This window comes from Ictalurus punctatus, chromosome 1, assembly GCF_001660625.3.
Source record: "Ictalurus punctatus breed USDA103 chromosome 1, Coco_2.0, whole genome shotgun sequence".
NCBI lineage: Eukaryota > Metazoa > Chordata > Actinopteri > Siluriformes > Ictaluridae > Ictalurus > Ictalurus punctatus.
In genome coordinates, this window is record NC_030416.2 from 25,595,306 (window position 1) to 25,667,394 (window position 72,089).

Here is a 72,089-nt window from a genome sequence, read left to right on the forward strand (position 1 = left end):
TGTATAAAGAAAGTGTATAAAGTTAGAAAATTGTCTTTTCCAGTTTAATTCAACCTAAACTTGCAACCATAGTATTTTCAGGATGTCATGTCTGCCCCTATAAACTCTGTTAACTCCAACTCCTATGATACTCACCCAGGGTTGCACAACACATAACTTGCAATCACATGATCAAACAGGAATCAACATATGGCCCCAGTCTTTCAACTTCTAATTACGCACATCTGGATTCAACCATATAAGCATCTTTTAAAAAGCCCAGAATGTCACACAACTAGTGTGAACTCTCACTCCAGCTTTGGCTAGTCATGTTACTGTTTGCATTTCTGTGATATTTTCTGGTGTGACCTCCATTAATTTTATGACTACTTGTCTTGTCTGTCCTAGTTGTAGGATGGTGGTCTACATGGAACCCACTAGTGGAGCACATGGGCTGATATATATGAGTATTGAACCCACAGACAATTTTTTATGGGCCCCAGTGGATGGGTAGGCTAACACTGACCCAAAAGCCAGCCCATCATTATCCCATATGTGGTCCAGATTGCTGCTTCCCTGACCTTCTGCCTGTTTTCCACTTTGAGCACTGGTTCCCTGATTTGTTTGTGGTGGTCTTCTTTATATAAAGTGAAAGCTGCACTTGTATCTACTTTGCATACATGAAACAAGATTCGATAAAACCTAAGATTTCATGAATTATCCTGCAATTATACAGTGTTCACTGCTGTATGTGTCCGTGAAGATGCATTCATCTCTGAAATTGTGTGTGCGTGTGCGTGGGTACGTGTGTGGCTACTATTTATGTATTTATAATATATTTATGTATATATTTAATGGCTGCTATTTATTTAGATTTTTTTAGGGCTATATGGATATGGCAATCTCTGAGCAATTTTGGTGAGCTCAGTTTGAAATTTCCTGAATAGTTACTATCAACATATCGGCTCCTTCTTGGAATAAACAACCTGATTGGAAGCAGGTTGGGCAGAAATGTCAGACCACCAACTAGGCTTTCTAACTGAACAGTTTAACATATAAACACATGTCTAACATAAAGCGAGCCATGATGTGTATATTACTGTAGCTTATAGGAGGACCTGACTTTGTTTAGTTAGACTCTGCACTTGTTAATCTTTTAAATAAAAGTAAATGGCTGTTCATGAAACATGAAGTATGCTGATGTTTTTCCCCCCACAGGGAACCCCAGGAAAGCAGGGGATAGCTGGAATCCAGGAAGTCTGGGAGCAAAGCTTTTTTTTTCTCTCAATAATGACACCAGAACACAAACCATTCCTAGCTAATGCTGCCTCCTCTCTTCCTCTTGCTTCATTGAATTTGGCCAAGATGTTCAGTGAAGACTTTGTATAAATAACAGGAAAAAAATGTCCAGTTTGCATGTTGTTTACATGTTAATTTTTATACTTGCTTTTTATTTACATTGCTGTTCTGACAAAGAGATGGTATAATGATGAATTGTTTGAAAGTAGTACTAGAATATTTTTATTCTTTGTTTTGTATCATGGAGCTGGTGACCAGGGCCCCTTAGGACACAATGGCAACAAGGTCATTCTTACCTTCATAATGTGAATAATTTATTCAGTTATGTTTTAGACCATATTTATTTGTAATGTAACAATTATGATATGCATATTATGCTGCGTGATTGGGCACCACCTGGAGATAGAATTTGTTTTTGTTTTTTTACACACCGCCAATGTTACACATTGTTATACTGTAGAGTTGTTATATAATTTATAAATGTCTTACAGTTGTCACTTTCAGTTTTATGTTATTGTTGTTTTTTTAACAGGGCTCAAGAGAACAAAATGTTTCTATTCACAATATCTCAGCTACTCTTTTTAACAGTTAACTGATTAAACTGTGTGTTTACTCTTCTCCACCTTGAAAGTTATGACTTGTTGTTGTTGTAGGGTGAGAAATGTGCAAGAGGAAAAGAGTCATGGTTTATCTTTCTTTCTGGATAAGAAATAAAGACATACCATCCTTGGATCTAACAGGAACATTTATTCAAGCATGCATTTGTACAGAATCCAGGTGTCCAGATAAGATTACTCATGACTCTACTGGCCCAGATTACACATTCTGACACACAGTACAGGAAACATGGAACATTAGGGGGACCACTACCACTATGGTGGTCATTGCAGTAAAGCTACCCAAACATAATATAAGTAAACTGACTTCTAAGTTTCATAAAACCAGATGAAATAGCTATTTGGACTGTTTACAAAGTCTACCTGAACTGTGCCTGTTTTCCTGCTTCATAATTTATAGCACAGCACCAGCCTGCTAATAACAGGCTACATAGACATCAAATGTTATTGCTTCAGAAATGTTTTGTGTATTACATAATTTCATTTTCAGTAACTTTAATCTGGTTAGTGTCTTACTGGTTTAAATTAGTATTTCTTTATATGTTGGGAAATGGAATCAACAAAATTCATTATAAAATATTGTGTTTTGGTGCAAACCAAATAATGACTGCAGGAACAGAGTCATTTGTAGGTCACTTTGGATAAAAGCATCTGCTAAATTAATAAATGTAAATATAAATGCAACAGAGGGTCAAGAGTGGTCAAGAGTGTTAGTGGGAGTAGACAGGATTAGTCAGAATTCATTCGGGAGTAGGACTAAAAGAAATACTCACACACATATCTATTGCACAGTGTCATCAGTAATACTGATACAGGACTGGTTGTAAGATGTTGAGTTTCTTCAGCTGTTGCATGAAGAAAAATTTCTGTGAGCGTTTTTTTTTGTATGTTACTTATTGTTATGATGGTGTTCCCTATATAAAGTGTTGAACAAACAATATTGATAGTTCTTGATTACGAGGGGAAAGTAGAGAATAGGTTCCTAAAAAAAACACACACACAACAACTTTATATTATCAATCAAAAAGTGGGCTGTCATCATAGTCAGCAAGTTTATCAAATGTCACTTAGGCCACTTGTACACAAGACTGATGATAGATTGTCTAACTGATTATATACTGCTTATTGATCTAGCATGTTCCTTACCAGATTTTACTTCTAGTTCATTACAGATCTTTCTGCTTTGTCTTCCCTCCTTTCCCTCCCTATTAGAATGTCTGCATTCTTCTCTTTCACAGCTTTCAGAGTCTTCCAACTTGCACATTTTTTTATTAATTCAGGCTAAAGCTCTGTAGCTTTAACACTTAAGCTAAAGCTTGCAAGTGATTTTTTTTAGTTCACAGTGATGTGCATAGTTGCTGAACATTGCTGCTGATTTGTTTTAATTTACTGTGATGCCTAAATTGCAAATGTTGTAGTACAAAAGAGAATGGTGCAGCATTAAAATAAAAATTAAATACAAGCAATAATACATTCTTTTCATCTTCAACAGGTCTCTGGGATATATGCCCAGTGGTCAGTGTGCAGTCTAAATCTCACTGCTTGAGTTTTCCCATTGCACCTCTATTCACTGAACCATTACATTTATTTCTAGGCAGTTTGCTAAGAGTTTTAATTTCTTTTTTGCTGCGTGCAAATTAAACAACACTGTAGATTATCTGTAAATGTACATAGGAGAAAGATTGTGGGCACAGAGTTTCATATTTGTGCATTATTATTATTATTATTATTATTATTATTATTATTATTATTATTATTATTATTAAGGGGAGTGGATTACCAGGAGAATCAGGACTACAGGGACTTTCTGGAATGAATGGATTAAAAGTATTACCAGTTACTGTCTCATACATACAGTCTTATTCTTATGTGTATCAAACAAATACCTTAAATGCTACTAGTGGCTGATTTTATCAGTACAGGTAGTTAGGCCTTTCTCATCATCACAGGGGGAGTCTGGGAGACCAGGGCTGTTTGGGAGTGCTGGAGACAGAGACGATGATGTTAGTAACTAATTCACAATTAACTTGCTGTGAAAGAAGTTAAACATTTAATAATTTATTCAATTGTCCATGGATTACAATTTTTGAAGCCAGATAATTCAATATTTCTGCTCAATGGCTGTAGCCCAGATGATGACGGTGAGCAAGACAGTTCAGGTAAGAGTTCATTGGTCCAGTATATGTACAGTACCAAGATAAACTTATTTGGTTCAGATGGTGTCAAGTGTGTTTGGTGGCAACCAGGTGAGGAGTACAAAGACAAGTGTGTCTTGCCTACAGTCAAGCATGGTGGTGGGAGTGTCATGATCTGGGGCTGCATGAGTGCTGCCAGCACTGGGGAGCTACAGTTCATTGAGGGAACCATGAATGCCAACATGTACTGTGGCATACTGAAGCAAAGCATGATCAGTATGCAGTATTTCAGCATGATAACGACCCCAAACACACCTCCAAGACGACCACTGCCTTGCTAAAGAAGCTGAGGGTGAAGGTGATGGACTGGCCAAGCATGTCTCCAGACCTAAACTCTATTGAGCATCTGTGGGGCATCCTCAAACGGAAGGTGGAGGAGCACAAGGTCTCTAACATCTACCAGCTCAGTGATGTCATCATGGAGGAGTGGAAGAGGAGTCCAGTGGCAACCTGTGAAGCTCTGGTGAACTCCATGCCCAAGAGGATTAAGGCGGTGCTGGAAAATAATGGTGCCACACAAAATATTGACACTTTGGGCCCAATTTGGACATTTTCACTTAGGGGTGTACTCACTTTTGTTGCCAGCGGTTTAGACATTAATGGCTGTGTGTTGAGTGATTTTGAGGGGACAGCAAATTTACACTGTTACACAAGCTGTACACTCACTACTTTACATTGTAGCAAATTGTCATTTCTTCAGTGCTGTCACCTGAAAAGATATAATCAAATATTTACAAAAATGTGAGGGGTGTACTCACTTTTGTGACATACTGTATGTTACTGCACATGATAGCTTTTTGCTTTGATATGTCTGATTAAAGTTAATATAAAGCATATGAAGCATTACAGTTTGTTTAAGAAGGCACTCACACATCTGGTACATATCCAGTCTTATTCTAAACAACCAAACAGCTATAACCATATCTCTTTTATTTGGGCCCACCATTAGGAAATTCCATCCATCCATCTTCAACCACTTACTCCTTTTCAGGGTCGCAGGGGAACCTGGAGCCTATCCCAGGAAGCATCGGGCACAAGGCGGGGTACACCCTGGACAGGGTGCCAGTCCATCGCAGGGCACAATCACATACACACTCACACACCCATTCATACACTACAGACACTTTAGACACGCCAATCAGCCTACCATGCATGTCTTTGGACTGGGGGAGGAAACCGGGGCACCTGGAGGAAACCCCCACAGCATGGGGAGAACATGCAACCTCCACACACATATGGCCCTGGCGGGAATCAAACCCCGGACCCTGGAGGTGTGAGGAGAACGTGCTAACCACTAAGCCACCGTGCCCATTAGGAAATTATTACATGTAAATAAGAAAATAAATAAATAATAAAAATATTTCACACTATTTATTCAGGCTGGTGACTAAGCATAAACAAGAATTCATGAAAGCAAGTTCTAAGGAAAGCTTCAACTTTTTCCAGAATGCAGATGAGATTAGGCAAAAGACTTAAAAGTCCAATGTTTATGTGATAGTTTGAGCCTTCAGTAATATAAACTAATAAGATCTAGTCTATTAATTAATACACAAAGACGAAATAACTTGTTAAACTAAATATAGTTTACAGTCTTGAGAAAGTAGGATGCCTGCCCATTTGGCTGTTTTAGAACGTTATGCAATTTTCTGGTTTCCTAAGAACTTCCAGTGAACAGCACAGGAAATTCTGGTTTTCCTTCACCCTTTTAGCAGACTCCCCTAAGCTAAACATCTGTGAAGTAATGTCTGCCAGTAGAGGCTTTGGTGGATTTAACTCATTCTAAGCATGCAGAAATAATTTTTCACTTAAAAGTGTTTGGACAGTAATTTGGCATATTTGTCTTAATGGGTTATCTATCTATCTATCTATCTATCTATCTATCTATCTATCTATCTATCTATCTATCTATCTACAGTTACTGTCCACTTTATTAGGCATGCCATATTAATACTGGGTAGGAATACACATTGCTCTCAGAACATTCTCAATTCTTCATGGCATGGATTCCACAAGTTCTTGGAAACATTTCTGTGAGCATACAGTGGTGCTTGAAAGTTTGTGAACCCTTTAGAATGTTTTATATATCTGCATAAATATGACCAAAAACAACATCAGATTTTCACATAAGTCCTAAAAGAAGAATAGATCCCAATTAAACAAATGAGACAAAAAAAATTATGCTTAGTCATTTATTTATTGAGGAAAATTATCCAATATTGCATATCTGTAAGTGGCAAAAGTATGTGAACCTGTAGGAGTTAATTTGAACGTGAAATTAGAGTCAGGTGTTTTCAATCAATGGGATGACAATCAGGTGTGAGTGGGCAACTATTATATTTAAAGAACAGGGATCTATCAAAGTCTGACCTTCACAACAAATATTTGTGGAAATGTATCATGGCACAAACAAAGGAGATTTCTGAGGGCCTCAGAAAGAGTTGTTGATGCTCATCAGGCTTGAAAAGGTTATGAAACCATCTCTAAAGAATTTGGACTCCAACAATCCACAATTAGACAGATTGTGTACAAATGGAGGAAATTCAAGACCATTGATACCCTCCCCAGGAGTGGTTGACCAACAAGATCACTCCAAGAGGAAGACATGTAATGGTCAGGAACCCAAGGTAACTTAAAAGCAACTAAAGGCCTCTCTCACATAATGTTATGTGAGAGAGGCCTTTAGTTGCTAGTGGCTAATGTTAATGTTCATCACCAGGAGAACACTGAACAAAAATGTTGTGCATGGCAGTGTTACAAGGAGAAAGCCACTGCTCTCCAAAAAGAACATTGCTGCCCATCTTCAGTTTGCTAAAGATCACATGCACAAGCCAGAAGGCTATAGGAATATTTCTGGATGGGTGATAACAAAATAGAACTTTTGGTTTAAATGAGAAGTGATATGCTTGGAAAAAGGAAAACACTGCATAAGAACCTCAACCCATCGGGATCTTAATACAATAGAAATGCTGTGGAAAGATCTGAAGCAAGCAGTGTATGTGAGGAAACCCACCACAATCCCAGAGTTGAAGCTGTTCTGTACTGAGGAATGGGCTAAAATTCCTCCAAGCCAATGTGCAGGACTGATCAACAATTACTGGAAACATCTGGAAAATCTGATGCTGTTTTAGGTCAAATCTTTGCAGATATATGAAAAATTCTAAAGGGTTCACAAAATTTCAAGCACCACTGTATACATGGGAAGTGTAGACTGCTGGAGCTGCAACTTCCCTGAGTCCCTGTAACAAAGAGGTCACAATTTTTCATTCAGTTGCCAACTGCCCCTACTTAAAGCATCTTCTCATGTGCCTACCTTTGATATTATGGGTTGTATTGACATGATTGTATCACATAATTGCTACAGAAGTGTTGGTTGCACAAATGTTGCTAATGTCCTGTTCTAGCACATGCCAAATTTGTTCTATTGGATGATGATGATAATAATAATAATAATAATAATAATAATAATAATAATAATAATAATAATATTCAATCTGTCTGTCTATCAAACTATCTACTGATCTATCTACTAATAGATATATCTCCAAAAAATGCGAAACCTTAAGAATATTGTATTATGCCTTTAGGGAATTGGTCCCCATATCAAATTCCATTTACATATGAGTAATCGTTCTCACAGCAGCACAGAGTGTTGTATAATCAGAGGATCCTTTGATGTCTGAGTTATGCAGAATATAAGGTGTATCATTTTTCCTTAATGTTTGGGAACTTACAAATGGTCAGACCACCTGTTAATAAAAAGTGAGGTCAAATTACCCTTGACTTTTGTAACAGCTACAGTGAGTATTTCCTAGTCCGTTTTGTGAAAGCAAAACCAGTCCATGTGAGTTCTTGCCTATTTGAGTCTGTATTTTAAGCATTGTCATTAAATAATAAGAGCCATATCAGTGGTTGCTGAACGGCTGTTACAGTAGTGGGAAATGTTGTTGTGTGTTCCAAATCACTTCTTGTAACAGTATGACTATCCATCTCCTGCTCTCTGTACAGCATCCAACAAAGAGTATAAACATATTTGAATTCAGTGTTCTTTCTTGCACAGGGACTTTTTGGCAGCACAGGGCTTATTGGCATGCCAGTATGTATTCTTGGCTGTGGGAGGAAATCTTTAAAACAGAAGAGCAAATTATTTTTGGATGTTTTCTCGACATATTGAATTAATAGAAAAGGAACTTCATAGTAGTGTTTGTTTGATGGATCCTGTCAAAACATTTAACTTAATTTAGTAATTTCTCTGGGTCTGAGAGGAGACAAAGAGCTAAGGGGACCTACAGGACTCTTTGATGTCCAGGGTGAGAAGGTAAAGCAGCTCTGTGCACTACACTCCCAATATGGAAGTGTTACATTTTCATTGCAGGTTTTTAACACTGCTGGCTTTACTCTCACACACCCTAGGGCAGTGTGGGCCCAGGAACTCAGGGACATAAGGGTCTGGCTGAGGAAGTGGGCTCAGCAGTAATTCCTCCATTCAGAGTATTTGGTTTCCTTTGATATCCCTTTGATATTTTATCATCACGATTCTTCTTTCTGTCTCATGGCAGGGTCTAAGCAGAGTCTCTGGTCTGAAAGGTCATAAAGGAGAGCCATTCAAACCCAAACTTGAGGTGAAACAAGGCCTTTTTTTTGTTTTGTTTTTTTTGTTTTTCTTTTAACTTCTCTCTCTAAACATGGTTCTGGCTTATTATGCATGGGCTGCATTTTTGTTCTGTGAGAATTTAGGAATGGTTGATTAAAGGTTGATAAAATCAAATAAAATGATCAAACTGATGATTATTTGTGTGTATGTGTGTGTGTGTGTGTGTGTGTGTGTGTATGAAATTTCTTAATAGCCTGACAACAAAACTATTACACAGACCCACCCCCACACACACACACACACACACACACAGGCAGCTGCATTTGTGATTTCTATCTTTTTAAGTGTTTCATATCCATAATGTTTACCCAACACGGTAAACAGACATGCTGTAGCTCTGTCATGTATCTTTTTAATTATTTTGTACTTCAATGGGGCAATTTAGTTTCTTTTTCAAACCTTTTCTGTTGTATTTCCATTTGCATATTTTATAAAAGTCAATCCACACTTATAATTTATTTCCTGATACCTTTTCACAGTCCAAATCTGACAAATCACAGAATAAAATTTCTCCAAGTAACTGTAGTAACACACTCTTTTCTCCCCACACACTTTTTCTGCCACCTATCTTTTTTATTCTTTATATAATATTTTTTGAATATATTTTTTTTATCTGCTTGTATGCAAGTAATGGTCAATGGGCAGTTGTTAAAAACATTTCACTGCATGCCATATTGTGTATGGTTGTGTGTGACCAATAAAATTTGTATTTGAATTTATAATTGCCACTGTATGCGTTTTCATGTGCCTTATCTGTTTCCACTGTCTACACTGTACTGTGTTAAAGGTTCACGAAGACTAGGGGGATCTCCTGGAGGCCAGGACCAGCAGTAGTCATTAGTGGATCCCATGAGTTGTGAGTTATTTCAGCATATTTATTAGTTTGCTATGTTTCACCCACTCATGTTCAGGGTGTAGGGTTTGTTATGGTCATTCAGGGGAAGGTGTTAAGATGCATGAAAGATTGTAATGTTCACATTTCATTTAATTAAATATGTTCATAAAAAAGTTCATCCAAATATTGCATATGAGCTAACGCCACCATAGATATTATTGTTTTTCAGTCATGCAGACTATAGGCAATACATTCATACTAAGACATATATTCTGTATGATCTACAACAATGACATATCTAAAAGTGAAAATAAAAACTTTTAATATTTGTAGTCTTGTAATCTTGCATCATTCTTCACATTATATTTGTTTCTGCCACCGATTTAAAATATTTCCTTCTCCAATAACTAGGGTGAGGTTGAAGCTAATGGACTGGGAGGACCTGGATATCCAGGTCTTCAGGTGTGCACCATTCTATTTATATCATATTTAGAACATGTTGTGTAATCACATTGATGATTATAATACCTTTTAAATAATTCTGCTTATAATAATCATAGAGAAACAAATAAAAAATAGAATAGAACATGCATCGGTACCTAAACCCTCAATGAGCAAGCCAAGCTTTGCAATTCCAAGGAAAACTTCTTGGAACTATGATACTCCTTGGAGAAACCATGAGAGAAACAAAGTTGCAGAGAAAATATAACCTCTTCCTATTTTGGACAGCAATGCGAACCATACACAATTTTTTTAATATATATATATATATATATATATATATATATATATATATATATATATATATATATATATATATAATATGCAGTATATAAATATGCAGTATATAAATATGCAGTATATAAATATGCAGTATATGGTAATGGTTAGTGATAAGGATATATTAGTTATTACCATAATCATTACATTAACAGCAGACAAACTGCAGGTGAAGGAGTCATGCATGCAGTTATGTTTTTTCATTAATCTAGTGGTGTAGCAACATGCAGAAAGACATTTTTAGAATTATGTGCACCCACTATCCAAAAACAGCAAGCAATCTTTCCAGGAACTACTTGGTTCAAGTGAAAGTGTGGGGTTGGGGGCAAGACTCAGGAGGAGTAGCAGATGTTTGTTTTCTGACAATTGAATCCTTCAGTAAAGTTGTATAGAAAGTCTTTGAGAATTAAAAAGCACACATGTGCCTCTTCATCAATTGTTCAGTACTGGACTACACATTGTACCCTGTATAACTGTATGTGGCAAATAAAACCATTGAAGTTTGTGCAGTGAAGTAACTTAAGTTTAATTTGCAATGTAGTAGACAACAAGGTATAACAAGCTTTGAACATGGCACATTTATTTAATTGTTTAAAAACAAAAAAACTTTCGTTGATCTCATTAAATTATTTCGAAATTACAGAAATAATGTATAAGTAGCTTATATATATATATATATATATATATATATATATATATATATATATATAAGTTGTATTGTATATAACTATTTTTAAGTTTTTTTTTTTTTTTTTAAGTATTTAACTATTTATGGATCCAAATTTAAGAGGACTAGCTGGAGTAAAGGTTAGCACCCTATTTTATAATGCTATAATCCTACTAATTCCCTGTTGTACCTTTTTGTTTAATCATTTGGAGTCTGTGTTGGTGCATGTGCTAGACAAACTGCTTTGACATTTTATACTAAAAATTACTTTAGTATTTCTACATAAACCTCCTTCCTCAGTATGCCATCTGTTTTCTGAAGTAAACCGGTCTCATTTCCAAGCACTTCCAACGAAATCCCTCCTGGGTATTACTGCATTCTCTATTACATTATGGCCTTATTCTTTGTAATTCTTGAGGAAAAGGAGGAGTTTGTTTTCATTGAAACATTTTGACATCTGTAAAAAAGTTAGATAAGTGTAGTTTAAAATGCACTCAGTTTAGTACATGGACAAAGGAGCTGCTTTTTAGGTCATCAGTACATTTTACTCATTTGCTTACTGCAAAGCTACTTTTAATATTAATCTCAAATTGTCTGTATTATACCAAATTATTTAAGTTTTGATTATTGCAGATTTTATATACCATGCAATAAAATCAAATTCTATCAATGCTATTTTAATTACTCACATGATTTAATGTTAATCATGTCTATATTTTATTGACCAGATTCTCAAACTGCTACACCCCAGAACACATCTGCCAAACAGTCATCTTAAAATGATGTTTGGAGTTGTACATTAAACAGGAAAGTCGTTTTATTGTGCCAGCAGCTGAAACTGAAAACTAAACTTCTGATCTATTGTCACATATTCATCTTTTGATCTCAAACCCAAATGTTTTCATTATGTTTTAATAACGCCAAATCTTAATTAATCAATGGGCTTATGGGCTATTTCATGCTTCTTTTATTTATTTATTTATTTATTTATTTATTTATTTATTTATTTAATTTTATTTTTTTCAAGACTGCTTAATTTGTTCTGTCTAGCACTATAGTTATACATAATCATGATGGCAATTTCCAGTACATGTATAAAGCTTAACAGTGATATGTTTCAAATATAAGGATTTTGATTAAATGCCACATGTGATGATGACAAACCAGTCTTAATCTCCAGAGGGCTGAGGCTAAAAGAGATTCATGTTCTCCACTAAATCACTGGCTGTTGCACATTTAAGAACAGCAGCCCAATCCTCCACTGGTGTATTGGAGCTCCTTAAGTGTGAAGATAAACTACAATGGCCTGACTGTTACAGTTTCATATAATGATTCAAAAGACATGGGACCAACTTTGGTATTGGTGTATAATTTATACACAGTATCAGTGGTGTTTTGTGGTAAAAAATTTCACGATAGCGTGAAAAATATAAGCATCAGTGCATCTCTACTAACAACAAATGTGGGCGTGCGCAATGAGCTGGGCCCCTAGGACAATCTGAAGTAAGCCAATTAGAGAGCAGCCTCAAGTCACCTGCTTTTCAAAAGTAAAAGGACCTACATACACACACATTTGGCGGGCACCCTGCACACAGATACTATATGATAGAAATACAATGTTGATTTTTAAAATTGCAGAGAAGACCGGGACAGTTTTGACAGGCCATTGTACATGAATGTACATGAATGGCAGCGCTGATGTTTGCAGTTATGTCTGGAGTGAGGAAGCAGGATGACACATCATTTACTTTTCCTTTCTGTGTTTTTTGCCACTCTGTAAAAAGATTGTTGAATCTGTTAGCACAATCGATCGTACAACAGCTTTTCCACCATCTTAGATTTGTTTTTTCTGTGTTTTCACAGAATTCAAAGCTGATACTCAGTCTTTTTGCCACTCAGTGGGAATGACCACAGCGAGTGCGGCTACAGTGATGTCACATGCATACCCTCTATTGGTTAATTCATACTGTCTCAGCTGTTTTGTGTTACCACCTTTGATTATGTTAATTATTTAAACCCCTCATGTGTCTTTGTTCAAGATGAAGTATTGTGTGTCTGTATTTAGCTGCCAGAACCGTACCAAGCCTTTTGATCCGCGGTCACTGATTTGTGGTTTTTGATCCTGTTTAGTTCTCATGTTTATTTATTCTTGTCTCTCCTAGTTCATCCTGTTTTCAGGTCGCCTGGCCTTTTGCTTGTTTATGACTGTTTGTGCTACACGTTTTGGATTTGTCTTCCTGCCTCTTAATAAAGCTCTTAACTGCAATTGCGTCTGTCTCTAACCCCATTACATGACCATGAAGACTAAACACTAATGTACACCACATGTGATTACTCTATATAAGGTCTTCTATAGTCTGTACGCTGTCTGCTTTTAGGTCTGATGTTAATGGAAGCCTTTGCACTGGGTGTGTTACGACTTCAGAGGACTGCCTAAAAAGTGACACTGGACTGCCTTGTGACTGTGGCAATTATGTAATTTCATTTTAAGTATTTAGAGGAATAAAGTACTTATTCAATGTCTTTAAAGTTATAAGCATAGTAAGGGATCTTAACAAATGGTTGATTGAAGAATCATACATGCAGTCAGACTGACTGTGATTGCAATAATTCAATTTGGGTACTTCTATTTGATAGATATGACATTAGTAACATCAGCAAGACTAACTTGTGCATTTGATGGTCCTTCTGTACCATTTGTCAAGTTTCATTGCAGATAATTGAGGCTTTATTTTATGAACATTTTCTCTGAAAGTATGTTGCTTTAACACATGTATATCACTCTTCTGTTCTCAGGAATGTGAATTCTTGAAACAATTCACAAACTTTGCTGTAAGTGTTCATAAAACATACCTAGGAAGCATTATTTTTCAGCTTACTCTATTTCAAAACAAGGTTATAGGTCAGACTTTCACGGCAATCTTAAAAACATTCCGAATTATTAATAATTTTATTTCCTTCATTTTCTTTATTAAATACCTTAATTAACCAGTTAATGCTGTTTTAACACATCATGAGTAGTACATTTAGAGCCAAAGCATATACAGGTTGGTCAAACTTTTCATAAAGATTATTAACACAGGTTGACACAGATTGTGTCTTGCTTACACAAAAATGCAATCCTGTACACCTGATATTGATCCACACTGCTTAGGTTTTTAAATCTATGTACATTATTCACAGATTGCACCTTGCGTATTCATCATGCCTGTATCATGCACGACTTTCTAGACAGCATCTACAGTATTAATGTGGTGAATATGCAGTGAAATGTGTCATGGTTGTTGGGTTTCAGATGAAAATGTGGCTTGCAATTCTATCATTAAAATATTTATTAATAAAAAAATTAGACATTCAAAATTTACATTTTAGAGTGAACTTCTTGCTGACTAGAATTCACGTTCTCATTTCAGCATGCTGTGGTAAGTCTTACAAACTTAAAAATGGTGGTGAACATTTGTTGTTAAAAATGATAAACCCACATGAAGGCCAGAGAGCTGTCTATGGGAGAAAAGCAAGACATTTTGAAGCTGAGAAAGGAGGTAAAAATCAATCAGAGCCATTGCACAAACATTGTGCATAGCCAATACAACAATTTGGAATGTCCTGAAAAAGAAAGTAACCACTGGTGTACTGAGCAACCAGACATGGAACCACAAGGTGCAAACCACTCATGAGGAGTAAGATTCAGAAAGCCAGATTGGAATTTGCAAAAAAATACAGAGATGAGCCACAAAGTTCTGGAACCAAATCAACCTCTACCAAAGTGCTGGAAAGGCCAAAGTGTGGAGAAAGAAAGGATCTGCTCATGATCCAAAACATAGATGCTCATCAGTCAAGCATGGTGGAGGTAGTTAGTGCCTTGCATGGCAGCTTGAGGTACAGACTAATTAAGTTATCATTAAATATATAATAAGGCATAGGTCAACATATAGAAATAAAAATCTAACTCCAAATAGAATTTATGTAGTATAGAGGAATGTTAAATCTTGACATATTTTGTCTGAGATCACTATTTTTATTTGATATCATTGTTTGAGATAAAATATACTGGTGGAACTCCATTGCTGTTTTATTATGTGTCCTATTTGTGGGTTGTGGGGGAAAGTGAAAGCGTTGACAGCTGTTTTACTGTATGAATCAAGATTTGTGGAATAGAAGAACATGCTCTTATAATACCTGCCAAATGAAAATAAAACTAAGTCCTTGACTCTGTTTTTGATTTCAGCATCATAAATCATGCAGGGCTTTCTGGCCTTGCTTCCCAATTAGACTGTTTCCTGACAATCCACTCAAAATGATTAATTTGAGGTATTTTCATTATCCTGTTTATGGCTTTATTTTGGTTGTGGAGCAACTGGACGGACACACACATACACACACACACACACACACACACACACACACACACACACACACACACACAATTTAGAGTAGCTAATCCACCCACTGTCATGTTTTTGGAAGATGGAAGAAAACTGGAGAACATGCTCAGAACACACTCCACACAGACAGTAAGCTGAGCTAAATTATGGTAGGGCTGCAACTAACGATTACAAATATAAACTTCAGACTAAAATTGTACATTAGCACAACTGTTTGTCCAATTATATATATACATTAGGGGAAATAAGTATTGGACACGTCAACATTTTTTTCAGTAAATATATTTCCAATGAGGCTATTACCATTAAATTTTCACCAGACATCAGTATTAACAATGGAAATATAAATTTTTACAACATTAAAGTCCATAAATAAAGTTATGTGTAATAAAGTTACATATACATTTGTAAAAGTTGCATCTCCGGTGTCACTGTCCCTCATGTATGTTTTTCTTTTGCGTTCAATTGTGGTCTCGCATTGGAGTATGGGAAATAGTGCATTGACAAGTGTACATTGGATGTGCACTCAAAATCAGAGTGCATTGTGGGTATAAATGAGTGAACCAATGTAGGGAATGAAGTAGGGTGTTTCTCATTTTTTATTTGTGCATCCTCATTTCCTTTCCTTGATTCTTTTCCTTGCATTTTAGCTCCAAACCAATAGGATGTGAGGGAAGGATGCAAGGATGAGATGCGAGGAGAAAGGAACTGAAGCAAGTCAAATGGAATAGCCTCACGCTCTCAAGCATAAATTCAACATGACATCAAGTAATGATGTCTTTGCTCAGCTGGATTACCTCACTTCACTGCTCTGCCGTTATATTTATTTTTTTGATGTGATGTTAAGTTATTGGAGTTTGGTTAATAACAACAGTCTTAATAAAGAAAATGCACTGATAGTATGTGAAATGTCTGGGTTAATCAACAGTGAATTAATAAACAATATATAGAGTATCAAATCTTTTGTGCAGCTTTGCATATCCAAACATACAAGGATCAATACATTACAATACTCATTGTAGGTATATTATTATTTAATTTTATTTTACACAAAATTCAATCACATCATCGAAGGACTTTTTGTTTGAGATTGTGGCAGATGTAAAGGAGGAGGAGAATTTATTCATGCATCAGGTTTTTCTACAAGAAACACTTCTGGACATCGCTCCTAGCTCCTCTGGAAGCACCTCACCTCCTCGCAGTGCAATTAGAGAATTGATATATCCTTCAAGATGGTTGAGGTTGATTGATTTCCGGGTCATGGGCTGGAGGACAGAGGAGCGAGGAAATGAGTAAGCATCAATTTGAGTATTGAGAAGCACCCCTCATGGTCCATTTGAGAAGATACTACCCTTCTAAAATTCATACACTAGATGACAGAGCGCATAGTGCATATTGTAAGTGTATAGTACATCATTTGGGACAAAACTTTAGTATTTACTCTCTGATGCGTGTTTTCGGAACATATGTAATGCAATGGGTAAATGTACCCCGTACCGCCCGCAGACCAACTAATCGATAATGAGATTCATTTACAATGATTTTCATTATCGATTATTATCGATTAGATTTGCAGCTCTATTCAAAATTGAATTGGGGACCCTGGAGCTGTGAGGCGGCCAAGCATGCCACCCAAAATCATCACTTATAAATGGCATAAACTTTCATTCTTAGGCCTCCTCATGAAGTGCACACATTGTTGGACTTTCTAAAGCGTACTCATGTATAGTTCCTATCAAGTCATCTTGATTCTCAATTGCTTCAAGCCAGTAGTTGAGAATGATGTGCTGCTTGGTTTTTGAGCTACTCCCTGATGATACATCACTAGCAGTATTCATTCCATAGAAATAGGTGTTGTCTATGACCTTAATGTCTTTTGCTTACATGGGTGCAGTCATGCATGAACAAGGTGTATCATATGGAACTGAGCACACAATATTTCAAGAAGTATAGAGGAAGTGTGCACAACAATCGTGATGCATACGTGAAAGGAAGTCTTGAATTAAATTATTCCAAATTAATCATAAGTCATACTGTCATTATGCAAATAGGTTCATATTTGTGTTAAATGTTGAACTCAAACAAAAAGCTTGGCCTTTAGAGCAGTGTGGAGAACAATGTATGTATGGCTGGGATTTTATTTTATTTTGTTATTGTTATAATCCTTTGTTTCATGTGAAGTCACAAAAATGTGTGTACTTTCCTGTCCACCATTTTGAATCCCTACACAAATACTGACTCTCTGTGTGAAGACTGCCACACTGTGGTATATATGGATGTTCTGTTTATATTCCCTATAAACCAAGTGAACTAAATATTGTTCAAGGTTGGAAAAGTTGTCACGAATCAGGGCCAAAAAAACTCAGATATTATATGAAGAAAGGCACAGATTATGGAAGGCTGCTGTTAATCATAAGGATATCACAACTGAAGAGAAGTGGGATGGAATGATCATTCAAAACACTTTGCTCTTTCATGACACAATTAAAATGTTGTGTGTACTTTGCTGTACAAATTTACAGGTTAATTTCTGAACTACCAATCCTTCATTATATTACCCTTCCCAGCTAATGGTTCATAATGGTAAATTAAATTAAATTCTTAGACTATAGTGGTACTCTATTATAATTGCTCTTTTAGTCTGTGGTGGCCTGTATTATTTCCCATATGACTGTCCCTGACTGCATAAAGTTTGAGACCGGTTTATTGCTTTTCACTGCCTAATAAATACAGCTTTTATCTCGATTGGTCTTACACATCTTCATTATTCATTCATCTTCATGATTTAGAAATTGCTCATATTGTCTTTATAAATACACTGAAATAATAACATTTCCTGATATAGGTCTTAGACACATCAATGTGTGTTCATTATTATTGCTGTGATGCTGAGAATATACAGTCTAGATAAACTGTATCTGCTTGGTTGAGTCAAACTGTAGTCTATAATACCTTAGCCATTTTGATCAGCAATAAGTAAGTGTAAATGTGTGTGTGTGTGTGTGTGTGCTGTATGGGTGTTAGTGTGTTCGACTTTATTACATTACTTTCCTTACTTTGAGATTGCATTCTGGACCTTTGACCTTTGAATCTTATCATTTAGAGACTGACAGTTTGGGTTTAAACAATTCCTCATCTAATAATCCTCCACTTAGTGCTTCACTAAGTGGTTAAATGACCACGAAACTGAACGTAAAATGTTTTTTTATTCATTGTAAAAGAAATATCAAACGCATTCTGTGTCGCAGGTAAATAACAAACACGTTTACACACAAATTATAGTCAAGCCTGTAGCAGCGTGGATTTCCCCATGACGTCGCACATTTTAGTAAATGACACGCTATGGTTAAATCCCAAATAGCTCCCTGTTTATATCTATAGTGCGTGACATAGTGCGTACAAACCTATTGTTCGTTCCCTATGTAGTGCACTTATATAAGGAGTAAAGCGGCATTTGAGATGTAGCCAATGGCGTACTGTCAGCTCCGGGAAACGCCCACCAAACTGCTTGTTTTGGGGATTTGTTATTGAGCGAATGTAGGAAGTTTCTGGTACTTCGGCATAGGTGTATGTTTGGACCGTGTAAATTTCAGTGACACGTTGAAAACACGCTATATGTTCGTGACGTAAAACCCTACAGCGCGGAATCTCACCTCTGTCTGGATAGCCCCGGTTAATATATTTAGTATTTGCGTATTTAGCGGTGAGGCTTAAGCTAGCAACAATGAAGCAATAGCTGATAACAGTTGTAGCACTAGCTGATCAGCTAGTGACACTTTATCTTCAGTATGGATTGTAGTGCGCTGGAGGTGGACGCTGTGAAATTTGCAAAATCAGCGGTGTTACACGACCAGAAAGGGAAATACAACGAAGCTGTTTTCTTTTACAAGGTAAGCTACATACTTTCATTTTACTGCCACGTAGGTCAACAAGCAAGCTAAGTCAGTGGAGCTTATTGGTGTGTTGTGAACTAAAGCACACTACAGCTGGTGACTTCCGGCTTTCAGCTTTTATTTAAGGTTAGATTAAAAAACAAACAAACATCTTACAGGAATACAATACAATAACAATAAATGCAGATAAAACATGACAAAACAGAAATAAAAGTGTCTAAGTAAGGTGTTGGGCCACCACAATTTCCCAGAACAGCTTTAGTGTTCATTGAGATTAATAATAAAGTAATACTTTATTAATACTTTATATAGTGCAAGTCTCTGGAACAATACTGGTGTCCAGTGGCTTTATTTATCATTTCAGTCATAAAGTATACAGCTGCTATAGTACACTGTGGAAGGAAACAACCTTCCTCCATGACCATGGTGCTGCATAAGGAATGAACATCATTTTTTTCCTAAAGATATTCCCTCAGTGTTTTGATTGTGGTGGACTGTTAATTTTTTTTAACGCTTATTCAAACCATTCAGTGAGTCCACGTGCACTATAAGTGGGGGTGGACCATCCTAAAAGAGCCCACTCTGATCAGAATGGAAATGTTTCAACATAGGGTCAAAGTAATCAGTCTGAGTAACGTTGCATTGATTTGCAGTGACTCTTTTCTCCAAGGGGACAAGTGGATCCAAAACATACCAACACAATGCTGAACAGAGCCAATTTGTTTTGTTTTTTCCCCTCACCTGTCTTTATACTCATTGCTTTAATTTATACTTTGGTGTTCTCAAAAGTTGTTGCTGTAGCTCAGGAGTGTCACAGACTGTGATTTAGTCCACAAAGTCTTTGTTAATGATCTTAGTGAGATGAAATAGATGTATTAAATGAAAACACTAAACTCTTCAGTCCTGTTGTAATCATGGTAAGTTAATGTTAAACTGTCCAGAGGAAAAAAAAACAACAAAAAAAAACACTGTACATGACATGTTAAATTACATGATTTGCTATTTCATTTGAAATAATGACTATCTATCTATTTATCTATCTATCTATTTAATTATTTATTTATTTATTTATCTATTTTTATTTTTATTTTTTCCTTAGGAGGCAGCCCAAGCTCTTATCTATGCTGACATGGCAGGGTCCAAACTGGAAAACATTCAGGGAAAGGTGAATGAGTACCTGGACCGAGTACAGACTCTACTCAATGCTTGTGAGTTTCCAGAAATATCAGGATTTGTAAGACCTGGGCGTATCTACCAATGCTGTAGCTAATTTTACACTTTCCTCATAGGTGCCTCTTACTTTCTGTAATTCGTTAAGGCTTATTCAGGCCGGTTTGTGTATGGGTGTGAGTAGCTGAGAGCGCGCATCATCATGAAACTATGTCATCATGGTCATAATAATGTATAGGAGTGTGCTCATGTTCTATTACTACAATGAGTAAATAAACTTCACATTCTACGTATATCATTTAGTGAGGATAAAACAAATATTACACACAATAATTAAAACATCGCTGTCAAACCATATGGGAGACTATTTGTCCCCAAAAAATAATCTCTCCAATTATTGTTACTTTTTTGTCTTTTCTTTTCCTTTTTCTTTTTTTAATAAATAATTGCCTTTTCATGTGCCAAAATTATTTACATCCATAAGGAATTCTTTAAAGAAGTACAAACAAATTGTCATTCTTGAAAGATTTTTTAAAATCCTTTTATTTACTCTCAGTAGGAATCTGACAGTGAGGAAATTTCCCACCGCCTAATTGATGTGTGACAACACCGGTAATACTGGTATCACCAGGGGTGGGAAGGGAAGGGGGGTTGGGGGGGCACAGTTGGTTTTCCCCCTTACTTATGAATGCCCGTGAGGCCCAGCACTTTTAACTTTAGCTTTCGAATTAGCGGCAATTGCTTGAATGGTTGGTTCATTATTACAAAACAGTACAATGACAAAGTCACTTATATTAAACATAGAACTTTTGAAACCAAATCTTCCTCCATCGTCTTGTCAGTCAGCTCGGCTCACTCTCATTCGTGCTAAATTAAATCTGACTCCTGCTGATCTGTGCTGCGACTCTGACTCATTTGGCTCATGCTGAATTGAGCAGACACATTGAGTTTTTAATTGTAGCGTCCATTCTCTAACTGAACAAAATAATTTTTATTACTATAAAAAGGCAAAATGACAATGGGGGCAGGCGGTGCCACGATGGGCAAGTGATGTTATCGGTGTGCGGCCCCAGCACCGGAAAAACTGGGAACACAGACTATCGCAGCAAGCCTAACTCTCAGTCTTCTGTTGTTGCCCTTAGTAATGGCCTGTTTAAACAGTTATAAATACCGTTACGCAAAATTAGGGCTGTAACTAAAATTTCACATGTCTGAAACTGTTGGATTTTCATGAAGTGCCTATAATTCTGTATGGAAATGGAAATGTAAATCATTTAATTTCTTTGAGATGATAATAATGGGTCAGATTTGTTTACTAAATCGTCTAATCAGTAAGCACTCCACACACCCTTCTTATGTGTGTAATGCACATGTAAATTTTGTTATTAATGTGTTATTAATTATTGCATCTGTTGTACATCAGTGGAATGCTTTGTCAAGGAGTAACAGGATATAACAGCTCAACATTTACCAATATTAACTCAGAACATTGTGAATTTTTAGCATTTAACATTATTATTGTACTGGTAGAAAATAAAAAGCCTAACCAAACATTGCATATTTTTTGCCGTTTGTAATCTTGGTGTTCAGTGCCTTTTATGTGATTGTATGAATTATTGAAATGTTTTGTTCATGTCTCCCTCACCAGTTCAAGCTCAGAGCAGTGACCCATTAAAAACCAAGCATCAGCTGGAGCTGGAGCGTTCATACTTTCTGGTAACCCAGGCTTTCGAAGAGGATGAGAAGGGTAACACTGATGAAGCCATTGAGCTCTACACTCAGGCTGTGGAACTGTGCATTCAAGCAGTGAGTTCTGCAGACACCTTTATACATATATATAAAATTAAATATAGAAATAAAATTCACAAAAATACTCTGCTGTCATGGATATCAAACAATTGGTAACACAACACAGGTTTATCCCCCGAAAAATATATGTATATTTTTAAATATAGGTCTGCAACAGTTATTGTCACCTCTATGTATTCTTATGAGAGAAATATATTTGAAGTACATTTGTTTTAGTACACCAGGGTGATCAGGAACAGGAAAATGTTCAACCATGAGGCAACACATTACCTTAGCCAAATTCCCTTATTCATTCACAACAATGGGTTAGACTAAGGAATATAGCTGTGATGTATGACAAAAGTTTGTTGAGCTTCATAAAATGGGAAGTGCCTATAAAAAATAGCACAAGCATTGGAAATGCCCATTTCCACCGTCAGGGCAATAATCAAGAAGTTCCAGTCAACTGAAAAGAAAATCTGTGGGGTGAACTGAAGAGGAGAGTCTACCAGTGTGGATCTTGAAATTTGAAAGATTTGGACAGACTCTGTATGAAGGAGTGGTCTCAGATCCCTTGCCACGTATTCCCCAACCTCATCAGGCATTATAGGGGAAGACTCAGAGCTGGTATCTTGGCAAAGGGAGGTAGCACAAAGTATTGACTAAAAGGGTGCCAATAATTGTTGCACATCTACATTTAACAAAGATATATATTTTTTGATAAGCCTGTGTTGTGTTTTCAATTGTTTGACATCCATGAGAGCAGAGTATTTTTGTGAATTTTTTTAACAAAAGACCAAAAGGTTAAATGATGAAAACAATTTTTCACAGGTTTCTTTGCTCATATTTACTAAGGGTACTAATATTAGCGGAGGGCTGTATGTATGTGTGTGTGTATATATGTGTACGTATGTGTGTATATGTGTATATATAACAGCATATAATAACAATAAACTTGAATTAAACTAAATCTTTTAAGCAACTCACATTTATAGCATTTGGTGGAAAGCCTTACCCATAGTGACTTACAGAAGTGCTTTGTAATGTCCGAGTAACATATCCTCATGGTAGCACAAATAAATAGGTTTCAGAATATAGTAAAGCTGCAGATTTAGCTTTCACGCAAGTGTTTATTGAAGGTGGGTCTTCAGTGTTTGCGATTCAGGCCTTCACATAGCTAGGGGTAGTTTATTTCACTACCTTGGTGTGATGAAATAGTTTTGATGCATGTCTTCCTTGTGGTACAGAGCAGGGTTTAATAACTGCCTTTAGATAGGATACGGTTGGCTTTCAGTGTTTTAAATCTGATGCACACAGCTACAGAAAGCCAGTGGAGGGAAGGCAGCAAAATAGTGATTGTAATGTGGCTGATGTTGAGTCCCATATTGGCCCTGTCTTAAACTGAACTGCTCACCTAGTAAACTCTGAACTCTCTTGTCCTTCTCTCCAACAGTCCAGTGAGACTTCGGATCAAGCTCTACAGGGAAAACTGAAGCAGCTAGCTCGCCAGGCACTGGACAGGTAAACTACAAAGACTGAATGACTTCTGCTTGTGAAACACAATACTCACCATGCCACAGAACCTCCACACTATAGTGTATGTCTGTCTAATGTGTTGGTTTGCAATTCATTTTATTTCACCACCAACTTCTCTAAGTTTTTTCTCTACATCTGTATACTTCAGGGCAGAAGGACTAAAAGATGCCCTTTCGAAACCCACGCCCCAGGAAAAGCCTACTTCCTCCAATGTTAAAGCTCCTCCTCCAGTGAGGCAATACCTACCCCTGGGTCCAGATTTCTCCCTCCATGACAAGCCACAGCCAGTGCGAGCAGTGCAGTCTAGTGAGCCACAGGGCCAGCGCTACACACAGGAGGAGATAGAAGTGCTCAGGTAACAACATCTGGAGTTATAGTCACTCTAAATCATGCTTTTTTTTCTTTTTTTTTTTTATAGCTGACTGTTCCTATTAAATTTCCTGTTTTGTCTCCTGAAGGAAGACTTCCAAGATAAATGGAATTGAATATGTGCCATTCATGAATGTTGACCTAAGGGAACGCTTTGCCTTTCCTGTTCCATTTTCGTGAGTACTGTTTGATGTACCCTTTCAGATCTGATATATTTTGCTTCACACAACTTGATAAATGTGCTATTTTTACTTGTGAAAATGTTCTTTTGCCAAGCTTTAATAAAAACAAAACAAAACAAAAAAAGAACCATCATTTACAATAATCTGCAGGGATAAATGTGGAAAGCTGGCCTTATCGCCTAAACAGACAGCCATCTTCTGTCGCTGGGTCCGACCTGATGACATTTGCAACAATCCCACCATGATTTTCACTGTGTCGAGCTTCAGCATCAAACAGGTGTCATGGTTTCCTGTGTTCTACTTTCTGAGGAATATAAAAGTAAAAGCAGCTGTAAATGGTTTTAAATTTTAACACCATTAAGTTTGTTGCTCCTGCAGACTGTGGTATCAGACTGTTCTTTTGTTGCCTCTTTGGCCATCAGCGCAGCATATGAGAGACGGTTCAACAAGAAATTAATCACGAGGTAATTACAGATACAGTTATGCATGTTTTCTTTCCCACTGACTTTCTCACCGACTTTCCGACCGACTTTCCCACCAACTGTAGTGATTGCTGTGTGTTACATGTTTACTGGAAACCATGGCTGTAGATATTCCGACAGTCAGTTTTGTCATATAATAAACAACATGAAATGCAGTGATGAAACATGTCTGTGTGTGTTTGTGATCTACAGCGTCATTTATCCTCAGAATAGGAGGGGTGAGCCAGAGTATAACCCATGTGGGAAATACATGGTGAAACTACACATCAATGGGGTCCCTAGAAAGGTACAAACACTGTGTTATCTTGTTTTAGCAAAGTTGTAATTACGGGCTGCTGTAAATAATTAATGACCTGTGGATGGTGTGGTCCGACGCAGAATTTATATTATGTGAGCCTCTGCCATACAAGAATTTGTGAATTAGCTGTTCTTATCGAAACAATAACGTAATAGAACTAGTCTCAATAATAATAAAAACATGATTTGCCACATGTGTCAAACTGCTGTTTATATAAATTTAATCAACATAGAAGGACAATATTTAGAAACTGACTACTTGCCAGTGACCGAGTTCTCTTGTAATTTTTCCTCTTAAGGTGATCATTGACGATTTCCTCCCTGTGGACCGCAATGGTGAGCTGCTCTGCTCCTACTCAAGTAACCGAAACGAGTTGTGGGTTTCCCTCATAGAGAAAGCCTACATGAAGGTGATGGGTGGATATGATTTCCCTGGCTCCAACTCTGTAAGTATAGACTACAAACTACATATTAATTTTACATTTCAACTATATGAATTTTATAATAGAAATGCACTTATTAAAAGAAGGCTTTGATTACACATATATGCAAGATTACAGCTGCCCTATATGGACAGAAATAACATTGCATCCAGACTCTCACAGATTAAGCAAGATTATAAATCAAGACTATAATTGAGAGAATTTGTGTTGTTACCTCTGAAGTCCATGACTTCTGAATTTTTCCTGATTTGTTATTTTCCTTTGTAGAATATTGACCTGCATGCGCTGACTGGCTGGATTCCAGAACGCATTGCTATGCACTCAGACAATCAGTCCTTTAACAAGGACGACACCTTTCGCATGCTGTACCAAAGGTGAACACACATGAGTGTACAAACTAAGCATGCACACACACACACACACACACACACACACACACACACTTCGTGAAGTGTTCCAGTGCACTAGTCAAAGACTCTATTTGTTTAACAGGCAGAACATTTTGGCAGTGCTTCTTAGAGTCAATTCCCATGTGGATTTCCATTAACAGGTTTCACAAAGGAGATGTCCTAATCACTGTAGCGACAGGTGTAATGACTGAGGAGGAAGGGGAGAGGTGGGGCTTGGTGCCCACACATGCCTATGCTGTCTTAGACATCAGGGAATACAAGGTCAGTTGCACAGCCTCCAACCATATACTCATGACTTACTGCTAATGTATATATAGAAATTGGTGATAAATTAATGGGGGGAAAAAAACAACATAAAATGTCTTAATGAGGTGTTGGGCCACCAGAACAGCTTTAGCGCACCTTGGCATAGATGCTACAAATCTCTGGAACTGTACTGTGTGTCTCAGAGATCTCTCACATGCACATTTTAGCAATGGAGAAAGGCAAAAATAAGCAAAAAAAGAAATAAAAATGAATTGAGTTTGTGACTGTTTAAAAATTCAGACTCATTCCTGGTCTTTTTGTGTGTTATGTTTACCCATACTTTTCCTTTCTGCACTTAAATTTTTGTTCTGTTTGTCATGGGCTCCAGGGGAAACAGTTCCTGCAGCTGAAGAACCCTTGGAGCCATCTCAGGTGGAAGGGCCGCTACAGCGAGCGGGATGAGAAGAACTGGACACCAGATCTACTCAAGTACCTCAAATTTGACCCCAAAACTGCACAAAAGTTTGATAATGGTGAGGGGGGATTTCTTAACACTTAGTGAAATGGAGAGATGTGTAAGACCTGTTGGCTAACTTCTGGTCTGTATTCAAGGTGTGTTCTGGATCATATGGGAAGACTTATGTCAATACTATGATGTCATCTACCTGAGCTGGAATCCTGGACTGTTCAAAGAGTCTTCTTGCATACACAGGTAAGTCTTGTACTACTCTTCTAATGTCTCATAAGGTCATTACATGACTATTACTTGACATGCCAGGCTTGATCACCTTTCTGTCCTATACCAGACCATGGACATAAAAAATACTAGTTTCTAATTGGCAGGCAGGCATTAAATAATTTCCTGTTTAGGTACCTTTCTAAAGTTGGTCTGTTCAGAAACCTATTCAGTTTAAAAAAAATGATCCTGACACTGTGTAAGTATGTCAGAACATAAAGGTGTATGAGAAATAGGCCTGTTTATGCTGTACAGGAAGCATACAGGAAGTATAGGGTATCCTAAAAGTCTCCATATGCAGGGGACTATGTATGCCAGCACCAAGTCATTGTGTCTTTGTGAGTGGATGTCAACTTCTTGGGTTAGTCCACAACACTTTTAGTTAAAGAGTGTTAATGTTTTGGAATGGCCAAGTCAAAGTCCTGTCCTTACTCCAATAGAAAAGTTGTAGAAGGACCTGAAGCAAGCAGTTCATGTTAGGAAAAGTTGTTCTGTACTGAGAAATGGGCTAAAATTCCCCCAAGCCGATGTGCAGGACTGATCAACAGTTAGAGAAAATGTTTAGTTGCAATTATCGCTGCACAAGGGGGTCACACAAGATACTGAAAACAAAGGTTCACATACTCTTGCCACTCACAGATATGTAATATTGCATCATTTTCCACAATAAATAAATGACCATGTCTAATATATTTGTCTCATTTGTTTAACTGGGTTCTTTTTGTCTACTTTTAGGACTTGTGTGAAAATCTGATGATGTTTTAGGTCATATTTATGCAGAAATGTAGAAAATTCTAAACCACTGTAAGAGAGAAGAAGGGAGGTTTGCAGTGGTGCGCATGGTACCCTGTGATTAAAAGAATGCTAATTTCAACAGTTTGCAGCTTTAACACTGTAGATTGCTAAACATAGTAAAACTTTGAAAGAAATTATATTAAACACTGTCTATTCTTGCCCAGTCGTACTTGGAGTTGCACAGTTTGTAGCAAGCTTGAGAGGAATGCAGCTTAAGCCTTTGAAGCGCGTGGGTGTGCTCCGAATGCAGCTTTTGAAGAGTTGTTCTAGTGACATTTGGTTCACAGGATTGTATATAGGGGCTACATCCTTCCATCTACTCCAAAAGTACTTTAATAAAAGTTTTCCCCTATCTGTGGATCCATGATACCTATACAGGAATTATCCAGGAGTTATTTATAGGATACATCACATGGAAGGATAATTATAAATCAACTTCTTGGATGTGACCATAGGAATGGTTGTATAGTGATAGCATGCAGAGGACTAGAAAGTCAGCTAAGATAGATTTTTTGTTCATATAATTCATTTATGAGTGAGCTGGTCATATACAAAACCTTCTTTTCCCAAACTTTGATATGTGGTTGTTGGTTAAGTGAGATAACAGCAGAAAAAGTGTGTTTATATCTGAAAATAATGGTCTCGTCAAAGGAAACACCTGCCATAAGCTCTGACGTTAAGACCGGAGTTCTCAGTTTACCAGCTCAATTGAGATTTAGCCTCATTCTAATACTTAACAGTAGTAGTAAAGATAAAATCAATACAGATTTTCAATCAGAAGAAGAGGTAACTGTGTGCATATTTTTGTGTATGTGTTCGTGAGCACTTGTGGGTCAGTGAAACAGTCTTGTAAACATGTGTCTGATCTGGGTGACAGAGTTTTTTAATTGTGAGTGAAGAGGGTTGCTGCAGTAATTGTTCATGCACAGTGATTTGCCTGTTGCAGTAGCTGGGATGGAAAACAGGGTCCAGTGAAAGATGTTTATAGTTTGGCCAATAACCCTCAGTACAAACTGGAGGTGCAGTGCCCACAAGGTGGAGCTGCAGTATGGGTGCTGCTAACAAGACACATCACAGACAAGGTATAGTTGGTCACAGAGCATGGTCATTTTCATTTTCAATTTATGCATTGATATTAACTGTTTATTCTTTTTCTACTCTTTAAGGATGACTTTGCTCAAAACCGAGAGTTCATCACTTTAGTGGTTTACAAGAATGATGGCAGGAAGGTTTACTATCCAAGTATGTATCTTATAAATGAAAATTTTGAAATAAGTAATATGTGCCTTTATTTCCTTATATTTTCTTTTTTTGCATTAAATACAGCTTATCATTTTCAAGTTTTCAGTTTATTTGGAACACCTCTTGTTTCTAGTAGAGTGTAATGTGGACAGCCATTTTAAATTCATCTAAAAGATGCTTATTTGGGTTGAGATCTGAAGACATTCCACACACCATCACACTGACACCACCATGTACTGCCCACACCAGACATTTTACAGCGGCTTGGAACACAGGTCAACCGATCGGCTTGTAGAGCGAAAATGATCTGTTTAATAACCATCGTTTGAACCTTAAACTCACAGGAAGTTTTTGAGGAGATGCATACACTAATAGACAGCCATATGTGTGAATTCATCACTTTTTAAAGCAAATTCTCTGCTCTCTGTGTCTATCTTTTAGGTGACCCTCCCCCTTATATTGATGGCATCAGGATTAACAGCCCACATTACCTGACCAAGATTAAACTGACCAGTCCAGGAACTCACACATTTACACTGGTTATGTCGCAATATGAGAAGCAAAATACCATCAACTACACATTAAGGGTAACTCCTTGTCTTTCTCTCCAACTTTGTGTTTCATATTTCATCTTGTGGCAGAGCAGCGACTGAAAAAATGTTTATCTGTGATATTAGCCTAGTTTCGTTTGGTTGTGAAATATGATTTAATAATGTATTGACATAGCTGAGTGTTCATAGCTCATTACTGTATGTGATGCTCTTTATTAATGTCTCGAGGGTTCCATGAGAAAATGGCATGCCATGCCACTTTCCACACACTTCTGCAAATTGTAAAATGAATATTCCATATACTACACAGAGATTAGATATAATAAGATGCATGCCATTTAGGAGTGGCTCTAATATTCATTAGTATGAATTTACTATATTCCCTTCCAGGTCTATTCATTGTGCAAGTTTAATTTCTCCAAAATTTCATCACCCTTCTCCCACACAAAAAGGGTAAGCAAGTTTGTATCATATACTTTTTATTGTTTGCTGTGTATTATTATATTGTGTGTATTATATTGTTTTATATTATATATTATTATATGTTTTTAATGAAAACCTTGTCTTCCTAAAAGATAAATGGCCAGTGGAAAGGGATCAGTGCAGGAGGATGTGGAAACTATAAGGACACCCATAAGCATAATCCAATCTATCAGTTCAACCTGGACAAATCCGGACCTCTGCTCATCGAGCTCCGAGGCTCGAGGTGAGACTATATATGATCTCATTACCTCCAGTCTTTAGACATATTAATTTCTCCAACTTTCTGCCCACTTTGTATTGACATTATTGATTTGCTGTTATATTAAGTTCTTGCTTGAATTTAGATTTATAGATAGGTGAGAGAAAACGCAATGAAAAGTGTCTTAATAAGGCCACCATGAGCCACCAGAACAGCTTCAGTGTTTGGCATAGATTCTACAAGTCTCTGGAATCTACTGGATGGATAAACACCAATCTTCTAAAAGATATTTCCTCAACTGGTCTTTTAAATGATTGTGGTGATGAGGTGTTGATTTGGGTTGAGATCTGCTGTCTTTACATCATAAATCATACTCATACCATTCAGTGAGCCTTCGTGCCCTATGGCTTTGCAGCTTAATATTGATTTGCAGTGATCCTTCCCTCTAACGGGACAAGTAGTCACAAACCATGCCAGCAAAATGTCTCCCCTGGGATAACCGAGCCACTGTGTTTTCCTAATTTGTCAGCTATCTGAATTTGTAGACTTCGTTCTTCTAGGAATGCCAATTAATTTTGAGATGCATAAGCCTGGCTGTCTATTCTGTAGTGTGTGGGAGTAAAGAGTTTTAAAGTGTTATGAATGTTATTGGGCTTCCCTCAACAGGCAGTACAGCGTGGGTTTCGAGGTCCTGACCGTGTCCACCGTAGGAGATGCAGGGACTTCAGGCATCCAGAAAAAGGGCAGTGGAGATTACAGGTAATGTACAGCTGTTCTCACACAGAAAGAAGTGTACATGTAGGAGCCTGATTCAGCACTAACATTATGTTGTGGAAAAAATACAGAACAAGAACTACTGATATTGATAGTGCCTGAATGCCATGAAAGTCTCTATCTAAAGTACTGCAAACTATTCAAACTATTATGCACAGGGCAGGGGGAATGGTTGATTTTTAATGAATTCAGTTGTTTGGAATACATTAAAATATACTATACACAAATATTATTACTTATGGATGTTATATAGGCCTATGCAGTGTTATTTCAGCAGTCAGTAGAGAACCATGGGAAGGTAAGAGCAGCTAAAACAACTTTTTAATTTTTTTTTATTAACAGTCAGTTTTACTAGAAAGTAAAATACTATTCAACTAAAACAAATCCAGACAGAGACAAGAAAATATGACCATGTATACTTAGAATATTGGTTACAGCCATTATTGTCAGCAGTGAGGTTCAGCCCCTTTTGTGTGAAATTTTTTTTAATTTTTTTTAACCAAACATATGCATTGGGTTTTAAATGCTTATATTTTATACTGTAAGGGGGGATATGATCTTAGGCAGAAAGTGAATGGGAAAATAAATGAGGGACCTGCTGATATTTCCACAGAATGCGTTATGCATGCAGCTTGCACCCCGCTGCTGATTGTATATTAGTGCTTTTTAGATCACATTACCAGTGTTTTGTAAATGTAATTAAACTTTGAAACTCAGTTTATACTTTGACATAAACCATGCTGAAATATAAAGAAGTTACATCACATCTCACAGGTATTGGTTGAAGCCATTTTTTAAAAGTTTTCTGGAATCAGATATTTGTCTTAATTCTATTACTGTCTGTAAAAGCAAGGCACAGAATGGATTAAAGTCAGTTCTGGGCTTATTGTGTAATAGAAATGAACCAAATAAATATAATAAAAAAAGAACCACAGCACCATGATGTATAACCCATTCTCACCCTCTGTTCTCGTTAGGTGTGGTTTCTGCTATATGGAGCTGGATCATGTCCCTGCAGGCATCTACAATGTCATCCCCACCACTTTCCTGCCCAACCAAGAAGGGCCCTTCTTCCTAGATTTTTCCAGTGGAACTCCTCTTCGAGTGTCTCAGCTCCAGTGACAACTCCGTAGCCACTATTATAAGCTGTTACACCACAAAAGATGTCTCTCATCAGTTTCTCACTGGTACGGAAATGCCTGCTGTCCCTCTGTTCTTATTGGTTTCTTCTCTTGTCACAGTGTATAGTCAAACAGATCTGTTTACTTGGCATGCTCTGGTTGGCCTGGCTCGCCTCGTCATTGTACAGTGCTTGGAACAAGATGTTAGTCAGTAAGAAACACATGCTCCAAAATCATGCACTAAATTCTCTTGACAACATGGGTGCATACATATTTATTTTATTCCACTCAGGAGACTGCAATAAATCTGTTGAAATTTACAGTGTTGTTTGTTAAAGTACCTTAGGACTCTTGCCTTGGCAACATAAGTGTGGTGGAGCACTACTGTATGTAACTGTGTGTGAATGTGAGCATCATAACACTCATCTTTATATATATTAAATTGTGCCAGATTGCTTATTTTGCTATTTACAAATTACACCTTATTTCTGGGAAGGAAGAAGTTTTCTACCTATTTGTGGTGCTCAATTTATATTTTCTGATCACACTGAAGCCAAATAAATATCTACTTTATTACTGTAGATTATGTTTAACCTTCTAATTTGGTTTCATCCCTCAGATGCACTTATTTAAATTGAAGGAATAAAATGTGAAGGTTCAGATCACGTTATTTTATCCTGAAAATGTTTGATGTAGGTGTTGTGCATAAATACATTTTGTAACTGAGCTGCATGCAGTAGCTGCCACACGATCTTGCCTCCGTTACAGAATCAAATGGGGCAACAGATAAAAAATGAGTCCTAATTTGGAGTCACAAGATTTAGATCACAACACCAACAGCAGCTTTTTCCTTAACACCCATGTGTGCCAGATGTAATAAAATGAATGATTCACTGTTAATGGTTTTCTTCCTGAGAAGCAGAAACCCTTGCATGTTTAAGTAAAGTGCATTAATGAAAAAATTATGAATGTTGTGAAACAACCAGATTGGTTACATAATTCATCCTCCATATGTTTTCCCTTAGTCATACCATAATAACAGCAATGTTCAGCCATTTTCCTGTATTTTTCTAGTCATAATTCAATTCAGCTTTACAGAAATCTACACTACTGCTCAAAAGTTTAGACACATTCTTTATTTTTATTATTCCACATTTTATAATAATAATAATAATAATAAAGTAATCAGAATGCTGGAATAACACAAATGGAACTATGGGAATGATGATGTGATAATAAAAATCCAAAATAAATAAAAATAATTTAGTATTTTAGCATCTTCAATGTAGACACCCTTTTTGCCTCGAATTTCCAGAAATGTATTCTTGGCATTTTCTCAAGAAATTTCTAGAGGAATCCTCCTGAGATGCTTTTTAAACAGTATTAAACGATTTCCCACCTACGCTGTACACTTATTGGATGCTTTTTTGGAATATTTCACTCCAAGTTATAAATTAAAAAAAAAAAAAAAACATTACTTTGTAAATAAAATGTTATCTAATGAAAGAAATGGATAGTTTGGCACAATTATATTTTTGTCTACAACACCGATTTCAAACAATCATAAAAAGTGTTCAGATCAAAAGGTTTTTAAGATCATGAGAAAAATTTGTCAAGTGTCTCCAAACTTTTGACTTGTAGTGCAGATGTAAATTTAGACCTGTATATTAGCAAACCAGAGGAAACAGTGGCAAGAAAAACTTCCCTGACATGACATGAGGAAAAAAGACTTAAATGGGAACCCAACCTCTTCTGGGTGACCCGGATAGTGGGATACAGACATCTGCAAGGTTTGGCAAAGACTTAAGGGAAAATCCATAGAGAGGAGTGGGATGAAGTTTGTTCAGGTGCAGAAAATATCCAACGCTCTTTTGAAGAGGTTTCAATTCTCTTTGCAAAATGGCCGAATGTTGCTGTTAACTCAGTCAGACCAACTGAAAAAATAAGACAGAAAAGGTTCCTGAAAAGGTTACAGTGATCAGAATATTACTTTATTTTAAGCCAGAAAACAACTACACAAGCTACTTAAACCAGAATAACCAAGATATAAACTCACAGCTTTATGATGCTATTTCTACTATACACAAAAAAAAGTACACAAAAACAGCTACAACAAACAAATGGGGAGGGGATGGGGGGGGTCACATAAAGCCCACATGGTCTACTGATGACTGAAACTGTGCTTTGTGCCTCTATATCTAGTAGCAGCAGCTACAGTGTTACAGAATTGATTAAGTCACACAGATGTCTTAGTGTCTGCCAAAATGCCAACAATTACTGTTGATTGACAGTGCAAAACTAGGTTGTGTCTTTCTAATCCATGTTTTAATTTACAAACAAGAGCTGGAAATAATACATTACATTGTTTTCTATTACTTTTTCAATGAAAGTGGTGATAGTCCATCTTTTACAAAGACACAAATATGGCAGCATGCACATTTCAGCTATAATGATCATGCTGCTGCTGAAATGCAGATGGAGAAGCAATTAAACAAGGGCATGTGGAGAAGAGCGATCCAGCATGATGGCACATGAGCCATTATTACACTACAGAAGCAGCCAATTAAAAATCTGTTTGAATCTGGAAGTACTGTTTGTGACTGCTTCCTCTTTCATCACGTCAGTGACAACTCTGTGGTGCTCCGTGTCCAAAACCAGAGCTCCGATAGCATTATTTATATGAACAGCTCAGGAGTAACATGTACATGATCTTCTACAAAGTGGGGAATAAGACTCATCATTATCGTCCATCACTCAGTTTTTTCCTCTTATTTTTTAATCAAATATCCTTCAATGTGCTATAAGAAATTATTCCCATTTTCTTAAATGCACATATTCCTATAACTCTTCCCTAGAATTAATCTTGCTCAATGAAGAGCCGGTAAGATCCAGAACGTCTCTGGCAAAACGAATGGTGCCGACTCAGGTAAAAGAGACAGATGGACAGCTGCCTACAGCTTTCACATGGGCGAGATTGAGGGGGTAATAGCAGCTAATTCTGCCCCCATTAAGCAGTGATGTAGTGCTGGTCTAGGCCACACTCAATGGTTTATGCTCCGTCATTTTGGCGTTGTCCATCTGCCCACGTTTCAGGGACAGGAGATGGAAGCGATTCTTAATGCTGCTAATGCTGCTACTGCTGTTGTTATTGAAAACGTTGTTCAACTCATCCTCTGCTCCCTCTGCTCTGTCACCTGCGTGCACAAAAACATACATATAAAAACTGAAACAACTGTAACTTACTTCCTGTCTCTGGTGATATTCAGAGAAAGCGGGGAAGTAGACAGTTTTTGAGAGGTAGGAAATATAATGGCCTCAGCTGAAGTTCTGCTGTCATCTCTCATGTTTGCACCTATCACTTGTCACAATGATAAAGAGAATCCCCTGAGGCACAGGTGCATGCGATTCAGGAAATAAATAAAAATGAGCAAATCCATCCTCATGTAAATAGGAATGGGGGGGGGGGGGGGGGGGGTTATATATATATATATATATATATATATATATATATATATAAATAAATGAATAACATCATACTTGCTCTATTGGCACTTTTGCTAATTCTAAACAATTACGCATTTCCAGACAGAAACAAGAATATCTAGAATACTACAATAAGATAACTTGAAGGTATTATAAATGTCTAGAAATTGGTTTAACAAACATATTTGGTTTACAGTAATCTTGTAATAAGAAATACTAGATAAACCGGATTATATTCAAGATATTTTCATTTGCTAAGATGTCAGGTTTGTTGCAGTGTAATGAAGATGGTCAATATTGTAGAAGACAAAATCTATGATTCTTTAAGGAAGGCATCATGACAAATGACCACAATAACAAAATTAATTTGTCTCCTCACCCACCCTTGCTTTCTAGAAGAAAAAGAGGATGATAATCTTAGGAAAATGAATATACAGATATACAGGTACTTTTCCTACATGTATGTATCCACACAGGAAACATGGATCTTCTTTTCATTTGTCAGCACACACAGGCACACCTAAATAAACCATTTTTTTATAAACTCACCTCTTTCCATGTCACACTCGGGTGAAGAGGCTCCACTGCATTCACTTCGAGGTCCAAGGATAGGTGAAATCAGGCCAAAGTCAGACAGTGAAACTGTGCTGGGGAGTTCCAGGCTACATGGCCGTGACGAGGGAGAGGAGGAGGATGAAGATGTAAATGATGGTGACGAGGAAGATGAGAAGGGGCACTGTAGTTGTAAAGGGCTTTTGCCTCCAGAGTTCACGCTACATGTGGACTGTGTTTCTAAATCCTCCTCAGACATAGCACTGTTACAGCAGTTCTCATCCTCAAACGTCTCTGATGCCACTGGAGTGAGACAGTATGGAGAAGGGTGAGTCTTACTGCCAGCTCTCTGTCTGGCACTAGCAGAAACATACATAACATGCACAAAGTTTACACCAACTATCCATCCAAACAATGCCACTGTACCTTAAGGAATAAAAACTAGACACAAATAACAGCTTTTAAATCCTGACCTTGTGACAGTCATCCAGATGCCACTTAGTTCATAAACATTGTGTGCCAGAGGCTTTTATCGTTCTTTAGCCTTCCTTATGCCATTATAATAAAAATACCTCATAGGCAGAGTCAATTACAAAGCATTCAAGAAAAATCTAACCTGGAAAAAGAAAAACTTTGTTTTTGTTGATTAATTGAAAATTCTTATACATTAGTCTTTCTCTAAATATGTAATTCTTCCAGAGCATAAGGGCAGAGTTTTACCCTTCAAAAATGTGGCACGTCTCACTCTTTCTGTTTTGAAAAATGTTTGCACACTAAAATTATAACTGATATTTGCAGTACTCCACTGTCACAAAAGGTGTACTAAATCTGCTATCAAATTAATAGCAATATTTAAAATAATTAGCAACAACACCACCACCACCAATAATAATTCAACAACTTTTCAGAAACTCACTTATTATATTTGTGGCACTAGCAATCATTTCATAAACTAATCTCTACTCACTGGATATACCATCAGAGTCCATCTTGAAGTTGGTGATGTCGTCTCCAGTGACCCCATCACCCTCTGACCCCACTCCTCTCTCCCGAAAGCCAATGGCTAAGGAGCGCCGGCGCTCGTGGATCTCATCTGAGATCATTTCAAGGTTTTTCAGAGCTGTCTTATATTCCCCTTTAGAGTGTGTCAACTTGGCCTGCAGGTCATCCACATTTGTTTTCAGTTGCTATAATGATGGAGATATAATAACACACACACACACACACAGACACACACACACAGAAAGAGAGAGTCACACAAGGAGCAAAGTTACTCAGTAAATGATCATCACAAAACGTAGGGACCAAGATTTAGGCATGCTCCAAGCAACAGTACACTGTGTATATACTATATGGAAACAATCCTACAAAAGCTTACCTCTAGCTGTAAGTAGTACTTTGCCTTCAGTTCAAAATAAGGCCTGAGACAAAGAGACAGTGAGACAGAGAGAGAATATATCTATGAATAGAACTGTAGCTAATGCCATAGCAACAATTTGCCTTGCCTGCTAGGTTTAGTGAGTGCTGGGAGGAAGATTACACGCTTGTCACTCTGCCTGCACCGTAAAGCTGCAGCTGGTCAGTTATGAAACTGTGTATAGTATAGTATAGTATAGTATAGTCTATTTTATTTATATATATATATATATATATATATATATATATATATATATATATATATATATATATATATATATGCAAAGCAGGAAGTACAGTGTGGCAGAGGGAAATTACACTCCTGATTACATGCCCAGAAAATATACTTTAAGCAGAAAATGCTATAAAAAGCTTTTTCTAAAAAGCTCTACAATCTCTACTGAAACACCTACATGCTCAAGTAATCAGATACTTTTATCAATAGGTGCTGATTAAAGCATTCGAAAGCATTCCTATGTCAACACATTTTTAGTATGAAAGTCCAGTTTGGGAAATTATTTAGAAAGTCATTAGAAATATCAAAGACAAACTGTGCTGCTCGAGTACTTTGGAGACTGACATTTTTAACCATGTGTATCAGAATGCTCACTTGGACTTGCTGATGGTGCGTTTAAGCTTCTTCTCCAGCTGCTTCATGTGGCTCATAGCTGCATTGTATCTGGCTGCTGTCTCTTTATGTAGCAGCTCGCTGCGGGTCTTCGTCTGTTCCGCCTCCATCACCTTCAAATGCAGCACATTTACAACAACTTTACTGCAATTTGCACTGCTGTGTAACTTGCCACTTGTTGTACTTTGAGATGTTGTGTTTAACATCATCCGGCTGTGGTTCAGGTGGTAGAGGTGTTAAAATGTGTTAAATGTGTTAAAATATGACCATGGAAATAATTCAGGGCAAATTATTAACACAAATATGACTTCGCCAAAAGTTATGAGATAGACAGTTAACCTCTATAGCCTCAGTAAATCTATTCTTTATTTTTGTCAACTATGTGCCAATGTAAATATTTTAAAGGTTCCATTTCAACAATATATAATCTGCTCATGTCTAGTGATGCTGACTGCATTGAGACACCGTATTACTCACTCTCTGAGTGGCATGGTTCAGCATCTCTTGCCAGGCCGAGTCAAAGTGCCGCTTGTCTTCCTCCATCAGCCTCTGTTCAGCCAGGGAGATGGTCTCTTTGGCAGCCCGAAGCACTTCAGTGGCTCTCTGGAAGTCTTGTGTTGTCCTCTGGGCCTCAAGCTGAGCCTAGGAAATAGGCACAGGGCAGCATGATCAGCCTGTACGATGCCACCAGCAGTGAGATGCCAGGATACAGAGCAGACTCACAGGAACTCCTGCTGTGGGACCAGCTTGCCTTTAGGATTTTCATCCCATATTACAGGCTGCTTTCATTCAACACTGCCACTACATAACTACACAACACTGCCTCTGTAGTACAATATGTGCATTATAATTATTGGTCAATTTTGACTCTGGTGTCAGTTAGACTGAACTGAAACACCACCACAAAGCAAACTGTTCTGGTTACACAATGGCTCACATGGAACAAAAAAGGAATACCAGGAGCTAGAGAAGAGTGGACTTCTGGAAATGCTTCCTATGCGAGAACATTAAAGTCTACCATCATAATCCATTGCTATTTTTTATGTTCCTCACACTAATCTGTCGGTCACTGGTACTGACAGTAAATACCTGAAGAAAATTCTTCACAAACAAAGCCCATTTATCCTGTGGACACTACTCAATAAGATAAAAAACCAAAGTAACTATTCTGCTTCTACACAAAGGCCTTCAACGTCAGCAACTATTTTACTCTGAAAAGAAATAAAACCCAATCTATTTTGTTTGTAACATATATCCTATATATGACAATAAGCACTAAAGCTTTTTCCTGTAGGCTTCCTGTACCTATTTTTGAATTAAATACTGGATAGAGCTTTACCTTTGTATTTCAACACACTGAGCAGAATAGCTACAGTACATTACTTACACCGGAATTTAATTAAAATTAAGATATAAATAACTACTTATAATTAATACTCCATTTTAGTCAGAAAAGAAATGATGAGTTGCTTAATTGCAATTAACTAAATAAAGCCAAGGTAAGAAAAAATGTAAGAATTAAAAGACAAAAGCTCTATCCTGACTGTAGTAAATCATGTGCTATGCAAATACAGAACTGACACATTAACGAGAAGCATTGCTTGTTAACATCCGGTGCTTTAACAGTAGCAAGCTACTCTATTTTCTTATGAAACTATAAGCTAGTTCTCTTCCATGTTCCTTAACCAAAACCACTACTGCTACAACTTCCCTAAATAGCCAAATGAGAAATGCAAACCTAACCACCTACATGCTTTCACTAGTAATGTTTACAGACTTCCATCAAATGCTGTACTGCAGCAAAAGACTTAACAGCTATATTAACAACTATAGAAATTACACACATTTACTCAAATATTAATGGATTTTAATCACCGCATTACATTTTGTCATCACATACACATCACTGAGGGTAAACCACAAAAAAGTATCTTAGGAGGATTGTCATCACTCACCAGACACTAATAATTAAGAGAAAGAAAGAAAGAAAATAAATGATTAGAAATTTCAACTTGGCTGACGTTCCCAAACATCAAAACATCTAAATTACACTGCACAACAAATTCTCCATCCATCCATCTTCAACCGCTTACTCCTTTTCAGGGTAGCGGGGGAGCCTGGAGCCTATCCCAGGGAGCATCGGGCACAAGGCGGTGTACACCCTGGACAGGGTGCCAGTCCATCGCAGACAACAATTTCTCTGTATAGTTAATTTATCAATGAAGGGAAGTATGAACAACACAATCAAGGTACCATGAATGAGGCAAAAATTGGAAAGTTTAGCCAAGATTAAAAGTGACTAAAACCTACTGAATCCTTAAGTCAACTAAAAATGAATCACTCCTTTAAGGCCACATTGTCCACACCATTTTGGTCTCCCTCTTGCTCTCTGGTCTGCTATTTTTGTTCACACCGCAACCAGGCATAATGATGGGGAATTACCACACTTTTAAATCAAATAAGACGGTGCATGGCTACACGTCTGAGATGAACAAATGTTTGCACAAAAAAGGGGAAACCCTAAATAAATTGTGGTAAATTTGCTAGATATTTGCTATGCATCATGCTCCATGTTTTTTTTTTCCATGAATGTTGTTTTATTCATTATTTACAAACTTGGCTACTGCAGTATCTGCTCAGATATGAAGTACATTTTGAGCTGAAAGAAACTGCTATGTACTATGGTACTTAGCAAGGAAGTAATAGCTCCAATGCTTCTGGTACAAAGGTAATATGTAAGGGTATGAATCAGAAAGAGGCAAAGCTAAAATTCAATTTATTCAAAAACACACCAAAATATTTGAAAGGTTTTTTTTTTTTTTACTTGTTCAAAACAACCACAAGACGTTAAATTATCCATCCCTATTCAGAGTTGCATCACATTTAGATGCATGGGGCCAAATGAAGTTAACATTCATTTAAAATACTGGATTGCATTTTCATTTCCTTTTCCCCCAACCTCAGTTGAACAGAAACTCTTTTGTGACTTGGTAAAGTGTATCATTAACTTTAATGTGAAAAGAGTGTCTCTGACCTTAGAGACTGAGAACTGAATGTTGTTTATTACACAGGAAGCTGATTCAGGAAATTCTTCTCTTTAAAATGTGTGCCACTTATTCAGTTTGTGTGTGGCTTTTGGATTTGATTAAATAATTGAACAAAACAAGGATCCGTATACATCTGGTGTAATGTTCTGTGAAACACTCCTTATAATAAAACATCCTTTGGCATCCCTGGAACAAGGTATGACCCAGTTGCCTTCATTTACTTTTGTCTATTGCCCTATATTTATACCACATGACCTTATCCCAAGTGAGGTCATTTATGAGGTCTGCCTTCTCTCAAAGTTCATTCCTCAGAAAGCTCCATACATTTGCTTAAAGTCTACCTTCAGATACAACATGTCTTAACTAAAGCTTGCGCACACACACACACACACACACACACACACACACACACACACACACACCATAGAAGAAATCTATTCTGCAAAGATGTAAAGAAATTTAAAAAAAGTAAATAAGAGCGATTACACAAAGTAATTATTGTAATATTTACATATTACATATAAATAAATAAACTAATATATGTGTAGACCTTTCCTTGCTGCTAAGAAACATAGTCAGAGAAGAAAGTGTTCAAACTACTTTTCTTGAACAAATGAGTGCCACAAAATATAATAACACTGGTTGTTTTAAATTACTGGATTTCTCAACCTAATTATAGCAAAAGCAATGATCCAATACATAATATCCATAATGCTACACTGCATTCATTAATACTAAAATATACATCAATGCTATATATTAATATTTTATTGCTGTACATAAAAAAAATATAGATAATATGCTACATTTGTGCATGCAATCTGTATGATCATATTCAAGAGCTCAGCTGTGTAGTGTGTACTCTGGACTGGATCATTCTATGCAGTTTAAAAATGTTTTATGGCAGTTTCATATGCAATGATGGTTGTTTTGAAATCATACTAAAACATACTGTATTAGTACTGTACTCCCAAACACTTATGATTTTACTGGGAGCAAATATCAGCAGTTGAGAAGAGGGAAGAGAGAAAAGTGCTAAATGTATGAACCAAAAACAATGTAGACAATCTAGCAAGGTTTTGTTTAATGTATTTAAGTCACACCTAATGAGGTTGTATAACTAGTTCCAGTTTGATGACATGCATAAACCAAAAACAATAGCCTGACTTCCCCAAAGATATATATAAAAAAATACAGAAACAAAAAACACGACCTTCTGCTTCACATCCACTTTGGACAATTCAGCCAGTAGACACTCATGCTATAAACAGAGAGACTCATCAATCACAGAAGGAAAGGGAGAAGACATAAGAGGAGACACGATGATGGAGACCAAGATAACGAAGGAACAAAAAGCTCAAAATGACCGGAGGAATTGTCACATCTGTATATGATTCATTTTCTTTCTAATCTTAGCCACACTAAAAAAAAGAAAAAAAAAAGAAAAAAAAAAAAAAAAAAAAGAAAAAAAAACCAAATTCTGTGCCAAAGTGGCCCAGCATGACAAAAAACGAACAGTTAAAGGGACTTTCCAAACATCAAACTCTACATTGAGTTTCATTTGTATGCAATGTGTTAGAAAATGTTTAAACAAAAATGGCCAGACATAAGCTGACAAAATGCTGTAAACCATGCCTTTAACGGGTCAGTCTAAATCAAAGTGGTATTTAAATTTCATACTAATCCCTCAAGTCCTGTTTCTACTCATCTTCTACAGAGTATAGCTTTGTTTTTTATAACTATAAGCTGCAACAGAGGTTTCATTCTGGACCAATACCATAGTGCTATGAACTGAATTTGGTTCTTGTATGATCGTCTTCAACTGACATATTATTAAGACTTAATATTTATTCACTAACTCTGCCACTTTTAAATTAAAATAATTAAAACAACCCTGACTGCTAGTGATAATGTCTGTTTTGAAAAATAGCTAGTTATGCCAGGTTTTATGCAAATTAATGTTTACTCATTCATTTTATGCAAATGAATGTTTACTCACACTTTCTGTAGACACTTAGTCTCTTACCAAGTACAGAATGAGTTTCTGCATTCCTTCAGAAAACAGAAACATTTTGATTCCAACACATTTGTAATCTTTCAGCTATGAACCATCACTGCGATCTGTCATTGAAACTTTGATCATTCAGGCGAGTCTTAGGAATGGAGTTCATTACAAAGGATAATTACTTTTTCATACCTGAGGATGGATCTTTTAATAATTTAGCCCACTTCATAAATGACATTTTTTTTCCACGAAGGCTCTGTTTATGAACCCATGAAGAGAACAAAAGAAAGATAATGATAAATGTACAAAAATGCAGAGATAATCCAGCATTTCCAAACACATTTAATGCTAAGTGTTTGCATGTAGTGGAGCAAGGCATATCATCTTCTAATCTGGAATTCACTTCATCACAGTGAAGTGAAGGTACTGTTGCAAATCCCTTCATCTGAAAATGTACACTGATTAAGCTAATTCCTAAACCAGAATCATCAGCCTTCAACAGTCTTTACATTTTAAAGTCTGACAAATAAAAGTATTCCTTTCTGAACCTTGAGTGCCCAATTCTCACACTCTTCTAGTAAATAAACTGAAGAGAATGCCATATTGTGATGAATCATGGTTTCCTACTGTGCCACTCTAAAAACATCCTGTGGTTGTTTACAGAATGATAATAAGCAAAGAAGTGAACAAGCAGCACTATAACCTTATCTATCTGAACACTTAGTAACCAGTCCTCAACAAAATAGACAGACCAAAAAGAATATGGATGTGGGTGAGGACACTGTGTCAAAAAACTAACAAGCAAATAAATGAAAAATCCTCTCAGAGGCTGATGGGTCCCACACATATATATATATATATATATATTATACTATATATATATATAGTATAGTATAATATATATATATATATATTATAATATATATATATATATATATATATATATATATATATATATATATATATATATATATATATATATATTATTTATATATATGAGAGAGAGAGAGAGATAGATTATACTATATATAATTATACTAATAACTAATTATATATCACAGCCCTTTTGTATTCTCGATTCTGACTGGTCAGAAAGTGCGTCTATAACAGCAGCTCTAACAACAGTTCCGGTTGCAAGTCAAATCACAGGTTTATGTTAATGTGCCCGTTTATTTACATTATGGTTTCTATAGTAACAACTTACACAAGGTATGTTAGATGAGACTCTTTTGGGGGTTTGTCAAAGGTGCATTTTTTTGTCTTATTGTCTTCAAGAGAGAGAAAAATATAGAGGCTGGCAGGGGATCAACTGTTTATAGATATTATAATGCAAGTGATAAGAGTAACTAGCTTAACGAATGTTCCACAACATTCAATGTAACAATAAATAGATAAAAATCATTAAATGTCATTCTTTAATAAAAATAAATACTGGTAGCAAACTGCAGCAGTATAAGTTGAATAAAACACTATAAATAATCAAAAAATAAGAAACTTTGTATCGGCCCACATAATACCACCCCGCTGTTGATTATTTTCCCAGAACAGCATGCTCCACCGTGCTTTATTCTTACAGAGCAGCATCAACTCTCCAAGTATCGTACAATAAAGGAATTTTTATATGTTCAGCCTTACTGTTTTGGAAGCATTCATAAAAATCATGTTCGTGACTAACAACTGTGTTTCAGTGCGTCACGCTTGTTAAAATCCTAATGCTGATGAAGACAACACTACGTTTCCTTTTGGATATAAACAAGAACACATAGCATTCATTGCAGAAACATATACCACAATATGTAATCAGTTATATTCAAGCTCTTGTCTGAAGAAGCGTGTAACACAGACAGTGTAGGAAACAATTTGTGGAAGGTTGGGAAGAAGGGTACAGCTCAGCCTGATGTTGTTAACAACCTGACAAAAACAAGTGGGTGAGAGAGAAAGGCGGAGACAGCAAGCAAAACATAGAGGTGAAAAAGACAGCAAGAGAGTGGAGAAGGCAGAGATCACAGTTGGTGGTGTTTCATTTGAACAAAGTCTTGGTCTTCCAGCAGAAACACAGTCAGGTCCAACACACAACAGGAGACAGTGCGAGTTATGAGTGTTTAGGATTTTTGGGAGATTAAGGGGATCAGCCTCTGTCAGACCGGCTTCACACAAAGATATAATGGCCTGTTGGACACAATAGGCTGCTTTTCAATCGAATCACGCCGCCATTAGTGGATCTGTCTAATCTGTAAACACTCAAGTCTGTCAGTGTATCTGCTGTGATATTCCAGCTGCAGAGCTTTGTTCTCCAATCAACCAAATCCTCTCTATTTCAAACACCAATAGATCAAAATGAATCTGAATATGATGATTAATATTTATTCTGCTAAAACTAATGCCAGATAAACTGCTTTTTTGTTTGAATTAAAATCATATTATATATATATATATATATATATATATATATATATATATATATATATATATATATATATATATATATATATATATATATATATATATATAAAATTGACTATTACAATGTAAAGCTTGTGATTCCAAGGTAGCTTATTTCTACTCTAATGCAAAGTCATATTTGTTAGCTTAACATTTGTACATAACCCGGCATAGACTGTGAAACAACATTAAAAGACAACGCAGCACATTAATAATGGGTTTAAGTGGAATAAGGCCTCTTAAAATTGCAGTATTTTTCCACTGTGGGTTATACTGACCTCTCTGTGTACTCTAAATAAATGGCCCAAAATGTCAATACTCTGTATGAAATAATTGGGACACTAAAAATAATTTCTCTAAAGTCCAAATCACGCTCACTGTATCCCTTAAATATATTTTGCATTATATAGATTATTGCCATTTTTCATACAATATGTGGGATAACATATGGATAATAATGTTCATAATGGTTTACCATTATTCATTTATTGAGCATATGGTTTTTATGGGTAAACATATGAGCACAGATTATAAGATATGAAGCAGGTATTATATGTAGCCTGTGTACTATAAAATAAAAAGATTAATTTGCCTACTATTTTTTTTTAATTAACAATATGAATCATAAGACTAAGGACTTCAGACTTGATTTTTAACTTCATATCGAAGACTTACAAAAAATTACTTGTGAACATCTCTGGTATGTGTAGTTTTCCAATACATCACAACCTATTTTTGGTCTGTAAAGGACAACCTGGCCTACAGTAAGCAAAGAGCATTTACTAAATAAAGAAACTTCTTTGCCACATGACAGAAAACAGGAGAGGTAAGCAATGATTAAAATATATGTGAGGGACTTGAGTATAAACTATAAAGCAACTAAGTACTCCCCACAGAGGCATAACACTAACCACTTTATATAGGAGAGGCTGTTGAGAGTTCAGCAGTGATGTGCTTTGAGTGGAGCTAAGAGTGAGAGTCCCTCACCTGCCGTGCCACACGCCGTGCCTCCCAGTACGGTTTCGAGTCCTCTACAGCCTTGCCGATCTTCTTCAGCAGCTCATCCAATTTCAACGTGGCCTCCACCAGCACAGAGCGAAACCTCTGCCTTGCATCCTGGGAACCACAGAACCAAACATCACACATGAACTTAAACCAAAACCTAGGCTACTGGAACGATGAAATGGTGAGGATTCCAGTGCAATTGTTCATGCATTCACATTCACAGTTTAAATTAATATACGGTCCTCAAGGGGTTAAAAATATTATCCAAAATAGATTAGATTTACTTCTGAGGTTAAAATAAGGCACTTTATTAGTGGGAAAAAAAAGAATGTGTCTATTCATTATTTCTTTTGGACAAAAAGCATTTGTTTTGGCCATGTTAGAAAATAACTGAAAGTCTGCGCTATAGACGTTAAACAGATTACATGGAATTACACCTATTAAAAAAAAATCATAAAAAAAGTCAACTGATTTTTGGAAGTAAGACCCAAACAGCAGGAATATCGGAAGTAATCTACACCTCAGATAGGCACACTTTTTAGACACAAGTCTCATTGCTATTTGTCTACAAATCTCATAGCCTTCAAAAAAGACTCCAAGCACAAGGCCCTTCAGATTTTACATAAAAGACCCCACAAACTCCTGAATGCCAGTAACGTTCATAGAAAGCCCTTTAACAACAGTCCTTTAATAACTACACTCAGAATCACTGTTGAGCCAGTTTAACAAATGCAGCGGTAAATGCAGTCAATCTGCTTAAATACTCTAGGTCCATATTTGTATCATGGCTTGTTTAGATAGCTACATGCTATATCAATATTGGACATAAGCCTTGTGAATTTTGTTTGTAATCAGATACCAGCTCTTAAATAACCCATGATATGCAGTCACATTATCAAAACAGAAAAGAGTGCTTACACACTCAGTTCTTACAGATGATAGCGGACGAGGTTTATTTCCCAGCAATGCTAGCGTAAGAGCTCAGTGGAGAAAAAAGACGTCAATGAGGTTGTTGTTTAAATGCCAGAGTGACTTTTACCTCAGATGATGAGACAGAGACTGATGTGGATGATGCTGATAATCAAAATGAGAACTCATTTACAATCATAAACATATAATTCTCTAAAATGTGGCAGTAATGATCCTTATCCATAAGTAGATTAGGTTAGAAATGTAGAGTTAGGCAGGGCACCTTTCAGTGAAAGTGAAATGGAATGTTTAAAAGCCATTTTCTCCATTTCTGCATAATAATGTTACTTTACTTCTGAACCTTACTTCTGGTTCAGATACATGCAAAAGAAAAACATTTTCAGAACTACATATAGTAGAAAAGATCCAAATATGACCACATGAAGGGTTTTCTCAGGCCACTACATATATAGAAGCAATACCTCATACGGTTCTGCTCCTGAATTTAAACCGATGGATCCTCCCTAAGATCCACAGTCACAAATGATCAAAGGTTTATACCTAGAGCTTGGAGGACTGCTGTACTTTAAATACAACAACTTGCATGGGTTGCAGTGATTGGTTGCTTACTTTCATACAGCTATAATGACAGCAGGTTTGGTTAATTATTTCTACCATTGTATGCAGCCAGTTGCAGATGGAGAAACACAGAAAAAAAAACAAATAAAAAAAAAAAAAAAAAAAAAAAAAACCAGAGCTTCATATTAAAACCTGAACAGTATTACAGATTCACTGGGTTAGAACAGTTTACCACTACAGATGTAGACAAGAAACTTTAACATCTCATTAAATGTACACAGCCTGGCAGCTGGAGCACCTAGCCATGACAACTTTGTAGTTAGCTAAACTAACTTCATTTAAAGAGAGGTATACCTTTAATTAGATCAGAAAATAAACCTGCACATCTAATAGAAATAGTGGTTTATTTTGGGATTTGAAGTCAACCATCATAGTACGCGAATACTGTTCTAATTTGAAAATTCTGGGCAATTTCAATAATACTTTAAACAATTGTGTGTGGGCTGAATTAAAGGAAAATTAAATGAGGCAGTGAACTTAAAATCAAAATAAACCTCAAACATTTTGATGTGCCAGATGTGAACCCCACACTGTTGATTACCAAACCATACACATACAACACTGTCACCAAACAGGCTTTAGAACTTCCCTCAACATCTGTATGTACTGTATTGTTTTTATCCATGTTGTTACCCGAGCTTTGCATGAAGCTTCAAGATTCAGACTCAAACAACTAAATAGAATAATTTGATGGGGAAAATGATCAGATATTTCAATACATCCAGGTTATAAAGACATAAATCCACTGTTGTACCTCCAGTTCAGTCTCACATCGGTTTATATCATCGGTGGACTGGTTCAGCTTCTCCAGTTCCCCCTATTATCAAAAGATGGACAATTTGGAGAAGTTAAAAAAAGGAAACAGACAAGCAATATGCTGTGTGGTATCTATAAATGGGAAACAAATGTCTTTGGTACAAATGTCAGTGTAACACTCTCAAGCTACAAGTTTTGCTGCTCTGTCGGGGGGGGGGGGGGGGGGGGGGGGGTCGTGTGTTAGATAGCAAGATAAATAAATAAATAAATAAATAAATAAATAAACAAACCAAACAAAAACACATTCACTCTTCCAGCAAGCACAATTCCTTTTCCAGTGAAACTGGGCTTGAAATTGTGTGTACAAAGAAGTCATGTATTTTTAACGTTCATTACACTGGATACTACATGATTTGTTTTTTAAAAAAAACAAAAAACAACAAACATCTAAATGAGCACAGTGCAGTAAAAGAGCCCCAGTACCTGAACCCGGGGATCCACTTCTTCCTCTCCAGCCGATTCGCATTCTCCATCAGACCTGCTGTCCTTCTCGGTGTTATCCATGCTCTGTAAATATGATTTCTGCTAGCTGCTCTTGATATTCAAACAATGGACCGAACAATGATCCGTGGTGTCATAGAAAAAGCTTTCTTTAAAAAAAAATTAAAACCTACACTATCTACATAAAGCTTACAGTCTGTTCATTCGGACTGAAACAGTCACAAACACTGAAAATGAACCAGACCGGTCCTATTGATACGCGGTTAATACTGAGCATAACACGGAGCGCGTGAGAGACAGAGCCAGGGGGAAAATGCAAGGCTACCCACGCATAGTACTATACTATACAGTATGCACCATGCGGAGTGGCGCACTTTTTTTTGGCATACTATGTAGTATGGTAGTATGCGGTTTTGAACGTAGCTCCAGACCGCAATGTGGAGCGCCACTTCCCCGCCCCTTTTTATTAGTGGCACCGTATGGAAGGCCATAATTGCCAAAATGTCCGCTGACCTGTGTTTTTATCACACCATGTATTAACATCTGACCTGACAGCCGAAACCAGTGGAGGCTAGTGGTTATTAAAATATGGGAACAACTTTATAAGCACAACTTTATGTGTGTGTAATTATTTATATATATATATATATATATATATATATATATATATATATATATATATATATATATATATATAAAATTATATAATGTATATAAAAAATATATACACTACAGCTGTCCGATTTGTCTCACACAGCAAAGAGCCCTTGTGGATGGAGGAGTGTCACAAGGGCTCTTTGCTGTGTGAGACAAATCGGACAGCTGCAGTGTATATAAGCGCCAGGCGTCATGATCCAATGCAGTCTGTTCCCAGGAGGCAGGATTGATAAACACTTTCAGTGAGGCTTTGAGGGTATCTTTGAAGCATTTCTTTTGGCCTCCTTGGAGCTCGCCATAGAAGAGTCTCTTTGGTAGACGCTGGTCTGTCATGCATACCACATGTCCTGCCCAGCATTGCTGGGTCGTCATCAAGATGGTGAAGATGCTAGGGAGGCCTGCTTGATTGAGAACGACAGTGTCTGTGACTTTGTTCTCCCACTTCATGCCAAGGATTTTCCTAAGACTGGTGGTGTGAAAATGGTTCAGTTTCCTGGCATGTCGTTGGTACACTGTTCACGTTTCGCATGCATACAGCAGTGTGGGGAGCACAACTGCCCTCTACACTTTCAGCTTGGTCTGAATGGTGATGCCTCTTCGGTTTCAAACCTTGGCACACAGTCTTCCGAAAGCTGAGCTGGCTCTCACAGAGCGGATGTTAAATGTATTTGAAGTATATTCCCATTGATATTTTACATTTTTTAAAGTACACGTGGGTGACTAGGAACACGAAATTTTTCAACCATGACTTCCTGTTTCATAGGGCTATAAATATGAGGTAAAACATAGGCCAAATTCCCTTAATCAATCATAATAATTGGTAAGACCAAGGAAAATTGCTGCGGTGTGCAGCAAAAGGTTGTTGAGCTTCACAAAATTGGAAGTGGCTATAAGAAAATAGAAAAAGCATTGAAAATGCCCATTTTCACCATCAGGGCAATAATTAAGAAGTTCTAGTCAACTGGAAATGTTATGAATCAACCTGGAATTGGATGTGTGTCTATATTATCTCAATGCACTGTGGAGAGGATTATTCAAGTGGCCAAAAAATCTCAGCTGGATCACAGCTGGAAAATTGCAATAGTTAGTTGCATCTTGGAGTCAGAAAGTCTCCAAAACTTCAATCACCAAAAGTTGTTTGGAAGGGTTTCAAGAAAAAAGCCTCTACTCTCATCCAAAAACAAACTCAAGTGTCTTCAGTTTGCCAGACACTACTGGAACTTCAAATGGGATTGTGTTCTTTAATGTTTTGGGGCTGTTTTTCTGCCAGAGGACCTGAACATTTTTTTTTAGGATACATGGCATCATGGACTCTATCAAATATCAGCAGTAATTAAATGAAAACCTGACTGCCCCTGCCAGAAAGCTTAAAATAGGCCATGGTTGGACCTTCCAGCAGGACAATGATCCAGAACATACATCAAAATCAACACAAAAATTGTTTTCTGACCACAAAATCAAGATCCTGCCATGGCCATCCCTCTCCGCTGACTTGAAACCCATAGAAAACCTGTGGGGTGAACTGCAGAGCGGAGTGCACCAGCGTGAACCTCGAAATTGGAAGGATCTGGAGAGATTGGTCTGGAGATTGGAGGAATGGTCTCAGATCCCTTGCCATATATTCTCCAACCTCATCTGGAATTATAGGGGAAGACTCTGTTATCTTGGCAAATGGAGGTAGCACAAAGTATTGACTAAAAGGGTGCCAATAATTCTGGCACACATATATTTAAAAAAATTTTTTTTTGATAAACATGTGTTGTGTTTGCAATTGTTTGATATCCATGAGAGCAGAGTATAGTGATTTTTATTTATTTATTTATTTAAAAATATTTAAAACGTTTTCACAGCCTTCTCTGCTCATATTTACCAATATTAGTGGAGGGCAGTATATTATATCCATCCATCCATCCATATTTAACCACTTACTCCTTTTCAGGGCCATGGGGGAACCTGGAGCCTATCCCAGGAAGCATCAGGCACAAGGCAGGGTACACCCTGGACAGGGTGCAAGTCCATCGCAGGGCACAATCACATACACATTCACACACCCATTCATACACTTCAGACAAGCACCTGGAGGAAACCCCCGCAGCATGGGGAGAACATGCAAACTCCACACACATGCCCCGGCGGGAATCGAACCCTGGAGGTGTGAGGCGAACGTGCTAACCACTAAGCCACTGTGCGCCCCCAGTATACACACGCACGCAGAGCTGAGAACACATGAAATACCTGAACTGGCTAGGGGCAGGAAATACATGAAATACCTGGATGGGGCAGAAAAAGGAAGCTATCAATGGCTGCAACCAAATTTCTGAGAAGGCAGGTTGTGAAAAACCCTCGAGTGACTGTAAAAGACCTGCAGCAAGACTTGGTGGTGACAGGCACTGAGGTTTCAGTGAGCACAGAAAGGCGCTTACTAAATGCAGAATGTTTCCATGCCAGAACTCCAAGATGTACAACACCACTGACCGAAAAACACAAGAAAGAGGGGGAGACATTTAATGGCAGGAGATGGGCATAACACACTCCATGCTTGATTGCCTTTGCCTACCCCTGAGTAGCCCGCATGTTAAACTAGAATTTTCTTTTTTCGTGTTGAATTTTGCAACCTGAATTAGAGCACTGAAATTAGCCATCTCTATACAGGTTTATGAATATTTAAAAACTGAATTATTGAATCTGAATTTGTGAACACTGAAAACTATATGTAAATATAGATATTTGAACTTTCTTTTTGAAAACCTGAATTTAAATTATGAATCTCTGAACACTGAGAAAAAACAAAACAAAACTGCACTTCAAGGATGTTAATTCAAAATAAATATATACAGATGTGTGGTTTTCAACCTGATATATTTCAATATTATGAAAGTAATGGTTTTTAATTTATTATTATGAATTCAGTGGCTTAAAAAACCCCCCAAAACTTTGATAGAGAATTAGCATGTGGGAAGCTGCATGATTAAAACAATAATTTCATTTTGAGTTAAAAACCCCAATGGTATTAGCAAAGAATAAAAACCACACACTTCCAGATGCTTACAAATTAAAGTCTTTCTCGAAACCCAGGATCACACAGAGAGTTTGATAAACAAACAGTCTTGTTGAAACAAGAGTTTGCTCACCAAACTGTTTTAAAAGTAATTACTAGCAAAAAGGTGCAAAAGTATGTATGCAAGAAAAAAGAATAACAGTCTATCATCTGATGCAGACTATGATGGATTATTGTTATTGGTTACTTTATTGTTGGTTTTTAAAAGCTGAGATAGTAATGTTTGAAGTGAACTGCTCCCTCTTAAGCTTACCACTTAATGCTTGTTTATTAATTAATTGATTAATTCATTCATTCATTCAATCATTTATGCTGATATGCTGCCCACTTGTGTTAAAAGGTGGTAACGACAGGGTTATGGTTAACTGAAGTGAGCATGTCCAGACATTTGTCTCACTCTCTGTTGCATAACAAAAGTGCATTAAATTAATTAATACAGTAAGATCATACAAAACATTGAATTTATTTGATACCTGATCAAAGTTATGAAACTTCTTTCACTTAAAACTGACACTGACTCATACAATGCTTAGACATATGGTCTATAGTCACTGAATTACATGTATTTATCAATAAAGCATTGATGAAACCACAGTCATTCAGGCTTGCGGTATTTACTCTGGAGAAATACTCGTGGAACACACAGTCCTTCCTTTTTGTTCACAGTTTCTCTCAGAACATATTCGTTTACAAGAGTCTGAAACCCCACCTGCTGAAACAGATTGGCCAGATACTCTGAAAGAGAAACACAGAGTTAATGAGATCATGCTCACTAGAGAATAAAAAGGATGATAAATATACTAACAGTGACTAACCTCTGGAGAAGAAAAAGGAACGAGTGCCATCCTGTCTCACATAGAAATTCTCCCCAAGCTTGCTCCCGGACTTAAACCTCAGCATGGCGTGATCATAGAGGCCATAGTCTCTGAACAAGACAATTCCTCCTGGTTTTAATACCTGCCAAACCCAAACAGAAATGTTTTTCATGTTTCCATTCAGCCTAAAAATGCATGTTTAATAAAAAAATAATCATTTGCATACTTAATCAACATTAAGTATAGTTTAAAAGATTGTATTAAACTTGAATTAATAGTAACACATTATATTTGTAGGTCAAAGTTCACAGTAATTTTACCGCTGGAAATCACATTGCAATAAGTAATCATACCCTGACTTTTTTGCACTGTAACTGTATAAAAACTTAAATTAATTTTAGGTTCGGTAAATGTAGCTCAGAAAAACTGCTTTTAATGCAGCATCTAATTATAAGTCACTTTACCTGATAAATGTTTTCCACGGCTTGTTGCATTCTGTCAGGATGAATAGCTGACAGGACAAATATCAGAGTGGCAACATCTAGACTGTTTTCTGAAATGGTGGCCCGGAGGTCATCTTTAGTCAGGTCACACTGAAATGCCAGACATCGCTCTGGATGGTACAGAGAGTTTTCCTAGAAAGTAAATACAAGCTTTGTATGATTGTGTACAGCATAAAATTAAACTTACTAAAGAACTGTTAACATGCAAGAGGACACAGGACTGGACAATATATATATATATATATATATATATATATATATATATATATATATATATATATATATATATATATATATAATTAGATTTTATTATTAGGTTGTTTTTTTTTTTGTTTTGTTTTGTTTTTAAATGCAACACCAGTTGCAAATGGTGGTGGTTTCTCAGTCCCATATATATTGTAATATGTATCACGTATCATAGAAATGTCTTCGATTATCATGAAATAATATTTTTTATCCCTAAGAGGACACATTTTTATTGAATATGTACTTCAGCACTTTGAGGTGTCACCACAATAAAGACCTTCTGTTTTAATCCTCCAACATTAATTAGTTTCTGCCTGTGAGTCAGGTTAACATATTTAACTTTATACGTGCAGAAATTTTTACTGTCGCAGCTTCTTAAGAAAAAAAAAAAAAGTTCTGTCTCCCACTTTCCTGGGAACTGCATTTGCTCTCAATAAAGAGTCTGGGGTTGAAAAAAATAGCTTAAGAACTGGTATATCAATGCTAACTTGGGCTTGGTAGTCAGCCACCATATTACACAGATACGTCTCTAATGTGAAAATAGTAATATTATAATATTTTTTATTTAATTACAAGTGGGCTGAATTAAATTAAAACGAATGAGGCAAAGAGTGCACACAAAAAATAAACAACATTATCTTATAAGACAGAAAGTACATTTGAAAGTTTTAAACTTTAACAGCCAAATCCAAATGAACAACTTTGGGAAGTTAAACCAAGCTCAAATTAAACCAACACACATTTTCAGAGTGCTGAAAATGTGTGTCGGTTTAACTCACATTTTCAGAGTGCTATATGAGGGTCCATTAAGGATTAAACAACAACAAATAGAAATGTTGCTGAGGTAAGGATATTAACCATATTCCAGTCTGACAACCCATAACAGCATGCGTCATTCCACTTTATTACATATAATTTTATTTATGGACTTTAATGTTGTGAATTCTTTATATTTCCAGTGTTAATACTGATGTCTGGTGAAAATTTCATGTGAATAGCCTCATTGGAAATATATTTACTGAAAAAAAATGCTGACATGTCCAATACTTATTTCCCCCACTGTATATAACTGTTGGGACACTTATATACCTGTTGGCACTTACCTTCACAAACTGTACAGCTCGAGGTGAAAAGTCACATGCATAGATAAAGATGTTGAGGTCTTCTTCTAACAAAGGGAAGATGCAATTACCAACTCCACATCCAGCCTCCAGCATCACCAGCTTCTGGGCCTCAAACTGAAAAGTCAAACAAATCAGTTAATCATGAATCGTTCATTTTCACACATAAAGCATTGGGGCATCAACAACTCACCTGTCTGCAAGCTTTAAGTTCTTCAAATTCTCTTTTTGTCCAGTGCCTGTCTTTAAAAAAGTTTGTGGTATTCCTTTTGTAAAATAAGTCCCAGTTTTTTTTAGCATCAATCTCCAACCTCTGCTGCTTAAATTCTGACACCAAAACCTGGTCATTCTTCAGTTTTTCCAACTCTTCTTCTGACAAAATCCTTTCACATGAATCTGTGGACTGATGGGGAAACTGACTGGCCGATGACCCAACTCCTCCATCTTTTTCTTGGGCCATAATAATCTACAGGAAATTCCTATGTCCTCAGATTTGTACAGGCTTTAATGTAGCAAAGTGATGATCCCAACTTCATTACATTACAGTATGTAGAACTATCTCTGAAGACTAAAGTTTATAAAGTCAATCCGTAAAAATGGGCATTTGTATGCATCAGTGCATTATATCACTTAAAAAAAAACAACAACTATCAAGCGGATATGTCCCTCATTTAAGAATAAAATAAGTTCTTTAAAAATGGTGCATACAAAATCATATGCTCAGCTCTCGAGGGCGTCGCTTCCGGTTTACTTTTCTTCTTGTACAGAAAATGGTTGTCAGGACTAGAATAATTGCGTGTGGCGTCATCTAGTGGACATTAATGTAAGGTCATTTAAATCAAAACAAACATTTTAAGCGTTGTTTGACACCCCTGCTGAAAAAAGAAAAAAGAAACAAAAAACAAAAACCCTCATAGAACCCCATGGATATAATGGGAATTGTATTGGTTTTAATGGAAACTGTAATAGTCCCTGTGGGTCTCTACTGGTAATTTGTTGCCTTCTATTGGTGGCGTGTTATGTCTAGTAGAGACCATTAAGCTCGATAATGGTAATGGTTTTAATGGTTAGCTGATGGTTTGTAATAGTATATGTAGTAGAAACTATTAGAATTTCTATAGATGGTTTCTGTTGGTCTTTTCAGCAGGGATGACATTTGCTTTAAAACTGATGCAAATGAAAATGAAGTTGATTAAATAGAAAGCAAAGAGTGATCAGCAGTTATTTGGGTTGATAATTCAAAGATTTTATTTATTATAATAATAAAAAAATAGTTCATATGAATCATTTATTACCTTATTTTACATTATTATTACATTATTTTCTGACATTCATTCATTCATCTTCAGTAACTGCTTATCCAGGGAACTCTTGGCATTCATACACTCATGCACACATGGGGCAATTTATTGCAGTCAATCCTCCTACCTCTCTTTTCATGATGAGTCACACACATGTACACGGAATTATCTCTAAGATGACTATGGGTGAAGAATATAGACTGCAGCTCTCCATTATGATCTGATATGATCTGTAACAACAGTCTGATATGAGTTTTCACCACTTTATATTGATTTGATGTAATCTTTGATATACTGGGACACCATATAAAAGAGGAATTTCATGCTCCATCAAGTCAGTCTACGCAATATCCACCTCCACACCTCAGCAAACATGATGGACATCTCTGACAATTTTCTTCTGTTCCACAGACAACTACAGAAAAAAACTATCTATTCACCTTTGAAATGATGTTCTGGTTGCAGAACAGATTTTCTCTTTAACCTGTGGAAATTTATATCAACAAACTGTACAACAGTCCATCCCTTCATAACAAGAGTTGGGCCCTTTTGTCTTAAATGTCTATGGAAACTTAAACCACATTTATTATCTGTAAACATGACAACAGTAATATAAGCCAGCAAACATTTTGATTTACTTATATAAAATGATCTGATAAAGAAATATAGTAATTGAAAATATTGTGACAATTCTTTATTGTCCTCCAGTACAAATACAGAAAGCATTCATTAACACTGATATCTTTAACTTTGGCAGATTTTCTTACAGTCACCAAATAGTGCACTTATCTTAATGATTGGTCTAGGCTATTAACTGCTTTTACATCTCCACTCTACATCCCTTAGTTTCTTTTTGCACTCTTGATATAAATCAACCCTATTGACCAAGCCTGACAATTTCCCACTCCCTGTTTAGTTCCTGACGAAGTATGCTCACTGCTCCATTTAGCTCCATAGAGTTGTTATTGTACCTAGTAAAAATTTAGATTTGCATTTCACAAAACATTGTCATTCTTAAAAGTGGGTCACAGTTGCAAAAGGTGAAGAACCCTCTGCACTACCCCATGGTCTCGATATAAACATTTCCAGTAGAGGAGCAGCAACAGACAGAACAGAAAATGACATGGTTGGCAAGTTTGCAGTTTTTACGCCAATTCTGCTAATTTAAAAGATCTTTGTTTTATAGCAAATAACTGGAATTAACTCTGATAAATTTCTGCAAATAAAAGTAAAGTGTAATTGCAGACAGTGTGTCTATGAAGTATAGCAAAGATTATAAGAGGGAACTGGGGATTATGGAGTGGATTTTGTTTGTACTACAGAAATGTGTGTGCACCATGTGACCTTGTTTCCCATGCGAAGGCTGGGGAAAAAGAAAAATATGTTTTTGGGCTAGGTTCAGGTTTTTGGTATGTTTTTTCAGAAGTGGTTCGCCTGGACATTTTGCTGAAACCTTGCAACCTTGGCTAATAATTAGCTCTTCTGTGTGCACCTCACTAGCAACAAGAAACACACCTGCTCTATTGAACACAGTTGAACAAAGGTAATTTTAAAACCCCTTAAAATGAGCTGCTAGACTATATGCTTGTTGACTGTATGTTGTTGACTCTCAACTGCCTGTTGCACTAGCATATGTCAAACCTCTTTACTTCATTTTGCCTGAGTTTATGCCATCCCCCACCAAAATCTTTCATAAGCTGCTGCTGATAATCAATTACACTCATCACTCACTGGACTGCTGGAGCTATAACCTGTAGCAATGATACCTCTTTACATGTTTGAATTTACTCTACCACTATGCACTCAAATTCTCTACTCTCATGAATCAGTGATGTATTTCTGTGTAGAAATGAGACTGCAGACTCCAGGAGATACTGTACGATTTTTATCGAAACCATACCATGTCCACACTGAGCCCCAACCAAGCTTTTACTACTATATTTATTTCTGTATTCTGTATTCAAACACACACACACACACACACACACACACACACACACACACACACACACACACACACACACACACACACACACACACACACACACACACACACACAGAGGGAGAGAGAGAGAGAGAGAGAGAGAGAGAGAGAGAGAGAGAGAGAGAGAGAGAGACGGAGTAATTTGAGTACCCAGAGAAGGTTTAATTTTCACTTAAATGTTTAAGGAAGAGGTAGGTCTTCAAACATTGTTTGACTACAGTCAGTAACTCAACTGTTTTCATTGTCAGCAGAAGTTCATGCTAGCGTGGTGTCAGTATAGAGAAGAGTGTTGATGCTTCTCTTCCTTACGTCCTGAGGGATCTTCGGGTAGGTGGGGATTGGTCCAATTTTAGCTTCATAAGCAAGTATCTGTGTTTTAAATCTGAGGGCAGGAACCAGTGGCAGGAACACAGCAATGGAGTGATGTACAGTAAGATGTTACGAAACAGGAGCAGAGGCAGAAGCAAGCGCAGATCAACGTCTTTATTTACGAACAGTAATCAAGACACAAAAAACGCGGTCTATACTGGACAAGATATTCGAGGTTAAACATGAAACTAAAGTCGAGGCATGGAACGAGAGCAGGACACGAAAACAAAATCGCTTAGCATTCGTAACACATTCACCATTACATTCACTTGTTCTATCAATACTGCGCGACGTACAAAGCAACTTGAGGGTTTTAAATACCAAACATAATCAAGCTAGAACAAAGACAGCTGGGATCAATAACGACACACCCTCGAACATCAACAAATGCTTAAACAGGAAGAGAACAAAAACCTTAACAAAGGCACTTGTCCGTAGGCCACAGGTCATTCTCGTGTACGTGTGCTCTCTGCAGACTTGCGTGCATGTCGACGCCACAGCACCATCTGCCGGAAAGAGTGTGATAGAACCCTCCTCCAACGGTGGTCCTGGGCCCCTGTGTGATCTGTCTCTTGATACATCTGAAAACAGGGCAGTCTCTGCCAGGCAGCAGACAGGCGGAGCACCACCCCCAGCGGGACTGAAGCTCCAGGCGCCCTCCTCAGCGGGACTGGAATGCTGGACGACGTCCTCAGCGGGACTGGAATGCTGGGTGGCATGCTCAGTGGGACTGGAGCTCGGAGGGACGACCTCAGTGGGCTGGAGCTCGGAGGGACATCCTCAGCGGGACAGCAGGACAGCGGAACAGCCTCCTCGGCTGGGCAGGACAGTGGGACAGCTTCCTCGGCAGGACAGGACAGCGGGACAGCTTCCTTGGCAGGGCAGGACAGTGGGACAGCTTCCTCAGCGGGACAGGACAGCGGGACAGCTTCCTCGGCGGGACAGGACAACGGGGCAGCTTTCTCAGTTGCAGTGACCTCCCCGCGGGTCTCCAACTGGACGTCTGAGGTTGCCCTGTTGACCTCAGGCAGAGGCTCCGAGGTCGCCAAGTTAACCTCAGGCTGGGACTCCAGGGTTGCGACGTCCTGTTGCTTGCGTTGTGCAGTGTAGTCCCCTGGCAGCGGGAAGCCCCAGTAATTCGTGTAACTCGGCGGCCCACATAGCGCAGCATAGTCCTCCGGCAGCGTGGACGGGGGAAACTGCACGGCGGCCGAGGTGGCGCATGGCCCGGCTTACGGCCGAGGCGCTATTTGATCCAGAAGGCGGCCGGTCTGAGCTATGCGTTGGGATAGCAAGTTACTCGATTCCCAGAACGATCGACTCCACTACTCAAACTTGGTAATAAAAGCGGCGCTCATGCAGGTCTGCTGCTTCCGCGTGGTAGGTGCAGTATTCTGTTATGAAATGGGAGCAGAGGCAGAAGCAAGCACAGATCAACGTCTTTATTTACGAACAGAAATCAAGACACAAAAAACGCGGTCTATACTGGACAAGATATTCGAGGTTAAACATGAAACTAAAGTCGAGGCATGGAACGAGAGCAGGACACGAAAACAAGACCGCTTAGCATGCATAACGCATTCACCATTACATTCACTTGTTCTATCAATACTGCGTGAAGTACAAAGCAACACGAGGGTTTTAAGTACCAAACATAATCAAGCTAGAACACAGACAGTTGGGATCAATAACGACACACCCTCGAACATCAACCAATGCTTAAACAGGAAGAGAACAAAAACCAAAACAAAGGCACGTGTCCGTAGGCCACAGTTCAATCTCATGCACGTGAGCTCTCTGCAGCCTTCCATGCATGTCGATGCCACAGCGCCATCTGCCAGCAAGAGCGTGACAGAACCACCCTCCAACAGCGGTCCTGGGCCCCTGTGTGATCGGTCTCTTGATGCATCGGAAAACAGGGTGGCCTCCACCGGGCAGCAGACAGGCGGAGCACCACCCCCAGCGGGACTGAAGCTTGGGGCGCCCTCCTCAGTGAGACTGGAACGCTGGGCGACGTCCTCAGCGCTTTCTGCAGCCTTCCGTGCATGTCGACACCGCAGCGCCATCTGCCGGCCAGAGCGTGACATAGGAGGACAGGGAGAGTTTGAAAACAAGGTGTATAGCTGTGTTCTGGATTGACTTAAGGGGTATGGTTGTGCTCAGGGGAAGACCTGCCAGGAGTGAGTTGGAGTAATCGAATCTTGAAATGACAAGAGACTGAACAAACAGCTGAGTGACCAACATCAAGGAGGAAAAATATATGATTAAGTATGTACGTATCCTCAGGAATATATCACAGTATAGTCATGCAGGTACACCAACTTGGTGACAATCTTATGTTGATGCTTCAAGGCTGGCAACTTCTTACCCTGCTCACCCTGCTATATGCAGCATTAATCGCAAAGGTAGTTAAAGTGCTAATTTGTAATCTGGTGATGTTTGCACAAATTCCCACTGTCATTTGTCGAACAGCTCTTGTAGAAATAGCCAGTTTTTGACACTGTCACCACTGATTGCTTGTCTCTGGTCTGTGTGAAATGAAGCATGTGTGATAACTCCACTCTCAGGATAATAAGGTGTGACACCTGGTGTTTACCCTGTAGTAGAATATATCTGGGAAATAAAATAACAGCCATAGCGATTCTTAAACATCATATCTGCTTATTCGGTTCTAATCCTATTAAATTGTACAGTCCTGTAAGAAAAGAGCCATGAATTTTTTTCCCCTAATTTCTCCAGCTTCTGCTAACTGTGAAAATGCATCTTCTGAGATTAAGGAGTTATATTATACATGTAATCTACATTATAAACATGTTTGATCTTTATGCTCACATAATGCAATTTTAAAACTTATATGATGATGCTATTATATATTTGCTTTGGATTGATCCTTTACTGGTAAGGTAGGATTCTGATCTTTGTGTATCTACTTGATTTTGTTGGATCTAATCTAATGCATTTAGTATTACTGATTCTGTAGTGTTGTTTGGAAGTGTCTGTTAGTCTATGCTAATCAGTTCTCTCAGGTGTCTAAACAAGAGTAGTTTCAGTCTCCCTTAAGGTGTGAATTGTGGGCAGGGTTTACTAAGATATATTGAAGGTGTGCAGATGTTAGAAGCAAAACTCTGTAGCAGTTAGAAGAAAAAATAGGAAGGGTTAAGTTTGTTAAATAGTGTTTGTTACCTCTTCTTGTTAAGTTAGATAGTGTTTGTTACCTCTCAGCCCTACTTAAACTCACTGACCTTAGTCCTGATTAGACTGCTGATATGTGCTTCAAACCTATTTCTGTCATCACATCTTACAGACCCAGAAACTTTCCTCTGTAAACCAGAAGCTGAACTCCCAGTAAGCTCATCTACCCTCCACTGTTCTCTCAGTCCCAAACAGTGGTGGTAGGTGGACTCTGGAACTGCCAATGCACCATACAGAAAGCCAACTTCATGTCAGCTTTAGCGTCCCATTACTCTCTCCACTTTCTGGCACAAACTAAGACATGGATCATGCCACAGAACTTGGCTACACTGGCTGCTCTGTCTTCTGCCTATGCTTTCTCTCACACTCAATGACATACTGGAAAGGGTGGTGATACAGGGTTGCTTTTGTCTCAGAGATTCTCAGAGATGGTTCTTTACACCTCTTTCCCTGTCTCATCTCAACATCTCATGCTTGAAATTCCATGCAGGTACAGTTACCTCTCCAACCAACCTTTTAATTATTGTCATCTATCACCTTCCTGGTCCCCTGGGAGACTTTTTTTTGGTGAAATGGCCATGCTTCTCAGTCTTTTCCCTACTTTTAGCACCCCTATCATTCTTCTTGGAGACTTCATCCTCCTCTCCATTAACTCCAGTCCAGTCAACATCTCCCCTCCCCACCCACAAGGGAGGAAATGTTTTGGACCTGGTCTTCAGTCACCCCTCTCCAGCTACATACATCAATACTACCTCACTCCACATATCCGGTCATCATTTGGTAGCCTTCACCATTGCCCTCCCTGTATTACCTAACATCAGCTATCAATACCTCTCTCCCACTCACAGAAACTTCCACTCTATCTCCCCTTCCTCTGTAGCTTCCTGCACCCTATCAACCCTTCCAGACCTTGACTCCTTTTTCTCTCTACTGCCAGAGTTAGTCACAGACACTTTCCTCTCTTCAGTTTCCTTGTCCTTTGACCTCCTCTGACATCTATCTTCTAAATCCATAAAGTTTTCTTGCCCTGTTCCTTGGCTATCGGATTAATTAAGAGCAGTAGAAAGAGAGTGGAGGAGATCATCACTTGATATGGATTTCGTCTCATACTGCGCTCGCCTATCTAAATTCTCATCTGATGTCACTTCTTAACCTCTTAACCCACCAGCTCCTCCTTCACTGACCTCCCTGACTGCTGATGATTTTGCCCCCTTTTTGATGGGAAGACTGAAACAATCTGCCATACCTTCATTCCTACTCTGACTACATTACACTTTCAAGATTCATTTTCTCTTTCTCTGACACATTTTTCTTCTCTATCAAAAGAAGAGATCTGCAAGTCCTGCAATCCCACCACCTGCCTGTTGGATCCCATCCCTTCCACAATGCTCCAGACCATCTCAAAAGAATTCCCTTACATTGCTACTCGATAACAAATGGTCATGTACCAACAAGAGTTTTCCCATCCTGAAGAAACCCACTCCAGATCTTTCATACATAAAAAAGTACCGACTGGTATCACTTCTCTCCTTTGACCCTAAAATCCTCAAATGCACTTTCTACAATCAACTGTCATTCTATGTCACCCAGAACACCCTACAAGATCCTAACCAGGCTGGCTTCAAAGCAACACATTCCACAGAATCTGCCCCTGTGGCCATTACTGAGCTCCATGCCATTATATAAACCAAATTGTCATAAGTACTCATCCTCCTGGACCTTTCAGCAGCATTTGACACAGTCAACCACAAGACTCTCTTGTTCATCCCCATGAGTCTTGGAAATTCGTGGCACAGTATGGAAATGGTCTGCTTCCTACCTGGAGAGACGGACACTTCAGGTGACATGGAGAGGATCCACATCTGCTCCATGCAGACTTCACTGGTGTCCCACAAGGCTCAATGCTGGGTCCTAGTCTGTTCACCTGTTATACCTTGTGTGGTAACCATGGACAGTCCACCATCCTTCTCCCTTGACATTGCTACAGTACACTGACATGCTCATGCTGATTTCTCCATTACAACATCAGAAGGATTTGTCCATCTATATCCACAGAGGCCACTCAGGTGTTTGTTCACTTCCTTGCCATTTTGAGACTGGACTACTGCAGCTTGTTCCTGACAAGTCTGCCTCTGCATGCCATTCGCCCTCTGCAACTGATCCAGAATGCAGCTCCATGACTAGTTTCCAACTTTCCCAAATTTTTCCACACCACCCATTGCTACGCTCCTTCCACTATTTTCCTGTAGTTGCCCCCATCAGATTTAAAACATTGATGCTTGCCTAAAGCCAAAAATGGACCAGCACTCACCTACCTTAAAGCACTTATCACACCTCGCACTTCACCATACTCCCTCTGATCCTCTAGCACTGCTCAGTTGGACTCACCATCTCTCAAGGTAGAAGGAAGGCATGCATCAAGGCTCTTCTCTATTCTGGTGCCTAGGTTTTGAAATGTCCTGAGTCACTGACTGTCTTCACATGATGACTGAAGACCTACCTCTTCATGAAATACTTAAAATATCACTCTTGTATGTTTTTTCATTACTATGTTACCTCCCCAACAGGGTTTGTAGTCTGATTTTACTCTTAGTCTCTGATAGTGAACCAGTTTGAGGATGTACTTATTGATAGAGACTTCCGAACACTTATGGTATGTAAGTTGCACTGGATATAACTGTAAATGTAATTAATATTTGCATCTGTTTTAACAAATTGGGGTGAAGCCAGTTGGCTGAATGAACAATAGGCAACAGAGAGCTCTATGTAGAACTAATGACTGTACAGTAAGTACTTTATATAATATTTTTACAAAGCTAAGGACCCTTAACTATTAGTAAAACCTCAGAGGAACCATAAGTGTGTACCAAAAAAAAAAAAAAAAATTATAATGAAAGTGATAGTATTACCTTTTACACAAGTCTATCTTTCTTATGTTATGTGCTTTAAAAAGGGAATACGCAAGGAGGAATGGAAAATGAGTGGTTTTGCTATACCTCAAAAAGACGGGACCACACTGCCTACCCAGCCACCCAGTTGGATTTAAAATTCACTAAGCATAAAAATTTATATGTAGTGGAACAGGAAATTATATTTAATCCTTCTGGCTGTGACTGGACTATGCAGCAGTGGAAAAAATCCACCCATGGAGACATAGCTAAATCCTCTTTGCCACTCCTTCTCTCTTTTACGAGACACAGACATGGTGTGCAGAAAATTTATATGGCTAGCATGAAGCGTCATCATTTAAAAGTATCCGAAAAGAAATTATGCAGCTTTTCAGATAATATTAAAAACCTCTGTTCTAAGATCAAACTAATAAAATGCTATTTATTTTTTGGAGTCATTGTTCCAATTTACTGTTCGTTTACTGTTGTTAAAAATTGACACATAAATTTAGAATATGAAAGATAACTCAGCCTGTGGTTTGTATTGTGCAAACATGCAGAAGTTAACAATTTTTTTTTTGGTATAAAATAGTTCTGTGTTATGACCTCTAGAGGGCAGTCCAGGTCTGTTATTATATCAAAATACACACACTTTAATCTTTTAGGTCTGATTTTACTGTCTTCATGTGAGTGAATTTGTCAGCAATTTAATCACAGACAACTCAAAATATGAAAGATATTAAATGAATTCACATGTTTCTATGATTTATCAAAGTTAAATTAAGACATCATCAAAGACCAAGTGACTCTACAAACTCCTACACTATCCATCCATCCATCCATCCATCCATCCATCCATATTCTATACCGTTTAATCCTTTTCAGGGTCACGGGGAAACCTGGAGCCCATCCCAAGGAGCATCGGGCATGAGGCGGGGCACACCCCGGACAGGGCGCCAATCCATTGCAGGGCAACAAACTCCTACACACTGTTTATAAAACTGTAAAAGTATGAAATGTTTTTCAGTGTTGGAACTTCATGATACAGATTAAATTAAGCTCTCCTGCATGGGACCTCTATTTTTGACATATGTAGTGATTTGTTAATAAACAGACATCACTATTTTTTCAACCCAATAAACAACATGTGTTTGCTTGCAGTGTGATTAGACATATTTAGCATATAGTGATCCATGAGCATTCAGTTCCAATGATAAAAACACTGCAAATTTGGTGTTTGTTTTGGAAACAAATGGCATAATATAGTATGAACATTGTAATTTTATAGCGAGAAGCCATGCCAAGGGGAACAATATGTACTCTCCATGTGTGTCTGCAGTGTGCACTGGTGTTATTCCTTTTATTCCTTGAATTTCAGCATGTTTTCTCTTATTGCATTTTGTTCCCTGCATTAGCCTAATATCTGTATAGTTCATGTCAGCACTGTATTTAAATGATTGTGAATGCTGTACTGCATTGATAAGTGAGTAATATTTGACAATGTAAAGTTCTACTTTACAGGTTTCACTTCACAGATTTCATTTGACAGATGCTTGCAGACAATATTGTATTTTCTTCTGTGCTCATGTATTAAATAAGGTAATTCAAATGATTGACTATAATATTATTTGTTTACTAATTATTGTACATTCAAGTAAGTAATTTGAGTGCCCCTCTTCTCTTCTCCTAATTGTTAGAGTGTGTCTGGAGGTTTACAAATTACACAGGACATATTACATTCTAATTTTATATGCTCTATCTACAAAATAAATAAGTTTTATCTTTCCAGTATCAGACTAGTATTCATGGGCTAATGCCATGTTGAAATGTTAATCCCCAGTGATGATGCTATTCTACCTTTATATGCACACCTGTGAAAACAAATTGGGGTGAAGCCCGCTGGCTAAAGCAGTGACTGGCAGCATCTGCATCAATTGTACCTGCATTCAAAAGAGCAGAGGATAATTGCACCTTAATTACAGGCATGTGTGAGCAATTATGAATTTCAAATTAAGGCAAATTCTAATCTGAATAATTTTGTGGAGATGTTTTTTTGGATCACCAGGTCACATTTTTCAAGTGATGTCAAGTGGTGAGTAAAGTGATGCATATGATTTATTATTATTATTTTTTAAAAGCATCACTGTATTACGGTTTAAATAAACTGCTCTGCAACCACCTATCCAATATATAAAAAAATACATAATATAAATAATATGAAGTATAATAATGCTGACTAATATTTAACTTATTTGTGTGATGTATTTCAATAATACTACATAATAAATAAATTGTGTGCAGCATTTTTTCCCAGCAAACATTCCTTTAATATACCACCTCACACAAGTAAAATGACAATAAATCATTGAAAGTGTGGATTTTATAAAATCTAGACTTATACATAAAAACTCTTTATATAGCTGATGCACAATCTGCCCTTTTCTCCTAATGGAGTACAGCATTAATACTACATGCTACTCTCTCGCTTTCTCGCTCGCTCTCTCTCTTAAACACACACACACACACACACACACACACACACACACACACACACACACACACACACACACACACACATACACAAACAATGTAGGTGCTAAATTGTTTACAATAATGGCACCACCAGTTGTGCTAATACTGATTTTGTGATTTGACTGTCCTATTTTTCAGCTTTTAACAATTACACTTAGGTTCGTCATTTTTGTTCCCGTAGCAACACACACCTTTGATAGCCTTTTATCAAAAGACAATCATGTTTGTCAGGAAAGAAAAGAAGCAATTTTCTCAGTACAGATATGGTAGACAGATATCAGTGGACAGCAGTGACTGAAGCAGAAAATATTTGCGGTAATAAGCCATGTTCCACTGTGAAACCCTTACACCTCACTTGATTCTCCCTTTCACACTTACCCTTTATTGCACTCACTTTCATGTGGTCTCTCACCAGTGACAGTAAATTCAGACAACAATTGTAATTATTAGTCACTTCTTTATTACACAGGTAAAGAGAACTTTTCCTCCATTAGACAATTCATGTAAATGCTCCTGATTCTTTTAGGTAGCAATGATCATTAAACAGTCTTGTTCTGGTGATGTGTTCTGACATTGGTTTACACTCGAGGACACTGAGGTGTGTGCAGTGAGATGAGCACTTGTATGGCACGCTTACTCTGGTGTTAAACTAGATTAATGTTTGCCGCTGCTCGAAACAAATGTGAAGCTCATAGCATACCAAGCATCACTGCGATTAGTGTGCAGTCCACGTGGCTCAGTGCTCTCAAACACACTGCCTCTCCCTCACTTTCTGCCGTCCCTCCTCCCTCACTGTCTATTTCCTGCTCCTTCTATCCTCTCTCGCTGCCTGTGTCTCCTCTGGCTGGTGTGTTTCTAAGAGATAAGACCCTTGCTCATTTCACACAAGCAGAATAGGAAAGGGAGGGTAGTGGTAGTTGTTGGGTGTTGGGTATGGAGGTAGGGGGTGAACAGAACTGACAGCAGAGAAACGGTCTTGCCTATTTCTCCCATCGCCTCCTTTGCTCTCTGCTTCTGGCTAAAGAGGACAATTTATCCTTGTTTCATTTCCTCTAGTCCAAATATCTGGATTAAGATAAAAACTATGTAAGGAGTATAGAACTAACCAATGATTCTTATCTCATGCTACATGCATGCTGATTTAAATAGCAATATTTTAATCACCTACTGTACCTGAAGTAAATAAATTACATTTGGCAAATTCTTGATGTTTTATACTGTAAACATCTACTGCAAAACTTATGAGACTTTGGGCTCTATTGTCAGCCCAAATGTAAATTTGCGGTTACTATTTCATTTGGGTTGGATGCAGGTTGTTTATTTGCCTTTGTGCACGCAAGGTTAGACCAACTTTCCAGAATTTTTCTTGGGCTTGTCTTTTAATACTTATTTCTTAAAATATAATTTCTACATCATCAAAGACCAAGTAACTCTACAAACTACTACACACTGTATATAAAACTGTAAAAGTATGAAATGTTTTTCAGTGTTGGAACTGCATGATACAGATTAAATAAAGCTCTCCTGCATGAGACCTCTTTTTGACATATGTAATGATTTGTTAATAAACAGACATCACTATTTTTTTCAACCCAATAAACAACATGTGTTTGCTTGCTGTGTGATTAGACATAATTAGCATATAGTGAGCATATAGCATTCAGTTCCAATGATAAAAACACTGCAAATTTGGTGTTTGTTTTGGAAACAAATGGCAGAATATAGTATGAACATTATAATTTTATAGCGAGAAGCCATGCCAAGGGGATCAATATGTACTCTCCATGTGTGTCTGCAGTGTGCACTGGTGTTATTCCTTTTATTCCTTGAATTTCAGCATGTTTTCTCTTATTGCATTTTGTTCCCTGCATTAGCCTAATATCTGTATAGTTCATGTCAGCACTGTATTTAAATGACTGTGAATGCTGTGCTGTTGTATCAAAGTCTTTGTGTTTATTACCACTATATTATCTACATAACATGTAGTGACAGAGACAATTTTTATATAACTAAAACTCTATATAAAATCTGTAAGTGTAATCTATTCTTATGTAATTACACAAACATCTCTGTGCTTAAAAGGAATGAAGAGCTGGTTTGATTGGATATTGCAAAGCATGTCTAACCATACCTCTTGATTACATATTAATTCAAATCTAACGCCCCCTTTTAATTTTTTTTTCACTCTATACCACATTGTCAAATGTACTAATGTTCACAAATATCAAAAATATGCAATGCATATGCATAGTGCATATAATGCATAGTGGTTTCCTTGAAGTAATTATGGAGTAGAAACTGCCCCATAAACTACTGACTTGGTCAAAGTCCTATAGCACATAGAAAGATTTAGTCATTAATTTTTTCCCCTCTTTTGGATACTCCTGTTCAGGGTCACCACAGCAGAACACCCAGCAGCATATTTTGATTCTGGCTTTTACACCGGATGCTGTCTGCACCTAATTAATTGCCAGCTATCACTACAAGAGCAATAATCATGTGTAAACATGCACTGTTTACAAGGAACCTCATCGGTTTGTTGAGTAGAGGTGCAGTTTATGCAGGATGTATATCTCCACCCTGTTTAACTGGTCCCCAGGGTTACATTAGCAGGGCACAGTTTGCTACTCCAGCAGCACATCATTGCACTGGGTGTGAAATTGCATTGCTGCCATTCTCCATTCTGGGATGATGAATGAATAAACAGTGACTCTAATCAGTGTAGCAAACATTCAATGTATGTTAAGAACCCAAATAAAAGTGAATAAAAACCAAAAAGTAACTATTCTAATGTAGGGTTAATTCACATATTTAAATCCTCTAAATCTTTTAGATCAGTCAAAGATTGAGATGGGGCAGACAAAGATGAATGACAAACTAACCTCTTCAGCCATTACATAATGAATCCATTTAATCTCACTGGTTACAAGTGTGTATTTAAAACTCTGTGTTATTGATATGAATTTTGTCTTTATAAATTTATTTTAAAGTAAGCAATACATTTCATTATAGGCATCAGATTTCTATAAAGAGGCAGTAAGTTAAACATTTTTTAATACAGACACTCCCATATCATTGCACATAATCTTGAAAGGGCCCATCGCTGATATTTTATGTTTTATGTTATATATTTTATTATTTACTGATAATTATTGATAATACTAAATATTCATTAACAATTTTAAAAATAAAAAAGAAGAAAAGAAAAAAAATAACGAAAAGATGCACAACATAAATATTCGGTGCTTGTATTATCTTTGCTGTGTGATTTTAAATATATTTAAAATCACAGATCAATTGATGACTTTGTAATTTCCCAACAAACAATTTTCCTACCTTTTCCTTTTAAGTTTGTGCCATCAGGCTGTCAAATGAGTAAAATGTATTGTATGTACTTACATAGCTGGGACAATTTGGGAATAAATGTGTTAAATGTACACTGCACCACTCTTTAAACTCTAAAATGCACCATTAAATTGTAATGCTATTAGTAACTAGTGTTTACATAATTACCCTTTTTATGAATACTGTCCACAGTTAAGATAGGGGCTGTAATGCTGGGATAATGCTATGTAGATGGAAATAGTAATCAAAGACAGACAGCACTATCAGGCAAATGAAATATAATGGTATATAAATATGAAAATAAATAGGAGAAACAAATAATTACATTTACATTTATGGCATTTGGCAGACACTGTTATCCAGAGTGACTTATAACTATTTGATTAATACAACTGAGCAGTTGAGGGTTCCATGTTCATTTCCAAGCTTTTTTCTTCCTTCCATTTCTTAGCTGGTTCCTCTGAATCCACTTAGCTAATTCTTGAACTCCCAGTTCCTCTATTCATATCCCTCTATCTAACCTTATCTTATACTGCTTAATAGATTCACATCCTGCTATTAGTCATGTTG

The 72,089-nt window shown here is 37.3% G+C and overlaps 3 protein-coding genes across 4 annotated transcripts; 1 reads left to right on the top strand and 2 right to left on the bottom strand.

Moving 5' to 3' along the window:
• Positions 1-18,901: 18,901 nt before the first annotated feature.
• capn7 (calpain 7) lies at positions 18,902-33,025 on the top strand. Its single transcript, XM_017477965.2, has 21 exons — positions 18,902-19,298; positions 20,401-20,509; positions 22,120-22,277; positions 23,713-23,780; positions 23,944-24,150; positions 24,254-24,340; positions 24,497-24,623; positions 24,725-24,810; positions 25,021-25,114; positions 25,425-25,571; positions 25,836-25,942; positions 26,119-26,239; positions 26,613-26,757; positions 26,837-26,936; positions 28,702-28,837; positions 28,922-28,997; positions 29,439-29,584; positions 29,939-30,001; positions 30,124-30,254; positions 30,897-30,989; positions 31,982-33,025. Exons 1-21 carry the CDS (start codon positions 19,197-19,199, stop codon positions 32,124-32,126), a joined length of 2,448 nt encoding a protein of 815 aa, XP_017333454.2. The 5' UTR covers positions 18,902-19,196; the 3' UTR covers positions 32,127-33,025.
• Positions 33,026-34,094: 1,069 nt separating this feature from the next.
• sh3bp5b (SH3-domain binding protein 5b (BTK-associated)) lies at positions 34,095-49,949 on the bottom strand. 2 transcript variants are annotated; one of them, XM_017481252.3, is made up of 9 exons: positions 49,491-49,949; positions 49,006-49,068; positions 46,686-46,814; positions 38,682-38,846; positions 38,187-38,317; positions 37,539-37,581; positions 37,128-37,347; positions 36,158-36,463; positions 34,095-35,319 (listed from the first exon to the last, which is right to left on the bottom strand). In XM_017481252.3, exons 1-9 carry the CDS (start codon positions 49,569-49,571, stop codon positions 35,156-35,158), a joined length of 1,302 nt encoding a protein of 433 aa, XP_017336741.1. In that variant the 5' UTR covers positions 49,572-49,949; the 3' UTR covers positions 34,095-35,155. The 2 variants fall into 2 exon arrangements, with proteins under 2 accessions (XP_017336741.1, XP_053539333.1); XM_053683358.1 differs by lacking the exon at positions 49,006-49,068.
• Positions 49,950-53,466: 3,517 nt separating this feature from the next.
• Positions 53,467-56,659, bottom strand: mettl6 (methyltransferase 6, methylcytidine). Its single transcript, XM_017495573.3, has 5 exons — positions 56,102-56,659; positions 55,891-56,025; positions 54,503-54,673; positions 54,039-54,180; positions 53,467-53,958 (listed from the first exon to the last, which is right to left on the bottom strand). Exons 1-5 carry the CDS (start codon positions 56,366-56,368, stop codon positions 53,819-53,821), a joined length of 855 nt encoding a protein of 284 aa, XP_017351062.1. The 5' UTR covers positions 56,369-56,659; the 3' UTR covers positions 53,467-53,818.
• Positions 56,660-72,089: the final 15,430 nt, after the last annotated feature.

What these genes read in the sequence shown, in the direction of transcription:
- capn7 (XM_017477965.2), top strand. Translation starts at nt 19,197, where the DNA reads ATGGATTGTAGTGCGCTGGAGGTGGACGCTGTGAAATTTGCAAAATCA. An exon ending in TAGACATCAGGGAATACAAG is followed by an intron (nt 26,240 to 26,612) that starts GTCAGTTGCACA and finishes CATGGGCTCCAG; the next exon opens with GGGAAACAGTTCCTGCAGCT. An exon ending in ATCGAGCTCCGAGGCTCGAG is followed by an intron (nt 30,255 to 30,896) that starts GTGAGACTATAT and finishes TTCCCTCAACAG; the next exon opens with GCAGTACAGCGTGGGTTTCG.
- sh3bp5b (XM_017481252.3), bottom strand. Translation starts at nt 49,571, where the DNA reads ATGGATAACACCGAGAAGGACAGCAGGTCTGATGGAGAATGCGAATCG. An exon ending in GATGTGAGACTGAACTGGAG is followed by an intron (nt 46,815 to 49,005) that starts GTACAACAGTGG and finishes TGTGGTTCCCAG; the next exon opens with GATGCAAGGCAGAGGTTTCG. An exon ending in TGAACCATGCCACTCAGAGA is followed by an intron (nt 38,318 to 38,681) that starts GTGAGTAATACG and finishes CTGCATTTGAAG; the next exon opens with GTGATGGAGGCGGAACAGAC.
- mettl6 (XM_017495573.3), bottom strand. Translation starts at nt 56,368, where the DNA reads ATGGCCCAAGAAAAAGATGGAGGAGTTGGGTCATCGGCCAGTCAGTTT. An exon ending in GAGCTGTACAGTTTGTGAAG is followed by an intron (nt 54,674 to 55,890) that starts GTAAGTGCCAAC and finishes TTTACTTTCTAG; the next exon opens with GAAAACTCTCTGTACCATCC. An exon ending in CCGTGGAAAACATTTATCAG is followed by an intron (nt 54,181 to 54,502) that starts GTAAAGTGACTT and finishes TGGGTTTGGCAG; the next exon opens with GTATTAAAACCAGGAGGAAT.